The following is a 72,089-nucleotide window of genomic DNA, read 5'->3' as shown; positions in this document are numbered from 1 at the left end:
TGAATTACGAGTTAAATTTAGTGATTTATGGTCAATTAATTGGAGGGAGGTCAGTAAATTGGTAACCCAAAGCGCGAGTCTAACTATTTCCATCATAACTCTCAAAATACACTGAAGTTTTTAATCTCCGTTTCTTTCGTTTTAAACTACACTTCGATTCCTTCGAAATGAAACTAATTTAAATGAATTACGAGTTAAATTAAGAGAGTTATGTTTAATCAATCGGAGGTAGGTCAGTAAATTGCTAAACTAAAGCGCGAGTCTAACTATTTCCATCATAACTCTCAAAATACTTGGAGTTTTTCATCTCCGTTTCTTTCGTTTTAAACTACACTTCGATTCCTTCGAAATGAAACTAATTTTAATGAGTTAAGAGTTAAATTGAGAGAGTTATGGTCAATCAATCGGAGGTAGATCAGTAAATTGCTAAACCAAAGCGCGAGTCTAACTATTTCCATCATAACTCTCAAAATACTTGTAGTTTTTCATCTCCGTTTCTTTCGTTTTAAACTACACTTCGATTCCTTAGAAATGAAACTAATTACAATGAATTACGAGTTAAATTTAGTGAGTTATGGTCAATGAATCGGAGGGAGGTCAGTAAATTGCTAAATCAAAGCGCGAGTCTATCTATTTCCATCATAACTCTCAAAATACTTGGAGTTTTTCATCTCCGTTTCTTTCGTTTTAAACTACACTTCGATTCCTTCGAAATGAAACTAATTTAAATGAATTACGACTTAAATTTAGAGAGTTATGGTCAATCAATCGGAGGTAGGTCAGTAAATTGCGAAACCAAAGCGTGAGTCTAACTATTTCCATCATAACTCTCAAAATACTTGGAGTTTTTCATCTCCGTTTTTTCGTTTTAAACTACACTTCGATTACTTTGAAATGAAACTAATTTCAATGAGTTAAGAGTTAAATTGAGAGAGTTATGGTCAATTAATCGGAGGTAGGTCAGTAAATTGCTAAACAAAGCGCGATTCTAACAAATTCTATCATAACTCTCAAAATACTTGGAATTTTTCATCTCCGTTTCTTTCGTTTTAAACTACACTTCGATTCCTTCGAAATGAAACTAATTTCAATGAATTAAGAGTTAAATTTAGAGAGTTATGGTCAATCAATCGGAAGTAGGTCAGTAAATTGCTAAACCAAAGCGCAAGTCTAACTATTTCCATCATAACTCTCAAAATACTTGGAGTTTTTCATCTCCGTTTCTTTCGTTTTAAACTACACTTCGATTCCTTCGAAATGAAACTAATTTCAATGAGTTAAGAGTTAAATTGAGAGAGTTATGGTCAATCAATCGGAGGTAGGTCAGTAAATTGCTAAACCAAAGCGCGAGTCTAACTATTTCCATCATAACTCTCAAAATACTTGGAGTTTTTGATCTCCGTTTCTTTCGTTTTAAACTACACTTCGATTCCTTCGAAATGAAACTAATTTCAATGAGTTAAGAGTTAAATTGAGAGAGTTATGGTCAATCAATCGGAGGTAGATCAGTAAATTGCTAAACCAAAGCGCGAGTCTAACTATTTCCATCATAACTCTCAAAATACTTGTAGTTTTTCATCTCCGTTTCTTTCGTTTTAAACTACACTTCGATTCCTTAGAAATGAAACTAATTACAATGAATTACGAGTTAAATTGAGTGAGTTATGGTCAATGAATCGGAGGGAGGTCAGTAAATTGCTAAATCAAAGCGCGAGTCTAACTATTTCCATCATAACTCTCAAAATACTTGTAGTTTTTCATCTCCGTTTCTTTCGTTTTAAACTACACTTCGATTCCTTCGAAATGAAACTAATTTAAATGAATTACGACTTAAATTGAGAGAGTTATGGTCAATCAATCGGAGGTAGGTCAGTAAATTGCTAAACCAAAGCGTGAGTCTAACTATTTCCATCATAACTCTCAAAATACTTGGAGTTTTTCATCTCCGTTTCTTTCGTTTTAAACTACACTTCGATTCTTTCGAAATGAAACTAATTTTAATGACTTAAGAGTTAAATTGAGAGAGTTATGGTCAATTAATCGGATGTAGGACAGTAAATTGCTAAACCAAAGCGCGAGTCTAACTATTTCCATCATAACTCTCAAAATACTTGGAGTTTTTCATCTCCGTTTCTTTCGTTTTAAACTAAACTTCGATTCCTTCGAAATGAAACTAATTTCAATTAATTACGAGTTAAATTGAGTGATTTATGGTCAATTAATCGGAGGTAGGTCAGTAAATTGCTAAACCAAAGCGCGAGTCTAACTATTTCCATAATAACTCTCAAAATACTTGGAGTTTTTCATTTCCGTTTCTTTCGTTTTAAACTACACTTCGATTCCTTCGAAATGAAACTAATTTCAATGAATTAAGAGTTAAATTGAGAGAGTTATGATCAATCAATCGGAGGTAGGTCAGTAAATTGCTAAACCAAAGCGCGAGTCTAACTATTTCCATCATAACTCTCAAAATACTTGGAGTTTTTCATCTCCGTTTCTTTCGTTTTAAACTACACTTCGATTTCTTCGAAATGAAACTAATTTCAATGAATTACGAGTTAAATTGAGTGATTTATGGTCAATCAATCGGAGGGAGGTCAGTAAATTGTTAAACCAAAGCGCGAGTTTAACTATTTCCATCATAAATCTCAAAATACTTGGAGTTTTTCATCTCCGTTTCTTTCGTTTTAAACTACACTTCGATTCCTTCGAAATGAAACTAATTTCAATGAGTTAAGAGTTAAATTGAGAAAGTTATGGTCAATTAATCGGAGGTAGGTCAATAAATTGCTAAACCAAAGCGCGAGTCTAACTATTTCCATCATAACTCTCAAAATACTTGTAGTTTTTCATCTCCGTTTCTTTCGTTTTAAACTACACTTCGATTCCTTCGAAATGAAACTAATTTCAATGAATTAAGAGTTAAATTGAGAGAGTTATGGTCAATCAATCGGAGGTAAGTCAGTAAATTGCTAAACCAAAGCGCGTGTCTAACTATTTCCATCATAACTCTCAAAATACTTGGAGTTTTTCATCTCCGTTTCTTTCGTTTTAAACTACACTTTGATTCCTTCGAAATGAAACTAATTTCAATGAATTACGAGTTAAATTGAGTGAGTTATGGTCAATCAATCGGAGGGAGGTCAGTAAATTGCTAAACTAAAGCGCGAGTCTAACTATTTCCGTCATAACTCTCAAAATACTTGGAGTTTTTCATCTCCGTTTCTTTCGTTTTAAACTACACTTTGATTCCTTCGAAATGAAACTAATTTAAATGAATTACGAGTTAAATTGAGAGAGTTATGGTCAATCAATCGGAGGTAGGTCAGTAAATTGCTAAACCAAAGCGCGAGTCTAACTATTTCCATCATAACTCTCAAAATACTTGGAGTTTTTCATCTCCGTTTCTTTTGTTTTAAACTACACTTCGATTCCTTCGAAATGAAACTAATTTCAAAGAGTTAAGAGTTAAATTGAGAGAGTTATGGTCAATCAAGCGGAGGTAGGTCAGTAAATTGCTAAACCAAAGCGCGAGTCTAACTATTTCCATCATAACTCTCAAAATACTTGGAGTTTTTCATCTCCGTTTCTTTCGTTTTAAACTACACTTCGATTCCTTCGAAATGAAACTAATTTCAATGAATTACGAGTTAAATTGAGTGAGTTATGGTCAATCAATCGGAGGGAGGTCAGTAAATTGCTAAACCAAAGCGTGAGTCTAACTATTTCCATCATAACTCTCAAAATACTTGGAGTTTTTCATCTCCGTTTCTTTCGTTTTAAACTACACTTCGATTCCTTCGAAATCAAACTAATTTAAATGAATTACGAGTTAAATTGAGGGAGTTATGGTCAATCAATCGGAGGTAGGTCAGTAAATTGCTAAACCAACGCGCGAGTCTAACTATTTCCATCATAACTCTCAAAATACTTGGAGTTTTTCATCTCCGTTTCTTTCGTTTTAAACTACACTTCGATTCCTTCGAAATGAAACTAATTTCAATAACTTAAGAGTTAAATTGAGAGAGTTATGGTTAATCAATCGGAGGTAGGTCAGTAAATTGCTAAACCAAAGCGCGAGTCTAACTATTTCCATCATAACTCTCAAAATACTTGGAGTTTTTCATCTCCATTTCTTTCGTTTTAAACTACACTTCGATTCCTTCGAAATGAAACTAATTTCAATGAATTACGAGTAAAATTGAGTGAGTTATGTTCAATCAATCGGAGGTAGGTCAGTAAATTGCTAACCCAAAGCCCGAGTCTAACTATTTCCATCATAACTCTCAAAATACTTGGAGTTTTTCATCTCCGTTTCTTTCGTTTTAAACTACACTTCGATTCCTTCGAAATGAAACTAATTTCAATCAATTACAAGTAAAATTGAGTGAGTTATGGTCAATCAATCGGACGTAGGTCAGTAAATTGCTAAACCAAAGCGCGAGTCTAACTATTTCCATCATAACTCTCAAAATACTTGGAGTTTTTCATCTCCGTTTCTTTCATATTAAACTACACTTCGATTCCTTCGAAATGAAACTAATTTCAATGAATTAAGAGTTAAATTGAGAGAGTTATGGTCAATCAATCGTAGGTACGTCAGTAAATTGCTAAACCAAAGCGCGAGTCTAACTATTTCCATCATAACTCTCAAAATACTTGGAGTTTTTCAATTCCGTTTTCTTTCGTTTTAAACTACACTTCGATTCCTTCGAAATGAAACTAATTTCAATGAATTACGAGTTAAATTTAGTGATTTATGGTCAATTAATCGGAGGGAGGTCAGTAAATTGCTAAACCAAAGCGCGAGTCTAACTATTTCCATCATAACTCTCAAAATACTTGGAGTTTTTCATCTCCGTTTCTTTCGTTTTAAACTACACTTTGATTCCTTCGAAATGAAACTAATTTCAATGAATTACGAGTTAAATTGAGTGAGTTATGGTCAATCAATCGGAGGGAGGTCAGTAAATTGCTAAACTAAAGCGCGAGTCTAACTATTTCCATCATAACTCTCAAAATACTTGGAGTTTTTCATCTCCGTTTCTTTCGTTTTAAACTACACTTTGATTCCTTCGAAATGAAACTAATTTAAATGAATTACGAGTTAAATTGAGAGAGTTATGGTCAATCAATCGGAAGTAGGTCAGTAAATTGCTAAACCAAAGCGCGAGTCTAACTATTTCCATCATAACTCTCAAAATACTTGGAGTTTTTCATCTCCGTTTCTTTTGTTTTAAACTACACTTCGATTCCTTCGAAATGAAACTAATTTCAAAGAGTTAAGAGTTAAATTGAGAGAGTTATGGTCAATCAAGCGGAGGTAGGTCAGTAAATTGCTAAACCAAAGCGCGAGTCTAACTATTTCCATCATAACTCTCAAAATACTTGGAGTTTTTCATCTCCGTTTCTTTCGTTTTAAACTACACTTCGATTCCTTCGAAATGAAACTAATTTCAATGAATTACGAGTTAAATTGAGTGAGTTATGGTCAATCAATCGGAGGGAGGTCAGTAAATTGCTAAACCAAAGCGTGAGTCTAACTATTTCCATCATAACTCTCAAAATACTTGGAGTTTTTCATCTCCGTTTCTTTCGTTTTAAACTACACTTCGATTCCTTCGAAATCAAACTAATTTAAATGAATTACGAGTTAAATTGAGGGAGTTATGGTCAATCAATCGGAGGTAGGTCAGTAAATTGCTAAACCAACGCGCGAGTCTAACTATTTCCATCATAACTCTCAAAATACTTGGAGTTTTTCATCTCCGTTTCTTTCGTTTTAAACTACACTTCGATTCCTTCGAAATGAAACTAATTTCAATAACTTAAGAGTTAAATTGAGAGAGTTATGGTTAATCAATCGGAGGTAGGTCAGTAAATTGCTAAACCAAAGCGCGAGTCTAACTATTTCCATCATAACTCTCAAAATACTTGGAGTTTTTCATCTCCATTTCTTTCGTTTTAAACTACACTTCGATTCCTTCGAAATGAAACTAATTTCAATGAATTACGAGTAAAATTGAGTGAGTTATGTTCAATCAATCGGAGGTAGGTCAGTAAATTGCTAACCCAAAGCCCGAGTCTAACTATTTCCATCATAACTCTCAAAATACTTGGAGTTTTTCATCTCCGTTTCTTTCGTTTTAAACTACACTTCGATTCCTTCGAAATGAAACTAATTTCAATCAATTACAAGTAAAATTGAGTGAGTTATGGTCAATCAATCGGACGTAGGTCAGTAAATTGCTAAACCAAAGCGCGAGTCTAACTATTTCCATCATAACTCTCAAAATACTTGGAGTTTTTCATCTCCGTTTCTTTCATATTAAACTACACTTCGATTCCTTCGAAATGAAACTAATTTCAATGAATTAAGAGTTAAATTGAGAGAGTTATGGTCAATCAATCGTAGGTACGTCAGTAAATTGCTAAACCAAAGCGCGAGTCTAACTATTTCCATCATAACTCTCAAAATACTTGGAGTTTTTCAATTCCGTTTTCTTTCGTTTTAAACTACACTTCGATTCCTTCGAAATGAAACTAATTTCAATGAATTACGAGTTAAATTTAGTGATTTATGGTCAATTAATCGGAGGGAGGTCAGTAAATTGCTAAACCAAAGCGCGAGTCTAACTATTTACATCATAACTTTCAAAATACTTGGAGTTTTTCATCTCCGTTTCTTTCGTTTTAAACTACACTTCGATTCCTTCGAAATGAAACTAATTTAAATGAATTACGAGTTAAATTGAGAGAGTTATGTTCAATCAATCGGAGGTAGGTCAGTAAATTGCTAAACTAAAGCGCGAGTTTAACTATTTCCATCATAACTCTCAAAATACTTGGAGTTTTTCATCTCCGTTTCTTTCGTTTTAAACTACACTTCGATTCCTTCGAAATGAAACTAATTTCAATGAATTACGAGTTAAATTTAGTGATTTATGGTCAATTAATTGGAGGGAGGTCAGTAAATTGCTAACCCAAAGTGCGAGTCTAACTATTTCCATCATAACTCTCAAAATACTTGAAGTTTTTAATCTCCGTTTCTTTCGTTTTAAACTACACTTCGATTCCTTCGAAATGAAACTAATTTAAATGAATTACGAGTTAAATTGAGAGAGTTATGTTCAATCAATCGGAGGTAGGTCAGTAAATTGCTAAACTAAAGCGCGAGTCTAACTATTTCCATCATAACTCTCAAAATACTTGGAGTTTTTCATCTCCGTTTCTTTCGTTTTAAACTACACTTCGATTCCTTCGAAATGAAACTAATTTTAATGAGTTAAGAGTTAAATTGAGAGAGTTATGGTCAATCAATCGGAGGTAGATCAGTAAATTGCTAAACCAAAGCGCGAGTCTAACTATTTCCATCATAACTCTCAAAATACTTGTAGTTTTTCATCTCCGTTTCTTTCGTTTTAAACTACACTTCGATTCCTTAGAAATGAAACTAATTACAATGAATTACGAGTTAAATTTAGTGAGTTATGGTCAATGAATCGGAGGGAGGTCAGTAAATTGCTAAATCAAAGCGCGAGTTTATCTATTTCCATCATAACTCTCAAAATACTTGGAGTTTTTCATCTCCGTTTCTTTCGTTTTAAACTACACTTCGATTCCTTCGAAATGAAACTAATTTAAATGAATTACGACTTAAATTGAGAGAGTTATGGTCAATCAATCGGAGGTAGGTCAGTAAATTGCGAAACCAAAGCGTGAGTCTAACTATTTCCATCATAACTCTCAAAATACTTGGAGTTTTTCATCTCCGTTTCTTTCGTTTTAAACTACACTTCGATTACTTCGAAATGAAACTAATTTCAATGAGTTAAGAGTTAAATTGAGAGACTTATGGTCAATTAATCGGAGGTAGGTCAGTAAATTGCTAAACAAAGCGCGATTCTAACAAATTCTATCATAACTCTCAAAATACTTGGAATTTTTCATCTCCGTTTCTTTCGTTTTAAACTACACTTCGATTCCTTCGAAATGAAACTAATTTCAATGAATTAAGAGTTAAATTTAGAGAGTTATGGTCAATCAATCGGAGGTAGGTCAGTAAATTGCTAAACCAAAGCGCAAGTCTAACTATTTCCATCATAACTCTCAAAATACTTGGAGTTTTTCATCTCCGTTTCTTTCGTTTTAAACTACACTTCGATTCCTTCGAAATGAAACTAATTTCAATGAGTTAAGAGTTAAATTGAGAGAGTTATGGTCAATCAATCGGAGGTAGGTCAGTAAATTGCTAAACCAAAGCGCGAGTCTAACTATTTCCATCATAACTCTCAAAATACTTGGAGTTTTTGATCTCCGTTTCTTTCGTTTTAAACTACACTTCGATTCCTTCGAAATGAAACTAATTTCAATGAGTTAAGAGTTAAATTGAGAGAGTTATGGTCAATCAATCGGAGGTAGATCAGTAAATTGCTAAACCAAAGCGCGAGTCTAACTATTTCCATCATAACTCTCAAAATACTTGTAGTTTTTCATCTCCGTTTCTTTCGTTTTAAACTACACTTCGATTCCTTAGAAATGAAACTAATTACAATGAATTACGAGTTAAATTGAGTGAGTTATGGTCAATGAATCGGAGGGAGGTCAGTAAATTGCTAAATCAAAGCGCGAGTCTAACTATTTCCATCATAACTCTCAAAATACTTGTAGTTTTTCATCTCCGTTTCTTTCGTTTTAAACTACACTTCGATTCCTTCGAAATGAAACTAATTTAAATGAATTACGACTTAAATTGAGAGAGTTATGGTCAATCAATCGGAGGTAGGTCAGTAAATTGCTAAACCAAAGCGTGAGTCTAACTATTTCCATCATAACTCTCAAAATACTTGGAGTTTTTCATCTCCGTTTCTTTCGTTTTAAACTACACTTCGATTCTTTCGAAATGAAACTAATTTTAATGACTTAAGAGTTAAATTGAGAGAGTTATGGTCAATTAATCGGATGTAGGACAGTAAATTGCTAAACCAAAGCGCGAGTCTAACTATTTCCATCATAACTCTCAAAATACTTGGAGTTTTTCATCTCCGTTTCTTTCGTTTTAAACTAAACTTCGATTCCTTCGAAATGAAACTAATTTCAATTAATTACGAGTTAAATTGAGTGATTTATGGTCAATTAATCGGAGGTAGGTCAGTAAATTGCTAAACCAAAGCGCGAGTCTAACTATTTCCATAATAACTCTCAAAATACTTGGAGTTTTTCATTTCCGTTTCTTTCGTTTTAAACTACACTTCGATTCCTTCGAAATGAAACTAATTTCAATGAATTAAGAGTTAAATTGAGAGAGTTATGATCAATCAATCGGAGGTAGGTCAGTAAATTGCTAAACCAAAGCGCGAGTCTAACTATTTCCATCATAACTCTCAAAATACTTGGAGTTTTTCATCTCCGTTTCTTTCGTTTTAAACTACACTTCGATTTCTTCGAAATGAAACTAATTTCAATGAATTACGAGTTAAATTGAGTGATTTATGGTCAATCAATCGGAGGGAGGTCAGTAAATTGTTAAACCAAAGCGCGAGTTTAACTATTTCCATCATAACTCTCAAAATACTTGGAGTTTTTCATCTCCGTTTCTTTCGTTTTAAACTACACTTCGATTCCTTCGAAATGAAACTAATTTCAATGAGTTAAGAGTTAAATTGAGAAAGTTATGGTCAATTAATCGGAGGTAGGTCAATAAATTGCTAAACCAAAGCGCGAGTCTAACTATTTCCATCATAACTCTCAAAATACTTGTAGTTTTTCATCTCCGTTTCTTTCGTTTTAAACTACACTTCGATTCCTTCGAAATGAAACTAATTTCAATGAATTAAGAGTTAAATTGAGAGAGTTATGGTCAATCAATCGGAGGTAAGTCAGTAAATTGCTAAACCAAAGCGCGAGTCTAACTATTTCCATCATAACTCTCAAAATACTTGGAGTTTTTCATCTCCGTTTCTTTCGTTTTAAACTACACTTCGATTCCTTCGAAATGAAACTAATTTCAATGAATTACGAGTTAAATTGAGTGAGTTATGGTCAATCAATCGGAGGGAGGTCAGTAAATTGCTAAACTAAAGCGCGAGTCTAACTATTTCCATCATAACTCTCAAAATACTTGGAGTTTTTCATCTCCGTTTCTTTCGTTTTAAACTACACTTTGATTCCTTCGAAATGAAACTAATTTAAATGAATTACGAGTTAAATTGAGAGAGTTATGGTCAATCAATCGTAGGTAGGTCAGTAAATTGCTAAACCAAAGCGCGAGTCTAACTATTTCCATCATAACTCTCAAAATACTTGGAGTTTTTCATCTCCGTTTCTTTTGTTTTAAACTACACTTCGATTCCTTCGAAATGAAACTAATTTCAAAGAGTTAAGAGTTAAATTGAGAGAGTTATGGTCAATCAAGCGGAGGTAGGTCAGTAAATTGCTAAACCAAAGCGCGAGTCTAACTATTTCCATCATAACTCTCAAAATACTTGGAGTTTTTCATCTCCGTTTCTTTCGTTTTAAACTACACTTCGATTCCTTCGAAATGAAACTAATTTCAATGAATTACGAGTTAAATTGAGTGAGTTATGGTCAATCAATCGGAGGGAGGTCAGTAAATTGCTAAACCAAAGCGTGAGTCTAACTATTTCCATCATAACTCTCAAAATACTTGGAGTTTTTCATCTCCGTTTCTTTCGTTTTAAACTACACTTCGATTCCTTCGAAATCAAACTAATTTAAATGAATTACGAGTTAAATTGAGGGAGTTATGGTCAATCAATCGGAGGTAGGTCAGTAAATTGCTAAACCAACGCGCGAGTCTAACTATTTCCATCATAACTCTCAAAATACTTGGAGTTTTTCATCTCCGTTTCTTTCGTTTTAAACTACACTTCGATTCCTTCGAAATGAAACTAATTTCAATAACTTAAGAGTTAAATTGAGAGAGTTATGGTTAATCAATCGGAGGTAGGTCAGTAAATTGCTAAACCAAAGCGCGAGTCTAACTATTTCCATCATAACTCTCAAAATACTTGGAGTTTTTCATCTCCATTTCTTTCGTTTTAAACTACACTTCGATTCCTTCGAAATGAAACTAATTTCAATGAATTACGAGTAAAATTGAGTGAGTTATGTTCAATCAATCGGAGGTAGGTCAGTAAATTGCTAACCCAAAGCCCGAGTCTAACTATTTCCATCATAACTCTCAAAATACTTGGAGTTTTTCATCTCCGTTTCTTTCGTTTTAAACTACACTTCGATTCCTTCGAAATGAAACTAATTTCAATCAATTACAAGTAAAATTGAGTGAGTTACGGTCAATCAATCGGACGTAGGTCAGTAAATTGCTAAACCAAAGCGCGAGTCTAACTATTTCCATCATAACTCTCAAAATACTTGGAGTTTTTCATCTCCGTTTCTTTCATATTAAACTACACTTCGATTCCTTCGAAATGAAACTAATTTCAATGAATTAAGAGTTAAATTGAGAGAGTTATGGTCAATCAATCTTAGGTACGTCAGTAAATTGCTAAACCAAAGCGCGAGTCTAACTATTTCCATCATAACTCTCAAAATACTTGGAGTTTTTCAATTCCGTTTTCTTTCGTTTTAAACTACACTTCGATTCCTTCGAAATGAAACTAATTTCAATGAATTACGAGTTAAATTTAGTGATTTATGGTCAATTAATCGGAGGGAGGTCAGTAAATTGCTAAACCAAAGCGCGAGTCTAACTATTTACATCATAACTTTCAAAATACTAAGAGTTTTTCATCTCCGTTTCTTTCGTTTTAAACTACACTTCGATTCCTTCGAAATGAAACTAATTTAAATGAATTACGAGTTAAATTGAGAGAGTTATGTTCAATCAATCGGAGGTAGGTCAGTAAATTGCTAAACTAAAGCGCGAGTTTAACTATTTCCATCATAACTCTCAAAATACTTGGAGTTTTTCATCTCCGTTTCTTTCGTTTTAAACTACACTTCGATTCCTTCGAAATGAAACTAATTTCAATGAATTACGAGTTAAATTTAGTGATTTATGGTCAATTAATTGGAGGGAGGTCAGTAAATTGCTAACCCAAAGCGCGAGTCTAACTATTTCCATCATAACTCTCAAAATACTTGAAGTTTTTAATCTCCGTTTCTTTCGTTTTAAACTACACTTCGATTCCTTCGAAATGAAACTAATTTAAATGAATTACGAGTTAAATTGAGAGAGTTATGTTCAATCAATCGGAGGTAGGTCAGTAAATTGCTAAACTAAAGCGCGAGTCTAACTATTTCCATCATAACTCTCAAAATACTTGGAGTTTTTCATCTCCGTTTCTTTCGTTTTAAACTACACTTCGATTCCTTCGAAATGAAACTAATTTTAATGAGTTAAGAGTTAAATTGAGAGAGTTATGGTCAATCAATCGGAGGTAGATCAGTAAATTGCTAAACCAAAGCACGAGTCTAACTATTTCCATCATAACTCTCAAAATACTTGTAGTTTTTCATCTCCGTTTCTTTCGTTTTAAACTACACTTCGATTCCTTAGAAATGAAACTAATTACAATGAATTACGAGTTAAATTTAGTGAGTTATGGTCAATGAATCGGAGGGAGGTCAGTAAATTGCTAAATCAAAGCGCGAGTCTATCTATTTCCATCATAACTCTCAAAATACTTGGAGTTTTTCATCTCCGTTTCTTTCGTTTTAAACTACACTTCGATTCCTTCGAAATGAAACTAATTTAAATGAATTACGACTTAAATTGAGAGAGTTATGGTCAATCAATCGGAGGTAGGTCAGTAAATTGCGAAACCAAAGCGTGAGTCTAACTATTTCCATCATAACTCTCAAAATACTTGGAGTTTTTCATCTCCGTTTCTTTCGTTTTAAACTACACTTCGATTACTTCGAAATGAAACTAATTTCAATGAGTTAAGAGTTAAATTGAGAGAGTTATGGTCAATTAATCGGAGGTAGGTCAGTAAATTGCTAAACAAAGCGCGATTCTAACAAATTCTATCATAACTCTCAAAATACTTGGAATTTTTCATCTCCGTTTCTTTCGTTTTAAACTACACTTCGATTCCTTCGAAATGAAACTAATTTCAATGAATTAAGAGTTAAATTTAGAGAGTTATGGTCAATCAATCGGAGGTAGGTCAGTAAATTGCTAAACCAAAGCGCAAGTCTAACTATTTCCATCATAACTCTCAAAATACTTGGAGTTTTTCATCTCCGTTTCTTTCGTTTTAAACTACACTTCGATTCCTTCGAAATGAAACTAATTTCAATGAGTTAAGAGTTAAATTGAGAGAGTTATGGTCAATCAATCGGAGGTAGGTCAGTAAATTGCTAAACCAAAGCGCGAGTCTAACTATTTCCATCATAACTCTCAAAATACTTGGAGTTTTTGATCTCCGTTTCTTTCGTTTTAAACTACACTTCGATTCCTTCGAAATGAAACTAATTTCAATGAGTTAAGAGTTAAATTGAGAGAGTTATGGTCAATCAATCGGAGGTAGATCAGTAAATTGCTAAACCAAAGCGCGAGTCTAACTATTTCCATCATAACTCTCAAAATACTTGTAGTTTTTCATCTCCGTTTCTTTCGTTTTAAACTACACTTCGATTCCTTAGAAATGAAACTAATTACAATGAATTACGAGTTAAATTGAGTGAGTTATGGTCAATGAATCGGAGGGAGGTCAGTAAATTGCTAAATCAAAGCGCGAGTCTAACTATTTCCATCATAACTCTCAAAATACTTGTAGTTTTTCATCTCCGTTTCTTTCGTTTTAAACTACACTTCGATTCCTTCGAAATGAAACTAATTTAAATGAATTACGACTTAAATTGAGAGAGTTATGGTCAATCAATCGGAGGTAGGTCAGTAAATTGCTAAACCAAAGCGTGAGCCTAACTATTTCCATCATAACTCTCAAAATACTTGGAGTTTTTCATCTCCGTTTCTTTCGTTTTAAACTACACTTCGATTCTTTCGAAATGAAACTAATTTTAATGACTTAAGAGTTAAATTGAGAGAGTTATGGTCAATTAATCGGATGTAGGACAGTAAATTGCTAAACCAAAGCGCGAGTCTAACTATTTCCATCATAACTCTCAAAATACTTGGAGTTTTTCATCTCCGTTTCTTTCGTTTTAAACTAAACTTCGATTCCTTCAAAATGAAACTAATTTCAATTAATTACGAGTTAAATTGAGTGATTTATGGTCAATTAATCGGAGGTAGGTCAGTAAATTGCTAAACCAAAGCGCGAGTCTAACTATTTCCATAATAACTCTCAAAATACTTGGAGTTTTTCATTTCCGTTTCTTTCGTTTTAAACTACACTTCGATTCCTTCGAAATGAAACTAATTTCAATGAATTAAGAGTTAAATTGAGAGAGTTATGATCAATCAATCGGAGGTAGGTCAGTAAATTGCTAAACCAAAGCGCGAGTCTAACTATTTCCATCATAACTCTCAAAATACTTGGAGTTTTTCATCTCCGTTTCTTTCGTTTTAAACTACACTTCGATTTCTTCGAAATGAAACTAATTTCAATGAATTACGAGTTAAATTGAGTGATTTATGGTCAATCAATCGGAGGGAGGTCAGTAAATTGTTAAACCAAAGCGCGAGTTTAACTATTTCCATCATAACTCTCAAAATACTTGGAGTTTTTCATCTCCGTTTCTTTCGTTTTAAACTACACTTCGATTCCTTCGAAATGAAACTAATTTCAATGAGTTAAGAGTTAAATTGAGAAAGTTATGGTCAATTAATCGGAGGTAGGTCAATAAATTGCTAAACCAAAGCGCGAGTCTAACTATTTCCATCATAACTCTCAAAATACTTGTAGTTTTTCATCTCCGTTTCTTTCGTTTTAAACTACACTTCGATTCCTTCGAAATGAAACTAATTTCAATGAATTAAGAGTTAAATTGAGAGAGTTATGGTCAATCAATCGGAGGTAAGTCAGTAAATTGCTAAACCAAAGCGCGAGTCTAACTATTTCCATCATAACTCTCAAAATACTTGGAGTTTTTCATCTCCGTTTCTTTCGTTTTAAACTACACTTCGATTCCTTCGAAATGAAACTAATTTCAATGAATTACGAGTTAAATTGAGTGAGTTATGGTCAATCAATCGGAGGGAGGTCAGTAAATTGCTAAACTAAAGCGCGAGTCTAAGTATTTCCATCATAACTCTCAAAATACTTGGAGTTTTTCATCTCCGTTTCTTTCGTTTTAAACTACACTTTGATTCCTTCGAAATGAAACTAATTTAAATGAATTACGAGTTAAATTGAGAGAGTTATGGTCAATCAATCGGAGGTAGGTCAGTAAATTGCTAAACCAAAGCGCGAGTCTAACTATTTCCATCATAACTCTCAAAATACTTGGAGTTTTTCATCTCCGTTTCTTTTGTTTTAAACTACACTTCGATTCCTTCGAAATGAAACTAATTTCAAAGAATTAAGAGTTAAATTGAGAGAGTTATGGTCAATCAAGCGGAGGTAGGTCAGTAAATTGCTAAACCAAAGCGCGAGTCTAACTATTTCCATCATAACTCTCAAAATACTTGGAGTTTTTCATCTCCGTTTCTTTCGTTTTAAACTACACTTCGATTCCTTCGAAATGAAACTAAGTTCAATGAATTACGAGTTAAATTGAGTGAGTTATGGTCAATCAATCGGAGGGAGGTCAGTAAATTGCTAAACCAAAGCGTGAGTCTAACTATTTCCATCATAACTCTCAAAATACTTGGAGTTTTTCATCTCCGTTTCTTTCGTTTTAAACTACACTTCGATTCCTTCGAAATCAAACTAATTTAAATGAATTACGATTTAAATTGAGGGAGTTATGGTCAATCAATCGGAGGTAGGTCAGTAAATTGCTAAACCAACGCGCGAGTCTAACTATTTCCATCATAACTCTCAAAATACTTGGAGTTTTTCATCTCCGTTTCTTTCGTTTTAAACTACACTTCGATTCCTTCGAAATGAAACTAATTTCAATAACTTAAGAGTTAAATTGAGAGAGTTATGGTTAATCAATCGGAGGTAGGTCAGTAAATTGCTAAACCAAAGCGCGAGTCTAACTATTTCCATCATAACTCTCAAAATACTTGGAGTTTTTCATCTCCATTTCTTTCGTTTTAAACTACACTTCGATTCCTTCGAAATGAAACTAATTTCAATGAATTACGAGTTAAATTGAGTGAGTTATGTTCAATCAATCGGAGGTAGGTCAGTAAATTGCTAACCCAAAGCCCGAGTCTAACTATTTTCATCATAACTCTCAAAATACTTGGAGTTTTTCATCTCCGTTTCTTTCGTTTTAAACTACACTTCGATTCCTTCGAAATGAAACTAATTTCAATCAATTACAAGTAAAATTGAGTGAGTTATGGTCAATCAATCGGACGTAGGTCAGTAAATTGCTAAACCAAAGCGCGAGTCTAACTATTTCCATCATAACTCTCAAAATACTTGGAGTTTTTCATCTCCGTTTCTTTCATATTAAACTACACTTCGATTCCTTCGAAATGAAACTAATTTCAATGAATTAAGAGTTAAATTGAGAGAGTTATGGTCAATCAATCGTAGGTACGTCAGTAAATTGCTAAACCAAAGCGCGAGTCTAACTATTTCCATCATAACTCTCAAAATACTTGGAGTTTTTCAATTCCGTTTTCTTTCGTTTTAAACTACACTTCGATTCCTTCGAAATGAAACTAATTTCAATGAATTACGAGTTAAATTTAGTGATTTATGGTCAATTAATCGGAGGGAGGTCAGTAAATTGCTAAACCAACGCGCGAGTCTAACTATTTCCATCATAACTCTCAAAATACTTGGAGTTTTTCATCTCCGTTTCTTTCGTTTTAAACTACACTTCGATTCCTTCGAAATGAAACTAATTTCAATAACTTAAGAGTTAAATTGAGAGAGTTATGGTTAATCAATCGGAGGTAGGTCAGTAAATTGCTAAACCAAAGCGCGAGTCTAACTATTTCCATCATAACTCTCAAAATACTTGGAGTTTTTCATCTCCATTTCTTTCGTTTTAAACTACACTTCGATTCCTTCGAAATGAAACTAATTTCAATGAATTACGAGTTAAATTTAGTGATTTATGGTCAATTAATTGGAGGGAGGTCAGTAAATTGCTAACCCAAAGCGCGAGTCTAACTATTTCCATCATAACTCTCAAAATACTTGAAGTTTTTAATCTCCGTTTCTTTCGTTTTAAACTACACTTCGATTCCTTCGAAATGAAACTAATTTAAATGAATTACGAGTTAAATTGAGAGAGTTATGTTCAATCAATCGGAGGTAGGTCAGTAAATTGCTAAACTAAAGCGCGAGTCTAACTATTTCCATCATAACTCTCAAAATACTTGGAGTTTTTCATCTCCGTTTCTTTCGTTTTAGACTACACTTCGATTCCTTCGAAATGAAACTAATTTCAATGAGTTAAGAGTTAAATTGAGAGAGTTATGGTCAATCAATCGGAGGTAGATCAGTAAATTGCTAAACCAAAGCGCGAGTCTAACTATTTCCATCATAACTCTCAAAATACTTGTAGTTTTTCATCTCTGTTTCTTTCGTTTTAAGATACACTTCGATTCCTTAGAAATGAAACTAATTACAATGAATTACGAGTTAAATTGAGTGAGTAATGGTCAATCAATCGGAGGGAGGTCAGTAAATTGCTAAACCAAAGCGCGAGTCTAACTATTTCCATCATAACTCTCAAAATACTTGGAGTTTTTCATCTCGGTTTCTTTCGTTTTAAACTACACTTCGATTCCTTCGAAATGAAACTAATTTAAATGAATTACGACTTAAATTGAGAGAGTTATGGTCAATCAATCGGAGGTAAGTCAGTAAATTGCTAAACCAAAGCGCGAGTCTAACTATTTCCATCATAACTCTCAAATTACTTGGAGTTTTTCATCTCCGTTTCTTTCGTTTTAAACTACACTTTGATTCCTTCGAAATGAAACTAATTTCAAAGAGTTAAGAGTTAAATTGAGAGAGTTATGGTCAATCAAGCGGAGGTAGGTCTGTAAATTGCTAAACCAAAGCGCGATTCTAACTATTTCCATCATAACTCTCAAAATACTTGGAGTTTTTCATCTCCGTTTCTTTCGTTTTAAACTACACTTCGATTCCTTCGAAATGAAACTAATTTCAATGAATTACGAGTTAAATTGAGTGAGTTATGATCAATCAATCGGAGGGAGGTCAATAAATTGCTAAACCAAAGCGCGAGTCTAACTATTTCCATCATAACTCTCAAAATACTTGGAGTTTTTCATCTCCGTTTCTTTCGTTTTAAACTACACTTCGATTCCTTCGAAATGAAACTAATTTCAAAGAGTTAAGAGTTAAATTGAGAGAGTTATGGTCAATCAAGCGGAGGTAGGTCTGTAAATTGCTAAACCAAAGCGCGAGTCTAACTATTTCCATCATAACTCTCAAAATACTTGGAGTTTTTCATCTCCGTTTCTTTCGTTTTAAACTACACTTCGATTCCTTCGAAATGAAACTAATTTCAATGAATTACGAGTTAAATTGAAAGAGTTATGGTCAATCAATCGGAGGTAGGTCAGTAAATTGCTAAACCAAAGCGCAAGTCTAACTATTTCCATCATAACTCTCAAAATACTTGGAGTTTTTCATCTCCGTTTCTTTCGTTTTAAACTACACTTCGATTCCTTCGAAATGAAACTAATTTCAATGAGTTAAGAGTTAAATTGAGAGAGTTATAGTCAATCAATCGGAGGTAGGTCAGTAAATTGCTAAACCAAAGCGCGAGTCTAACTATTTCCATCATAACTCTCAAAATACTTGGAGTTTTTGATCTCCGTTTCTTTCGTTTTAAACTACACTTGGATTCCTTCGAAATGAAACTAATTTAAATGAATTACGAGTTAAATTGAGAGAGTTATGGTCAATCAATCGGAGGTAGGTCAGTAAATTGCTAAACCAAAGCGCGAGTCTAACTATTTCCATCATAACTCTCAAAATACTTGGAGTTTTTCATCTCCGTTTCTTTTGTTTTAAACTACACTTCGATTCCTTCGAAATGAAACTAATTTCAAAGAGTTAAGAGTTAAATTGAGAGAGTTATGGTCAATCAAGCGGAGGTAGGTCAGTAAATTGCTAAACCAAAGCGCGAGTCTAACTATTTCCATCATAACTCTCAAAATACTTGGAGTTTTTCATCTCCGTTTCTTTCGTTTTAAACTACACTTCGATTCCTTCGAAATGAAACTAATTTCAATGAATTACGAGTTAAATTGAGTGAGTTATGGTCAATCAATCGGAGGGAGGTCAGTAAATTGCTAAACCAAAGCGTGAGTCTAACTATTTCCATCATAACTCTCAAAATACTTGGAGTTTTTCATCTCCGTTTCTTTCGTTTTAAACTACACTTCGATTCCTTCGAAATCAAACTAATTTAATTGAATTACGAGTTAAATTGAGGGAGTTATGGTCAATCAATCGGAGGTAGGTCAGTAAATTGCTAAACCAACGCGCGAGTCTAACTATTTCCATCATAACTCTCAAAATACTTGGAGTTTTTCATCTCCGTTTCTTTCGTTTTAAACTACACTTCGATTCCTTCGAAATGAAACTAATTTCAATAACTTAAGAGTTAAATTGCGAGAGTTATGGTTAATCAATCGGAGGTAGGTCAGTAAATTGCTAAACCAAAGCGCGAGTCTAACTATTTCCATCATAACTCTCAAAATACTTGGAGTTTTTCATCTCCATTTCTTTCGTTTTAAACTACACTTCGATTCCTTCGAAATGAAACTAATTTCAATGAATTACGAGTAAAATTGAGTGAGTTATGTTCAATCAATCGGAGGTAGGTCAGTAAATTGCTAACCCAAAGCCCGAGTCTAACTATTTCCATCATAACTCTCAAAATACTTGGAGTTTTTCATCTCCGTTTCTTTCGTTTTAAACTACCCTTCGATTCCTTCGAAATGAAACTAATTTCAATCAATTACAAGTAAAATTGAGTGAGTTATGGTCAATCAATCGGACGTAGGTCAGTAAATTGCTAAACCAAAGCGCGAGTCTAACTATTTCCATCATAACTCTCAAAATACTTGGAGTTTTTCATCTCCGTTTCTTTCATATTAAACTACACTTCGATTCCTTCGAAATGAAACTAATTTCAATGAATTAAGAGTTAAATTGAGAGAGTTATGGTCAATCAATCGTAGGTACGTCAGTAAATTGCTAAACCAAAGCGCGAGTCTAACTATTTCCATCATAACTCTCAAAATACTTGGAGTTTTTCAATTCCGTTTTCTTTCGTTTTAAACTACACTTCGATTCCTTCGAAATGAAACTAATTTCAATGAATTACGAGTTAAATTTAGTGATTTATGGTCAATTAATCGGAGGGAGGTCAGTAAATTGCTAAACCAAAGCGCGAGTCTAACTATTTACATCATAACTTTCAAAACACTTGGAGTTTTTCATCTCCGTTTCTTTCGTTTTAAACTACACTTCGATTCCTTCGAAATGAAACTAATTTAAATGAATTACGAGTTAAATTGAGAGAGTTATGTTCAATCAATCGGAGGTAGGTCAGTAAATTGCTAAACTAAAGCGCGAGTTTAACTATTTCCATCATAACTCTCAAAATACTTGGAGTTTTTCATCTCCGTTTCTTTCGTTTTAAACTACACTTCGATTCCTTCGAAATGAAACTAATTTCAATGAATTACGAGTTAAATTTAGTGATTTATGGTCAATTAATTGGAGGGAGGTCAGTAAATTTCTAACCCAAAGCGCGAGTCTAACTATTTCCATCATAACTCTCAAAATACTTGAAGTTTTTAATCTCCGTTTCTTTCGTTTTAAACTACACTTCGATTCCTTCGAAATGAAACTAATTTAAATGAATTACGAGTTAAATTGAGAGAGTTATGTTCAATCAATCGGAGGTAGGTCAGTAAATTGCTAAACTAAAGCGCGAGTCTAACTATTTCCATCATAACTCTCAAAATACTTGGAGTTTTTCATCTCCGTTTCTTTCGTTTTAAACTACACTTCGATTCCTTCGAAATGAAACTAATTTTAATGAGTTAAGAGTTAAATTGAGAGAGTTATGGTCAATCAATCGGAGGTAGATCAGTAAATTGCTAAACCAAAGCGCGAGTCTAACTATTTCCATCATAACTCTCAAAATACTTGTAGTTTTTCATCTCCGTTTCTTTCGTTTTAAACTACACTTCGATTCCTTAGAAATGAAACTAATTACAATGAATTACGAGTTAAATTTAGTGAGTTATGGTCAATGAATCGGAGGGAGGTCAGTAAATTGCTAAATCAAAGCGCGAGTCTAACTATTTCCATCATAACTCTAAAAATACTTGGAGTTTTTCATCTCCGTTTCTTTCGTTTTAAACTACACTTCGATTCCTTCGAAATGAAACTAATTTAAATGAATTACGACTTAAATTGAGAGAGTTATGGTCAATCAATCGGAGGTAGGTCAGTAAATTGCGAAACCAAAGCGTGAGTCTAACTATTTCCATCATAACTCTCAAAATACTTGGAGTTTTTCATCTCCGTTTCTTTCGTTTTAAACTACACTTCGATTACTTCGAAATGAAACTAATTTCAATGAGTTAAGAGTTAAATTGAGAGAGTTATGGTCAATTAATCGGAGGTAGGTCAGTAAATTGCTAAACAAAGCGCGATTCTAACAAATTCTATCATAACTCTCAAAATACTTGGAATTTTTCATCTCCGTTTCTTTCGTTTTAAACTACACTTCGATTCCTTCGAAATGAAACTAATTTCAATGAATTAAGGGTTAAATTTAGAGAGTTATGGTCAATCAATCGGACGTAGGTCAGTAAATTGCTAAACCAAAGCGCAAGTCTAACTATTTCCATCATAACTCTCAAAATACTTGGAGTTTTTCATCTCCGTTTCTTTCGTTTTAAACTACACTTCGATTCCTTCGAAATGAAACTAATTTCAATGAGTTAAGAGTTAAATTGAGAGAGTTATGGTCAATCAATCGGAGGTAGGTCAGTAAATTGCTAAACCAAAGCGCGAGTCTAACTATTTCCATCATAACTCTCAAAATACTTGGAGTTTTTTATCTCCGTTTCTTTCGTTTTAAACTACACTTCGATTCCTTCGAAATGAAACTAATTTCAATGAGTTAAGAGTTAAATTGAAAGAGTTATGGTCAATCAATCGGAGGTCGATCAGTAAATTGCTAAACCAAAGAGCGAGTCTAACTATTTCCATCATAACTCTCAAAATACTTGTAGTTTTTCATCTCCGTTTCTTTCGTTTTAAACTACACTTCGATTCCTTAGAAATGAAACTAATTACAATGAATTACGAGTTAAATTGAGTGAGTTATGGTCAATGAATCGGAGGGAGGTCAGTAAATTGCTAAATCAAAGCGCGAGTCTAACTATTTCCATCATAACTCTCAAAATACTTGTAGTTTTTCATCTCCGTTTCTTTCGTTTTAAACTACACTTCGATTCCTTCGAAATGAAACTAATTTAAATGAATTACGACTTAAATTGAGAGAGTTATGGTCAATCAATCGGAGGTAGGTCAGTAAATTGCTAAACCAAAGCGTGAGTCTAACTATTTCCATCATAACTCTCAAAATACTTGGAGTTTTTCATCTCCGTTTCTTTCGTTTTAAACTACACTTCGATTCCTTCGAAATGAAACTAATTTTAATGACTTAAGAGTTAAATTGAGAGAGTTATGGTCAATTAATCGGATGTAGGACAGTAAATTGCTAAACCAAAGCGCAAGTCTAACTATTTCCATCATAACTCTCAAAATACTTGGAGTTTTTCATCTCCGTTTCTTTCGTTTTAAACTAAACTTCGATTCCTTCGAAATGAAACTAATTTCAATTAATTACGAGTTAAATTGAGTGATTTATGGTCAATTAATCGGAGGTAGGTCAGTAAATTGCTAAACCAAAGCGCGAGTCTAACTATTTCCATAATAACTCTCAAAATACTTGGAGTTTTTCATTTCCGTTTCTTTCGTTTTAAACTACACTTCGATTCCTTCGAAATGAAACTAATTTCAATGAATTAAGAGTTAAATTGAGAGAGTTATGATCAATCAATCGGAGGTAGGTCAGTAAATTGCTAAACCAAAGCGCGAGTCTAACTATTTCCATCATAACTCTCAAAATACTTGGAGTTTTTCATCTCCGTTTCTTTCGTTTTAAACTACACTTCGATTCCTTCGAAATGAAACTAATTTCAATAACTTAAGAGTTAAATTGAGAGAGTTATGGTTAATCAATCGGAGGTAGGTCAGTAAATTGCTAAACCAAAGCGCGAGTCTAACTATTTCCATCATAACTCTCAAAATACTTGGAGTTTTTCATCTCCATTTCTTTCGTTTTAAACTACACTTCGATTCCTTCGAAATGAAACTAATTTCAATGAATTACGAGTAAAATTGAGAGAGTTATGTTCAATCAATCGGAGGTAGGTCAGTAAATTGCTAACCCAAAGCCCGAGTCTAACTATTTCCATCATAACTCTCAAAATACTTGGAGTTTTTCATCTCCGTTTCTTTCGTTTTAAACTACCCTTCGATTCCTTCGAAATGAAACTAATTTCAATCAATTACAAGTAAAATTGAGTGAGTTATGGTCAATCAATCGGACGTAGGTCAGTAAATTGCTAAACCAAAGCGCGAGTCTAACTATTTCCATCATAACTCTCAAAATACTTGGAGTTTTTCATCTCCGTTTCTTTCATATTAAACTACACTTCGATTCCTTCGAAATGAAACTAATTTCAATGAATTAAGAGTTAAATTGAGAGAGTTATGGTCAATCAATCGTAGGTACGTCAGTAAATTGCTAAACCAAAGCGCGAGTCTAACTATTTCCATCATAACTCTCAAAATACTTGGAGTTTTTCAATTCCGTTTTCTTTCGTTTTAAACTACACTTCGATTCCTTCGAAATGAAACTAATTTCAATGAATTACGAGTTAAATTGAGAGAGTCTAACTATTTCCATCATAACTCTCAAATTGCTAAACCAAGTATTTTGATCTCCGTTTCTTTCGTTTTAAACTACACTTGGATTCCTTCGAAATGAAACTAATTTCAATGAGTTAAGAGTTAAATTGAGAGAGTTATGGTCAATCAATCGGAGGTAGCTCAGTAAATTGCTAAACCAAAGCGCGAGTCTAACTATTTCCATCATAACTCTCAAAATACTTGGAGTTTTTCATCTCCGTTTCTTTCGTTTTAAACTACACTTCGATTTCTTCGAAATGAAACTAATTTCAATGAATTACGAGTTAAATTGAGTGATTTATGGTCAATCAATCGGAGGGAGGTCAGTAAATTGTTAAACCAAAGCGCGAGTCTAACTATTTCCATCATAACTCTCAAAATACTTGGAGTTTTTCATCTCCGTTTCTTTCGTTTTAAACTACACTTCGATTCCTTCGAAATGAAACTAATTTCAATGAGTTAAGAGTTAAATTGAGAAAGTTATGGTCAATCAATCGGAGGTAGGTCAATAAATTGCTAAACCAAAGCGCGAGTCTAACTATTTCCATCATAACTCTCAAAATACTTGTAGTTTTTCATCTCCGTTTCTTTCGTTTTAAACTACACTTCGATTCCTTCGAAATGAAACTAATTTCAATGAATTAAGAGTTAAATTGAGAGAGTTATGGTCAATCAATCGGAGGTAAGTCAGTAAATTGCTAAACCAAAGCGCGAGTCTAACTATTTCCATCATAACTCTCAAAATACTAGGAGTTTTTCATCTCCGTTTCTTTCGTTTTAAACTACACTTTGATTCCTTCGAAATGAAACTAATTTCAATGAATTACGAGTTAAATTGAGTGAGTTATGGTCAATCAATCGGAGGGAGGTCAGTAAATTGCTAAACTAAAGCGCGAGTCTAACTATTTCCATCATAACTCTCAAAATACTTGGAGTTTTTCATCTCCGTTTCTTTCGTTTTAAACTACACTTCGATTCCTTCGAAATGAAACTAATTTAAATGAATTACGAGTTAAATTGAGAGAGTTATGGTCAATCAATCGGAGGTAGGTCAGTAAATTACTAAACCAAAGCGCGAGTCTAACTATTTCCATCATAACTCTCAAAATACTTGGAGTTTTTCATCTCCGTTTCTTTTGTTTTAAACTACACTTCGATTCCTTCGAAATGAAACTAATTTCAAAGAGTTAAGAGTTAAATTGAGAGAGTTATGGTCAATCAAGCGGAGGTAGGTCATTAAATTGCTAAACCAAAGCGCGAGTCTAACTATTTCCATCATAACTCTCAAAATACTTGGAGTTTTTCATCTCCGTTTCTTTCGTTTTAAACTACACTTCGATTCCTTCGAAATGAAACTAATTTCAATGACTTAAGAGTTAAATTGAGAGAGTTATGGTCAATCAATCGGATGTAGGTCAGTAAATTGCTAAACCAAAGCGCGAGTCTAACTATTTCCATCATAACTCTCAAAATAGTTGGAGTTTTTCATCTCCGTTTCTTTCGTTTTAAACTACACTTCGATTCCTTCGAAATGAAACTAATTTCAATGAATTACGAGTTAAATTGAGTGAGTTATGGTCAATGAATCGGAGGTAGGTCAGTAAATTGCTAAACCAAAGCCCGAGTCTAACTATTTCCATCATAACTCTCAAAATACTTGGAGTTTTTCATCTCCGTTTCTTTCGTTTTAAACTACACTTCGAGTCCTTCGAAATGAAACTAATTTCAATCAATTACAAGTAAAATTGAGTGAGTTATGGTCAATCAATCGGAGGTAGGTCAGTAAATTGCTAAACCAAAGCACGAGTCTAACTATTTCCATCATAACTCTCAAAATACTTGGAGTTTTTCATCTCCGTTTCTTTCGTTTTAAACTACACTTCGATTCCTTCGAAATGAAACTAATTTAAATGAATTACGAGTTAAATTTAGAGAGTTATGGTCAATCAATCGGAGGTAGGTCAGTAAATTGCTAAACTAAAGCGCGAGTCTAACTATTTCCATCATAACTCTCAAAATACTTGGAGTTTTTCATCTCCGTTTCTTTCGTTTTAAACTACACTTCGATTACTTCGAAATGAAACTAATTTCAATGAGTTAAGAGTTAAATTGAGAGAGTTATGGTCAATTAATCGGAGGTAGGTCAGTAAATTGCTAAACAAAGCGCGATTCTAACTATTTCTATCATAACTCTCAAAATACTTAGAATTTTTCATCTCCGTTTCTTTCGTTTTAAACTACACTTCGATTCCTTCGAAATGAAACTAATTTCAATGAATTAAGAGTTAAATTTAGAGAGTTATGGTCAATCAATCGGAGGTAGGTCAGTAAATTGCTAAACCAAAGCGCAAGTCTAACTATTTCCATCATAACTCTCAAAATACTTGGAGTTTTTCATCTCCGTTTCTTTCGTTTTAAACTACACTTCGATTCCTTCGAAATGAAACTAATTTCAATGAGTTAAGAGTTAAATTGAGAGAGTTATGGTCAATCAATCGGAGGTAGGTCAGTAAATTGCTAAACCAAAGCGCGAGTCTAACTATTTCCATCATAACTCTCAAAATACTTGGAGTTTTTGATCTCCGTTTCTTTCGTTTTAAACTACACTTGGATTCCTTCGAAATGAAACTAATTTCAATGAGTTAAGAGTTAAATTGAGAGAGTTATGGTCAATCAATCGGAGGTAGATCAGTAAATTGCTAAACCAAAGCGCGAGTCTAACTATTTCCATCATAACTCTCAAAATACTTGTAGTTTTTCATCTCCGTTTCTTTCGTTTTAAACTACACTTCGATTCCTTAGAAATGAAACTAATTACAATGAATTACGAGTTAAATTGAGTGAGTTATGGTCAATGAATCGGAGGGAGGTCAGTAAATTGCTAAATCAAAGCGCGAGTCTAACTATTTCCATCATAACTCTCAAAATACTTGGAGTTTTTCATCTCCGTTTCTTTCGTTTTAAACTACACTTCGATTCCTTCGAAATGAAACTAATTTAAATGAATTACGACTTAAATTGAGAGAGTTATGGTCAATCAATCGGAGGTAGGTCAGTATATTGCGAAACCAAAGCGTGAGTCTAACTATTTCCATCATAACTCTCAAAATACTTTGAGTTTTTCATCTCCGTTTCTTTCGTTTTAAACTACACTTCGATTACTTCGAAATGAAACTAATTTCAATGAGTTAAGAGTTAAATTGAGAGAGTTATGGTCAATTAATCGTAGGTAGGTCAGTAAATTGCTAAACAAAGCGCGATTCTAACTATTTCTATCATAACTCTCAAAATACTTGGAATTTTTCATCTCCGTTTCTTTCGTTTTAAACTACACTTCGATTCCTTCGAAATGAAACTAATTTCAATGAATTAAGAGTTAAATTTAGAGAGTTATGGTCAATCAATCGGAGGTAGGTCAGTAAATTGCTAAACCAAAGCGCAAGTCTAACTATTTCCATCATAACTCTCAAAATACTTGGAGTTTTTCATCTCCGTTTCTTTCGTTTTAAACTACACTTCGATTCCTTCGAAATGAAACTAATTTCAATGAGTTAAGAGTTAAATTGAGAGAGTTATGGTCAATCAATAGGAGGTAGGTCTGTAAATTGCTAAACCAAAGCGCGAGTCTAACTATTTCCATCATAACTCTCAAAATATTTGGAGTTTTTGATCTCCGTTTCTTTCGTTTTAAACTACACTTGGATTCCTTCGAAATCAAACTAATTTCAATGAGTTAAGAGTTAAATTGAGAGAGTTATGGTCAATCAATCGGAGGTAGATCAGTAAATTGCTAAACCAAAGCGCGAGTCTAACTATTTCCATCATAACTCTCAAAATACTTGTAGTTTTTCATCTCCGTTTCTTTCGTTTTAAACTACACTTCGATTCCTTATAAATGAAACTAATTACAATGAATTACGAGTTAAATTGAGTGAGTTATGGTCAATGAATCGGAGGGAGGTCAGTAAATTGCTAAATCAAAGCGCGAGTCTAACTATTTCCATCATAACTCTCAAAATACTTGGAGTTTTTCATCTACGTTTCTTTCGTTTTAAACTACACTTCGATTCCTTCGAAATGAAACTAATTTAAATGAATTACGACTTAAATTGAGAGAGTTATGGTCAATCAATCGGAGGTAGGTCAGTAAATTGCTAAACCAAAGCGTGAGTCTAACTATTTCCATCATAACTCTCAAAATACTTGGATTTTTTCATCTCCGTTTCTTTCGTTTTAAACTACACTTCGAGTCCTTCGAAATGAAACTAATTTCAATCAATTACAAGTAAAATTGAGTGAGTTATGGTCAATCAATCGGAGGTAGGTCAGTAAATTGCTAAACCAAAGCACGAGTCTAACTATTTCCATCATAACTCTCAAAATACTTGGAGTTTTTCATCTCCGTTTCTTTCGTTTTAAACTACACTTCGATTCCTTCGAAATGAAACTAATTTAAATGAATTACGAGTTAAATTTAGAGAGTTATGGTCAATCAATCGGAGGTAGGTCAGTAAATTGCTAAACTAAAGCGCGAGTCTAACTATTTCCATCATAACTCTCAAAATACTTGGAGTTTTTCATCTCCGTTTCTTTCGTTTTAAACTACACTTCGATTCCTTCGAAATGAAACTAATTTCAATGAGTTAAGAGTTAAATTGAGAAAGTTATGGTCAATCAATCGGAGGTAGGTCAATAAATTGCTAAACCAAAGCGCGAGTCTAACTATTTCCATCATAACTCTCAAAATACTTGTAGTTTTTCATCTCCGTTTCTTTCGTTTTAAACTACACTTCGATTCCTTCGAAATGAAACTAATTTCAATGAATTAAGAGTTAAATTGAGAGAGTTATGGTCAATCAATCGGAGGTAAGTCAGTAAATTGCTAAACCAAAGCGCGAGTCTAACTATTTCCATCATAACTCTCAAAATACTTGGAGTTTTTCATCTCCGTTTCTTTCGTTTTAAACTACACTTCGATTCCTTCGAAATGAAACTAATTTCAATGAATTACGAGTTAAATTGAGTGAGTTATGGTCAATCAATCGGAGGGAGGTCAGTAAATTGCTAAACTAAAGCGCGAGTCTAACTATTTCCATCATAACTCTCAAAATACTTGGAGTTTTTCATCTCCGTTTCTTTCGTTTTAAACTACACTTCGATTCCTTCGAAATGAAACTAATTTAAATGAATTACGAGTTAAATTGAGAGAGTTATGGTCAATCAATCGGAGGTAGGTCAGTAAATTGCTAAACCAAAGCGCGAGTCTAACTATTTCCATCATAACTCTCAAAATACTTGGAGTTTTTCATCTCCGTTTCTTTTGTTTTAAACTACACTTCGATTCCTTCGAAATGAAACTAATTTCAAAGAGTTAAGAGTTAAATTGAGAGAGTTATGGTCAATCAAGCGGAGGTAGGTCAGTAAATTGCTAAACCAAAGCGCGAGTCTAACTATTTCCATCATAACTCTCAAAATACTTGGAGTTTTTCATCTCCGTTTCTTTCGTTTTAAACTACACTTCGATTCCTTCGAAATGAAACTAATTTCAATGACTTAAGAGTTAAATTGAGAGAGTTATGGTCAATCAATCGGATGTAGGTCAGTAAATTGCTAAACCAAAGCGCGAGTCTAACTATTTCCATCATAACTCTCAAAATAGTTGGAGTTTTTCATCTCCGTTTCTTTCGTTTTAAACTACACTTCGATTCCTTCGAAATGAAACTAATTTCAATGAATTACGAGTTAAATTGAGTGAGTTATGGTCAATGAATCGGAGGTAGGTCAGTAAATTGCTAAACCAAAGCCCGAGTCTAACTATTTCCATCATAACTCTCAAAATACTTGGAGTTTTTCATCTCCGTTTCTTTCGTTTTAAACTACACTTCGAGTCCTTCGAAATGAAACTAATTTCAATCAATTACAAGTAAAATTGAGTGAGTTATGGTCAATCAATCGGAGGTAGGTCAGTAAATTGCTAAACCAAAGCACGAGTCTAACTATTTCCATCATAACTCTCAAAATACTTGGAGTTTTTCATCTCCGTTTCTTTCGTTTTAAACTACACTTCGATTCCTTCGAAATGAAACTAATTTAAATGAATTACGAGTTAAATTTAGAGAGTTATGGTCAATCAATCGGAGGTAGGTCAGTAAATTGCTAAACTAAAGCGCGAGTCTAACTATTTCCATCATAACTCTCAAAATACTTGGAGTTTTTCATCTCCGTTTCTTTCGTTTTAAACTACACTTCGATTACTTCGAAATGAAACTAATTTCAATGAGTTAAGAGTTAAATTGAGAGAGTTATGGTCAATTAATCGGAGGTAGGTCAGTAAATTGCTAAACAAAGCGCGATTCTAACTATTTCTATCATAACTCTCAAAATACTTGGAGTTTTTCATCTCCGTTTCTTTCGTTTTAAACTACACTTCGATTCCTTCGAAATGAAACTAATTTCAATGAATTAAGAGTTAAATTGAGAGAGTTATGGTCAATCAATCGGAGGTAAGTCAGTAAATTGCTAAACCAAAGCGCGAGTCTAACTATTTCCATCATAACTCTCAAAATACTTGGAGTTTTTCATCTCCGTTTCTTTCGTTTTAAACTACACTTCGATTCCTTCGAAATGAAACTAATTTCAATGAATTACGAGTTAAATTGAGTGAGTTATGGTCAATCAATCGGAGGGAGGTCAGTAAATTGCTAAACTAAAGCGCGAGTCTAACTATTTCCATCATAACTCTCAAAATACTTGGAGTTTTTCATCTCCGTTTCTTTCGTTTTAAACTACACTTCGATTCCTTCGAAATGAAACTAATTTAAATGAATTACGAGTTAAATTGAGAGAGTTATGGTCAATCAATCGGAGGTAGGTCAGTAAATTGCTAAACCAAAGCGCGAGTCTAACTATTTCCATCATAACTCTCAAAATACTTGGAGTTTTTCATCTCCGTTTCTTTTGTTTTAAACTACACTTCGATTCCTTCGAAATGAAACTAATTTCAAAGAGTTAAGAGTTAAATTGAGAGAGTTATGGTCAATCAAGCGGAGGTAGGTCAGTAAATTGCTAAACCAAAGCGCGAGTCTAACTATTTCCATCATAACTCTCAAAATACTTGGAGTTTTTCATCTCCGTTTCTTTCGTTTTAAACTACACTTCGATTCCTTCGAAATGAAACTAATTTCAATGACTTAAGAGTTAAATTGAGAGAGTTATGGTCAATCAATCGGATGTAGGTCAGTAAATTGCTAAACCAAAGCGCGAGTCTAACTATTTCCATCATAACTCTCAAAATAGTTGGAGTTTTTCATCTCCGTTTCTTTCGTTTTAAACTACACTTCGATTCCTTCGAAATGAAACTAATTTCAATGAATTACGAGTTAAATTGAGTGAGTTATGGTCAATGAATCGGAGGTAGGTCAGTAAATTGCTAAACCAAAGCCCGAGTCTAACTATTTCCATCATAACTCTCAAAATACTTGGAGTTTTTCATCTCCGTTTCTTTCGTTTTAAACTACACTTCGAGTCCTTCGAAATGAAACTAATTTCAATCAATTACAAGTAAAATTGAGTGAGTTATGGTCAATCAATCGGAGGTAGGTCAGTAAATTGCTAAACCAAAGCACGAGTCTAACTATTTCCATCATAACTCTCAAAATACTTGGAGTTTTTCATCTCCGTTTCTTTCGTTTTAAACTACACTTCGATTCCTTCGAAATGAAACTAATTTAAATGAATTACGAGTTAAATTTAGAGAGTTATGGTCAATCAATCGGAGGTAGGTCAGTAAATTGCTAAACTAAAGCGCGAGTCTAACTATTTCCATCATAACTCTCAAAATACTTGGAGTTTTTCATCTCCGTTTCTTTCGTTTTAAACTACACTTCGATTACTTCGAAATGAAACTAATTTCAATGAGTTAAGAGTTAAATTGAGAGAGTTATGGTCAATTAATCGGAGGTAGGTCAGTAAATTGCTAAACAAAGCGCGATTCTAACTATTTCCATCATAACTCTCAAAATACTTGGAGTTTTTCATCTCCGTTTCTTTCGTTTTAAACTACACTTCGATTACTTCGAAATGAAACTAATTTCAATGAGTTAAGAGTTAAATTGAGAGAGTTATGGTCAATCAATCGGAGGTAAGTCAGTAAATTGCTAAACCAAAGCGCGAGTCTAACTATTTCCATCATAACTCTCAAAATACTTGGAGTTTTTCATCTCCGTTTCTTTCGTTTTAAACTACACTTCGATTCCTTCGAAATGAAACTAATTTCAATGAATTACGAGTTAAATTGAGTGAGTTATGGTCAATCAATCGGAGGGAGGTCAGTAAATTGCTAAACTAAAGCGCGAGTCTAACTATTTCCATCATAACTCTCAAAATACTTGGAGTTTTTCATCTCCGTTTCTTTCGTTTTAAACTACACTTCGATTCCTTCGAAATGAAACTAATTTAAATGAATTACGAGTTAAATTGAGAGAGTTATGGTCAATCAATCGGAGGTAGGTCAGTAAATTGCTAAACCAAAGCGCGAGTCTAACTATTTCCATCATAACTCTCAAAATACTTGGAGTTTTTCATCTCCGTTTCTTTTGTTTTAAACTACACTTCGATTCCTTCGAAATGAAACTAATTTCAAAGAGTTAAGAGTTAAATTGAGAGAGTTATGGTCAATCAAGCGGAGGTAGGTCAGTAAATTGCTAAACCAAAGCGCGAGTCTAACTATTTCCATCATAACTCTCAAAATACTTGGAGTTTTTCATCTCCGTTTCTTTCGTTTTAAACTACACTTCGATTCCTTCGAAATGAAACTAATTTCAATGACTTAAGAGTTAAATTGAGAGAGTTATGGTCAATCAATCGGATGTAGGTCAGTAAATTGCTAAACCAAAGCGCGAGTCTAACTATTTCCATCATAACTCTCAAAATAGTTGGAGTTTTTCATCTCCGTTTCTTTCGTTTTAAACTACACTTCGATTCCTTCGAAATGAAACTAATTTCAATGAATTACGAGTTAAATTGAGTGAGTTATGGTCAATGAATCGGAGGTAGGTCAGTAAATTGCTAAACCAAAGCCCGAGTCTAACTATTTCCATCATAACTCTCAAAATACTTGGAGTTTTTCATCTCCGTTTCTTTCGTTTTAAACTACACTTCGAGTCCTTCGAAATGAAACTAATTTCAATCAATTACAAGTAAAATTGAGTGAGTTATGGTCAATCAATCGGAGGTAGGTCAGTAAATTGCTAAACCAAAGCACGAGTCTAACTATTTCCATCATAACTCTCAAAATACTTGGAGTTTTTCATCTCCGTTTCTTTCGTTTTAAACTACACTTCGATTCCTTCGAAATGAAACTAATTTAAATGAATTACGAGTTAAATTTAGAGAGTTATGGTCAATCAATCGGAGGTAGGTCAGTAAATTGCTAAACTAAAGCGCGAGTCTAACTATTTCCATCATAACTCTCAAAATACTTGGAGTTTTTCATCTCCGTTTCTTTCGTTTTAAACTACACTTCGATTACTTCGAAATGAAACTAATTTCAATGAGTTAAGAGTTAAATTGAGAGAGTTATGGTCAATTAATCGGAGGTAGGTCAGTAAATTGCTAAACAAAGCGCGATTCTAACTATTTCTATCATAACTCTCAAAATACTTGGAATTTTTCATCTCCGTTTCTTTCGTTTTAAACTACACTTCGATTCCTTCGAAATGAAACTAATTTCAATGAATTAAGAGTTAAATTTAGAGAGTTATGGTCAATCAATCGGAGGTAGGTCAGTAAATTGCTAAACCAAAGCGCAAGTCTAACTATTTCCATCATAACTCTCAAAATACTTGGAGTTTTTCATCTCCGTTTCTTTCGTTTTAAACTACACTTCGATTCCTTCGAAATGAAACTAATTTCAATGAGTTAAGAGTTAAATTGAGAGAGTTATGGTCAATCAATCGGAGGGAGGTCAGTAAATTGCTAAACCAAAGCGCGAGTCTAACTATTTCCATCATAACTCTCAAAATACTTGGAGTTTTTGATCTCCGTTTCTTTCGTTTTAAACTACACTTGGATTCCTTCGAAATGAAACTAATTTCAATGAGTTAAGAGTTAAATTGAGAGAGTTATGGTCAATCAATCGGAGGTAGATCAGTAAATTGCTAAACCAAAGCGCGAGTCTAACTATTTCCATCATAACTCTCAAAATACTTGTAGTTTTTCATCTCCGTTTCTTTCGTTTTAAACTACACTTCGATTCCTTAGAAATGAAACTAATTACAATGAATTACGAGTTAAATTGAGTGAGTTATGGTCAATGAATCGGAGGGAGGTCAGTAAATTGCTAAATCAAAGCGCGAGTCTAACTATTTCCATCATAACTCTCAAAATACTTGGAGTTTTTCATCTCCGTTTCTTTCGTTTTAAACTACACTTCGATTCCTTCGAAATGAAACTAATTTAAATGAATTACGACTTAAATTGAGAGAGTTATGGTCAATCAATCGGAGGTAGGTCAGTATATTGCGAAACCAAAGCGTGAGTCTAACTATTTCCATCATAACTCTCAAAATACTTTGAGTTTTTCATCTCCGTTTCTTTCGTTTTAAACTACACTTCGATTACTTCGAAATGAAACTAATTTCAATGAGTTAAGAGTTAAATTGAGAGAGTTATGGTCAATTAATCGTAGGTAGGTCAGTAAATTGCTAAACAAAGCGCGATTCTAACTATTTCTATCATAACTCTCAAAATACTTGGAATTTTTCATCTCTGTTTCTTTCGTTTTAAACTACACTTCGATTCCTTCGAAATGAAACTAATTTCAATGAATTAAGAGTTAAATTTAGAGAGTTATGGTCAATCAATCGGAGGTAGGTCAGTAAATTGCTAAACCAAAGCGCAAGTCTAACTATTTCCATCATAACTCTCAAAATACTTGGAGTTTTTCATCTCCGTTTCTTTCGTTTTAAACTACACTTCGATTCCTTCGAAATGAAACTAATTTCAATGAGTTAAGAGTTAAATTGAGAGAGTTATGGTCAATCAATCGGAGGTAGGTCAGTAAATTGCTAAACCAAAGCGCGAGTCTAACTATTTCCATCATAACTCTCAAAATACTTGGAGTTTTTGATCTCCGTTTCTTTCGTTTTAAACTACACTTGGATTCCTTCGAAATGAAACTAATTTCAATGAGTTAAGAGTTAAATTGAGAGAGTTATGGTCAATCAATCGGAGGTAGATCAGTAAATTGCTAAACCAAAGCGCGAGTCTAACTATTTCCATCATAACTCTCAAAATACTTGTAGTTTTTCATCTCCGTTTCTTTCGTTTTAAACTACACTTCGATTCCTTAGAAATGAAACTAATTACAATGAATTACGAGTTAAATTGAGTGAGTTATGGTCAATGAATCGGAGGGAGGTCAGTAAATTGCTAAATCAAAGCGCGAGTCTAACTATTTCCATCATAACTCTCAAAATACTTGGAGTTTTTCATCTCCGTTTCTTTTATTTTAAACTACACTTCGATTCCTTCGAAATGAAACTAATTTAAATGAATTACGACTTAAATTGAGAGAGTTATGGTCAATCAATCGGAGGTAGGTCAGTAAATTGCTAAACCAAAGCGTGAGTCTAACTATTTCCATCATAACTCTCAAAATACTTGGAGTTTTTCATCTCCGTTTCTTTCGTTTTAAACTAAACTTCGATTCCTTCGAAATGAAACTAATTTCAATGAGTTAAGAGTTAAATTGAGAGAGTTATGGTCAATTAATCGGAGGTAGGTCAGTAAATTGCTAAACAAAGCGCGATTCTAACTATTTATATCATAACTCTCAAAATACTTGGAATTTTTCATCTCCGTTTCTTTCGTTTTAAACTACACTTCGATTCCTTCGAAATGAAACTAATTTCAATGAATTAAGAGTTAAATTTAGAGAGTTATGGTCAATCAATCGGAGGTAGGTCAGTAAATTGCTAAACCAAAGTGCAAGTCTAACTATTTCCATCATAACTCTCAAAATACTTGGAGTTTTTCATCTCCGTTTCTTTCGTTTTAAACTACACTTCGATTCCTTCGAAATGAAACTAATTTCAATGAGTTAAGAGTTAAATTGAGAGAGTTATGGTCAATCAATCGGAGGTAGGTCAGTAAATTGCTAAACCAAAGCGCGAGTCTAACTATTTCCATCATAACTCTCAAAATACTTGGAGTTTTTTATCTCCGTTTCTTTCGTTTTAAACTACACTTGGATTCCTTCGAAATGAAACTAATTTCAATGAGTTAAGAGTTAAATTGAGAGAGTTATGGTCAATCAATCGGAGGTAGATCAGTAAATTGCTAAACCAAAGCGCGAGTCTAACTATTTCCATCATAACTCTCAAAATACTTGGAGTTTTTGATCTCCGTTTCTTTCGTTTTAAACTACACTTGGATTACTTCGAAATGAAACTAATTTCAATGAGTTAAGAGTTAAATTGAGAGAGTTATGGTCAATTAATCGTAGGTAGGTCAGTAAATTGCTAAACAAAGCGCGATTCTAACTATTTCTATCATAACTCTCAAAATACTTGGAATTTTTCATCTCCGTTTCTTTCGTTTTAAACTACACTTCGATTCCTTCGAAATGAAACTAATTTCAATGAATTAAGAGTTAAATTTAGAGAGTTATGGTCAATCAATCGGAGGTAGGTCAGTAAATTGCTAAACCAAAGCGCGAGTCTAACTATTTCCATCATAACTCTCAAAATACTTGGAGTTTTTGATCTCCGTTTCTTTCGTTTTAAACTACACTTGGATTCCTTCGAAATGAAACTAATTTCAATGAGTTAAGAGTTAAATTGAGAGAGTTATGGTCAATCAATCGGAGGTAGATCAGTAAATTGCTAAACCAAAGCGCGAGTCTAACTATTTCCATCATAACTCTCAAAATACTTGGAGTTTTTCATCTCCGTTTCTTTCGTTTTAAACTAAACTTCGATTCCTTCGAAATGAAACTAATTTCAATGAGTTAAGAGTTAAATTGAGAGAGTTATGGTCAATTAATCGGAGGTAGGTCAGTAAATTGCTAAACAAAGCGCGATTCTAACTATTTATATCATAACTCTCAAAATACTTGGAATTTTTCATCTCCGTTTCTTTCGTTTTAAACTACACTTCGATTCCTTCGAAATGAAACTAATTTCAATGAATTAAGAGTTAAATTTAGAGAGTTATGGTCAATCAATCGGAGGTAGGTCAGTAAATTGCTAAACCAAAGTGCAAGTCTAACTATTTCCATCATAACTCTCAAAATACTTGGAGTTTTTCATCTCCGTTTCTTTTGTTTTAAACTACACTTCGATTCCTTCGAAATGAAACTAATTTCAATGAGTTAAGAGTTAAATTGAGAGAGTTATGGTCAATCAATCGGAGGTAGGTCAGTAAATTGCTAAACCAAAGCGCGAGTCTAACTATTTCCATCATAACTCTCAAAATACTTGGAGTTTTTGATCTCCGTTTCTTTCGTTTTAAACTACACTTGGATTCCTTCGAAATGAAACTAATTTCAATGAGTTAAGAGTTAAATTGAGAGAGTTATGGTCAATCAATCGGAGGTAGATCAGTAAATTGCTAAACCAAAGCGCGAGTCTAACTATTTCCATCATAACTCTCAAAATACTTGGAGTTTTTGATCTCCGTTTCTTTCGTTTTAAACTACACTTGGATTACTTCGAAATGAAACTAATTTCAATGAGTTAAGAGTTAAATTGAGAGAGTTATGGTCAATTAATCGTAGGTAGGTCAGTAAATTGCTAAACAAAGCGCGATTCTAACTATTTCTATCATAACTCTCAAAATACTTGGAATTTTTCATCTCCGTTTCTTTCGTTTTAAACTACACTTCGATTCCTTCGAAAAGAAACTAATTTCAATGAATTAAGAGTTAAATTTAGAGAGTTATGGTCAATCAATCGGAGGTAGGTCAGTAAATTGCTAAACCAAAGCGCAAGTCTAACTATTTCCATCATAACTCTCAAAATACTTGGAGTTTTTCATCTCCGTTTCTTTCGTTTTAAACTACACTTCGATTCCTTCGAAATGAAACTAATTTCAATAAGTTAAGAGTTAAATTGAGAGAGTTATGGTCAATCAATCGGAGGTAGGTCAGTAAATTGCTAAACCAAAGCGCGAGTCTAACTATTTCCATCATAACTCTCAAAATACTTGGAGTTTTTGATCTCCGTTTCTTTCGTTTTAAACTACACTTGGATTCCTTCGAAATGAAACTAATTTCAATGAGTTAAGAGTTAAATTGAGAGAGTTATGGTCAATCAATCGGAGGTAGATCAGTAAATTGCTAAACCAAAGCGCGAGTCTAACTATTTCCATCATAACTCTCAAAATACTTGTAGTTTTTCATCTCCGTTTCTTTCGTTTTAAACTACACTTCGATTCCTTAGAAATGAAACTAATTACAATGAATTACGAGTTAAATTGAGTGAGTTATGGTCAATGAATCGGAGAGAGGTCAGTAAATTGCTAAATCAAAGCGCGAGTCTAACTATTTCCATCATAACTCTCAAAATACTTGGAGTTTTTCATCTCCGTTTCTTTCGTTTTAAACTACACTTCGATTCCTTCGAAATGAAACTAATTTAAATGAATTACGACTTAAATTGAGAGAGTTATGGTCAATCAATCGGAGGTAGGTCAGTAAATCGCTAAACCAAAGCGTGAGTCTAACTATTTCCATCATAACTCTCAAAATACTTGGAGTTTTTCATCTCCGTTTCTTTCGTTTTAAACTAAACTTCGATTCCTTCGAAATGAAACTAATTTCAATGAGTTAAGAGTTAAATTGAGAGAGTTATGGTCAATTAATCGGAGGTAGGTCAGTAAATTGCTAAACAAAGCGCGATTCTAACTATTTCTATCATAACTCTCAAAATACTTGGAATTTTTCATCTCCGTTTCTTTCGTTTTAAACTACACTTCGATTCCTTCGAAATGAAACTAATTTCAATGAATTAAGAGTTAAATTTAGAGAGTTATGGTCAATCAATCGGAGGTAGGTCAGTAAATTGCTAAACCAAAGTGCAAGTCTAACTATTTCCATCATAACTCTCAAAATACTTGGAGTTTTTCATCTCCGTTTCTTTCGTTTTAAACTACACTTCGATTCCTTCGAAATGAAACTAATTTCAATGAGTTAAGAGTTAAATTGAGAGAGTTATGGTCAATCAATCGGAGGTAGGTCAGTAAATTGCTAAACCAAAGCGCGAGTCTAACTATTTCCATCATAACTCTCAAAATACTTGGAGTTTTTGATCTCCGTTTCTTTCGTTTTTAACTACACTTGGATTCCTTCGAAATGAAACTAATTTCAATGAGTTAAGAGTTAAATTGAGAGAGTTATGGTCAATCAATCGGAGGTAGATCAGTAAATTGCTAAACCAAAGCGCGAGTCTAACTATTTCCATCATAACTCTCAAAATACTTGGAGTTTTTGATCTCCGTTTCTTTCGTTTTAAACTACACTTGGATTACTTCGAAATGAAACTAATTTCAATGAGTTAAGAGTTAAATTGAGAGAGTTATGGTCAATTAATCGTAGGTAGGTCAGTAAATTGCTAAACAAAGCGCGATTCTAACTATTTCTATCATAACTCTTAAAATACTTGGAATTTTTCATCTCCGTTTCTTTCGTTTTAAACTACACTTCGATTCCTTCGAAATGAAACTAATTTCAATGAATTAAGAGTTAAATTTAGAGAGTTATGGTCAATCAATCGGAGGTAGGTCAGTAAATTGCTAAACCAAAGCGCAAGTCTAACTATTTCCATCATAACTCTCAAAATACTTGGAGTTTTTCATCTCCGTTTCTTTCGTTTTAAACTACACTTCGATTCCTTCGAAATGAAACTAATTTCAATGAGTTAAGAGTTAAATTGAGAGAGTTATGGTCAATCAATCGGAGGTAGGTCAGTAAATTGCTAAACCAAAGCGCGAGTCTAACTATTTCCATCATAACTCTCAAAATACTTGGAGTTTTTGATCTCCGTTTCTTTCGTTTTAAACTACACTTGGATTCCTTCGAAATGAAACTAATTTCAATGAGTTAAGAGTTAAATTGAGAGAGTTATGGTCAATCAATCGGAGGTAGGTCAGTAAATTGCTAAACCAAAGCGCGAGTCTAACTATTTCCATCATAACTCTCAAAATACTTGGAGTTTTTGATCTCCGTTTCTTTCGTTTTAAACTACACTTGGATTCCTTCGAAATGAAACTAATTTCAATGAGTTAAGAGTTAAATTGAGAGAGTTATGGTCAATCAATCGGAGGTAGATCAGTAAATTGCTAAACCAAAGCGCGAGTCTAACTATTTCCATCATAACTCTCAAAATACTTGTAGTTTTTCATCTCCGTTTCTTTCGTTTTAAACTACACTTCGATTCCTTAGAAATGAAACTAATTACAATGAATTACGAGTTAAATTGAGTGAGTTATGGTCAATGAATCGGAGGGAGGTCAGTAAATTGCTAAATTAAAGCGCGAGTCTAACTATTTCCATCATAACTCTCAAAATACTTGGAGTTTTTCATCTCCGTTTCTTTCGTTTTAAACTACACTTCGATTCCTTCGAAATGAAACTAATTTAAATGAATTACGACTTAAATTGAGAGAGTTATGGTCAATCAATCGGAGGTAGGTCAGTATATTGCGAAACCAAAGCGTGAGTCTAACTATTTCCATCATAACTCTCAAAATACTTTGAGTTTTTCATCTCCGTTTCTTTCGTTTTAAACTACACTTCGATTACTTCGAAATGAAACTAATTTCAATGAGTTAAGAGTTAAATTGAGAGAGTTATGGTCAATTAATCGTAGGTAGGTCAGTAAATTGCTAAACAAAGCGCGATTCTAACTATTTCTATCATAACTCTCAAAATACTTGGAATTTTTCATCTCCGTTTCTTTCGTTTTAAACTACACTTCGATTCCTTCGAAATGAAACTAATTTCAATGAATTAAGAGTTAAATTTAGAGAGTTATGGTCAATCAATCGGAGGTAGGTCAGTAAATTGCTAAACCAAAGCGCAAGTCTAACTATTTCCATCATAACTCTCAAAATACTTGGAGTTTTTCATCTACGTTTCTTTCGTTTTAAACTACACTTCGATTCCTTCGAAATGAAACTAATTTAAATGAATTACGACTTAAATTGAGAGAGTTATGGTCAATCAATCGGAGGTAGGTCAGTAAATTGCTAAACCAAAGCGTGAGTCTAACTATTTCCATCATAACTCTCAAAATACTTGGATTTTTTCATCTCCGTTTCTTTCGTTTTAAACTACACTTCGAGTCCTTCGAAATGAAACTAATTTCAATCAATTACAAGTAAAATTGAGTGAGTTATGGTCAATCAATCGGAGGTAGGTCAGTAAATTGCTAAACCAAAGCACGAGTCTAACTATTTCCATCATAACTCTCAAAATACTTGGAGTTTTTCATCTCCGTTTCTTTCGTTTTAAACTACACTTCGATTCCTTCGAAATGAAACTAATTTAAATGAATTACGAGTTAAATTTAGAGAGTTATGGTCAATCAATCGGAGGTAGGTCAGTAAATTGCTAAACTAAAGCGCGAGTCTAACTATTTCCATCATAACTCTCAAAATACTTGGAGTTTTTCATCTCCGTTTCTTTCGTTTTAAACTACACTTCGATTCCTTCGAAATGAAACTAATTTCAATGAGTTAAGAGTTAAATTGAGAAAGTTATGGTCAATCAATCGGAGGTAGGTCAATAAATTGCTAAACCAAAGCGCGAGTCTAACTATTTCCATCATAACTCTCAAAATACTTGTAGTTTTTCATCTCCGTTTCTTTCGTTTTAAACTACACTTCGATTCCTTCGAAATGAAACTAATTTCAATGAATTAAGAGTTAAATTGAGAGAGTTATGGTCAATCAATCGGAGGTAAGTCAGTAAATTGCTAAACCAAAGCGCGAGTCTAACTATTTCCATCATAACTCTCAAAATACTTGGAGTTTTTCATCTCCGTTTCTTTCGTTTTAAACTACACTTCGATTCCTTCGAAATGAAACTAATTTCAATGAATTACGAGTTAAATTGAGTGAGTTATGGTCAATCAATCGGAGGGAGGTCAGTAAATTGCTAAACTAAAGCGCGAGTCTAACTATTTCCATCATAACTCTCAAAATACTTGGAGTTTTTCATCTCCGTTTCTTTCGTTTTAAACTACACTTCGATTCCTTCGAAATGAAACTAATTTAAATGAATTACGAGTTAAATTGAGAGAGTTATGGTCAATCAATCGGAGGTAGGTCAGTAAATTGCTAAACCAAAGCGCGAGTCTAACTATTTCCATCATAACTCTCAAAATACTTGGAGTTTTTCATCTCCGTTTCTTTTGTTTTAAACTACACTTCGATTCCTTCGAAATGAAACTAATTTCAAAGAGTTAAGAGTTAAATTGAGAGAGTTATGGTCAATCAAGCGGAGGTAGGTCAGTAAATTGCTAAACCAAAGCGCGAGTCTAACTATTTCCATCATAACTCTCAAAATACTTGGAGTTTTTCATCTCCGTTTCTTTCGTTTTAAACTACACTTCGATTCCTTCGAAATGAAACTAATTTCAATGACTTAAGAGTTAAATTGAGAGAGTTATGGTCAATCAATCGGATGTAGGTCAGTAAATTGCTAAACCAAAGCGCGAGTCTAACTATTTCCATCATAACTCTCAAAATAGTTGGAGTTTTTCATCTCCGTTTCTTTCGTTTTAAACTACACTTCGATTCCTTCGAAATGAAACTAATTTCAATGAATTACGAGTTAAATTGAGTGAGTTATGGTCAATGAATCGGAGGTAGGTCAGTAAATTGCTAAACCAAAGCCCGAGTCTAACTATTTCCATCATAACTCTCAAAATACTTGGAGTTTTTCATCTCCGTTTCTTTCGTTTTAAACTACACTTCGAGTCCTTCGAAATGAAACTAATTTCAATCAATTACAAGTAAAATTGAGTGAGTTATGGTCAATCAATCGGAGGTAGGTCAGTAAATTGCTAAACCAAAGCACGAGTCTAACTATTTCCATCATAACTCTCAAAATACTTGGAGTTTTTCATCTCCGTTTCTTTCATTTTAAACTACACTTCGATTCCTTCGAAATGAAACTAATTTAAATGAATTACGAGTTAAATTTAGAGAGTTATGGTCAATCAATCGGAGGTAGGTCAGTAAATTGCTAAACTAAAGCGCGAGTCTAACTATTTCCATCATAACTCTCAAAATACTTGGAGTTTTTCATCTCCGTTTCTTTCGTTTTAAACTACACTTCGATTACTTCGAAATGAAACTAATTTCAATGAGTTAAGAGTTAAATTGAGAGAGTTATGGTCAATTAATCGGAGGTAGGTCAGTAAATTGCTAAACAAAGCGCGATTCTAACTATTTCTATCATAACTCTCAAAATACTTGGAGTTTTTCATCTCCGTTTCTTTCGTTTTAAACTACACTTCGATTCCTTCGAAATGAAACTAATTTCAATGAATTAAGAGTTAAATTGAGAGAGTTATGGTCAATCAATCGGAGGTAAGTCAGTAAATTGCTAAACCAAAGCGCGAGTCTAACTATTTCCATCATAACTCTCAAAATACTTGGAGTTTTTCATCTCCGTTTCTTTCGTTTTAAACTACACTTCGATTCCTTCGAAATGAAACTAATTTCAATGAATTACGAGTTAAATTGAGTGAGTTATGGTCAATCAATCGGAGGGAGGTCAGTAAATTGCTAAACTAAAGCGCGAGTCTAACTATTTCCATCATAACTCTCAAAATACTTGGAGTTTTTCATCTCCGTTTCTTTCGTTTTAAACTACACTTCGATTCCTTCGAAATGAAACTAATTTAAATGAATTACGAGTTAAATTGAGAGAGTTATGGTCAATCAATCGGAGGTAGGTCAGTAAATTGCTAAACCAAAGCGCGAGTCTAACTATTTCCATCATAACTCTCAAAATACTTGGAGTTTTTCATCTCCGTTTCTTTTGTTTTAAACTACACTTCGATTCCTTCGAAATGAAACTAATTTCAAAGAGTTAAGAGTTAAATTGAGAGAGTTATGGTCAATCAAGCGGAGGTAGGTCAGTAAATTGCTAAACCAAAGCGCGAGTCTAACTATTTCCATCATAACTCTCAAAATACTTGGAGTTTTTCATCTCCGTTTCTTTCGTTTTAAACTACACTTCGATTCCTTCGAAATGAAACTAATTTCAATGACTTAAGAGTTAAATTGAGAGAGTTATGGTCAATCAATGGGATGTAGGTCAGTAAATTGCTAAACCAAAGCGCGAGTCTAACTATTTCCATCATAACTCTCAAAATAGTTGGAGTTTTTCATCTCCGTTTCTTTCGTTTTAAACTACACTTCGATTCCTTCGAAATGAAACTAATTTCAATGAATTACGAGTTAAATTGAGTGAGTTATGGTCAATGAATCGGAGGTAGGTCAGTAAATTGCTAAACCAAAGCCCGAGTCTAACTATTTCCATCATAACTCTCAAAATACTTGGAGTTTTTCATCTCCGTTTCTTTCGTTTTAAACTACACTTCGAGTCCTTCGAAATGAAACTAATTTCAATCAATTACAAGTAAAATTGAGTGAGTTATGGTCAATCAATCGGAGGTAGGTCAGTAAATTGCTAAACCAAAGCACGAGTCTAACTATTTCCATCATAACTCTCAAAATACTTGGAGTTTTTCATCTCCGTTTCTTTCGTTTTAAACTACACTTCGATTCCTTCGAAATGAAACTAATTTAAATGAATTACGAGTTAAATTTAGAGAGTTATGGTCAATCAATCGGAGGTAGGTCAGTAAATTGCTAAACTAAAGCGCGAGTCTAACTATTTCCATCATAACTCTCAAAATACTTGGAGTTTTTCATCTCCGTTTCTTTCGTTTTAAACTACACTTCGATTACTTCGAAATGAAACTAATTTCAATGAGTTAAGAGTTAAATTGAGAGAGTTATGGTCAATTAATCGGAGGTAGGTCAGTAAATTGCTAAACAAAGCGCGATTCTAACTATTTCCATCATAACTCTCAAAATACTTGGAGTTTTTCATCTCCGTTTCTTTCGTTTTAAACTACACTTCGATTACTTCGAAATGAAACTAATTTCAATGAGTTAAGAGTTAAATTGAGAGAGTTATGGTCAATCAATCGGAGGTAAGTCAGTAAATTGCTAAACCAAAGCGCGAGTCTAACTATTTCCATCATAACTCTCAAAATACTTGGAGTTTTTCATCTCCGTTTCTTTCGTTTTAAACTACACTTCGATTCCTTCGAAATGAAACTAATTTCAATGAATTACGAGTTAAATTGAGTGAGTTATGGTCAATCAATCGGAGGGAGGTCAGTAAATTGCTAAACTAAAGCGCGAGTCTAACTATTTCCATCATAACTCTCAAAATACTTGGAGTTTTTCATCTCCGTTTCTTTCGTTTTAAACTACACTTCGATTCCTTCGAAATGAAACTAATTTAAATGAATTACGAGTTAAATTGAGAGAGTTATGGTCAATCAATCGGAGGTAGGTCAGTAAATTGCTAAACCAAAGCGCGAGTCTAACTATTTCCATCATAACTCTCAAAATACTTGGAGTTTTTCATCTCCGTTTCTTTTGTTTTAAACTACACTTCGATTCCTTCGAAATGAAACTAATTTCAAAGAGTTAAGAGTTAAATTGAGAGAGTTATGGTCAATCAAGCGGAGGTAGGTCAGTAAATTGCTAAACCAAAGCGCGAGTCTAACTATTTCCATCATAACTCTCAAAATACTTGGAGTTTTTCATCTCCGTTTCTTTCGTTTTAAACTACACTTCGATTCCTTCGAAATGAAACTAATTTCAATGACTTAAGAGTTAAATTGAGAGAGTTATGGTCAATCAATCGGATGTAGGTCAGTAAATTGCTAAACCAAAGCGCGAGTCTAACTATTTCCATCATAACTCTCAAAATAGTTGGAGTTTTTCATCTCCGTTTCTTTCGTTTTAAACTACACTTCGATTCCTTCGAAATGAAACTAATTTCAATGAATTACGAGTTAAATTGAGTGAGTTATGGTCAATGAATCGGAGGTAGGTCAGTAAATTGCTAAACCAAAGCCCGAGTCTAACTATTTCCATCATAACTCTCAAAATACTTGGAGTTTTTCATCTCCGTTTCTTTCGTTTTAAACTACACTTCGAGTCCTTCGAAATGAAACTAATTTCAATCAATTACAAGTAAAATTGAGTGAGTTATGGTCAATCAATCGGAGGTAGGTCAGTAAATTGCTAAACCAAAGCACGAGTCTAACTATTTCCATCATAACTCTCAAAATACTTGGAGTTTTTCATCTCCGTTTCTTTCGTTTTAAACTACACTTCGATTCCTTCGAAATGAAACTAATTTAAATGAATTACGAGTTAAATTTAGAGAGTTATGGTCAATCAATCGGAGGTAGGTCAGTAAATTGCTAAACTAAAGCGCGAGTCTAACTATTTCCATCATAACTCTCAAAATACTTGGAGTTTTTCATCTCCGTTTCTTTCGTTTTAAACTACACTTCGATTACTTCGAAATGAAACTAATTTCAATGAGTTAAGAGTTAAATTGAGAGAGTTATGGTCAATTAATCGGAGGTAGGTCAGTAAATTGCTAAACAAAGCGCGATTCTAACTATTTCTATCATAACTCTCAAAATACTTGGAATTTTTCATCTCCGTTTCTTTCGTTTTAAACTACACTTCGATTCCTTCGAAATGAAACTAATTTCAATGAATTAAGAGTTAAATTTAGAGAGTTATGGTCAATCAATCGGAGGTAGGTCAGTAAATTGCTAAACCAAAGCGCATGTCTAACTATTTCCATCATAACTCTCAAAATACTTGGAGTTTTTCATCTCCGTTTCTTTCGTTTTAAACTACACTTCGATTCCTTCGAAATGAAACTAATTTCAATGAGTTAAGAGTTAAATTGAGAGAGTTATGGTCAATCAATCGGAGGGAGGTCAGTAAATTGCTAAACCAAAGCGCGAGTCTAACTATTTCCATCATAACTCTCAAAATACTTGGAGTTTTTGATCTCCGTTTCTTTCGTTTTAAACTACACTTGGATTCCTTCGAAATGAAACTAATTTCAATGAGTTAAGAGTTAAATTGAGAGAGTTATGGTCAATCAATCGGAGGTAGATCAGTAAATTGCTAAACCAAAGCGCGAGTCTAACTATTTCCATCATAACTCTCAAAATACTTGTAGTTTTTCATCTCCGTTTCTTTCGTTTTAAACTACACTTCGATTCCTTAGAAATGAAACTAATTACAATGAATTACGAGTTAAATTGAGTGAGTTATGGTCAATGAATCGGAGGGAGGTCAGTAAATTGCTAAATCAAAGCGCGAGTCTAACTATTTCCATCATAACTCTCAAAATACTTGGAGTTTTTCATCTCCGTTTCTTTCGTTTTAAACTACACTTCGATTCCTTCGAAATGAAACTAATTTAAATGAATTACGACTTAAATTGAGAGAGTTATGGTCAATCAATCGGAGGTAGGTCAGTATATTGCGAAACCAAAGCGTGAGTCTAACTATTTCCATCATAACTCTCAAAATACTTTGAGTTTTTCATCTCCGTTTCTTTCGTTTTAAACTACACTTCGATTACTTCGAAATGAAACTAATTTCAATGAGTTAAGAGTTAAATTGAGAGAGTTATGGTCAATTAATCGTAGGTAGGTCAGTAAATTGCTAAACAAAGCGCGATTCTAACTATTTCTATCATAACTCTCAAAATACTTGGAATTTTTCATCTCTGTTTCTTTCGTTTTAAACTACACTTCGATTCCTTCGAAATGAAACTAATTTCAATGAATTAAGAGTTAAATTTAGAGAGTTATGGTCAATCAATCGGAGGTAGGTCAGTAAATTGCTAAACCAAAGCGCAAGTCTAACTATTTCCATCATAACTCTCAAAATACTTGGAGTTTTTCATCTCCGTTTCTTTCGTTTTAAACTACACTTCGATTCCTTCGAAATGAAACTAATTTCAATGAGTTAAGAGTTAAATTGAGAGAGTTATGGTCAATCAATCGGAGGTAGGTCAGTAAATTGCTAAACCAAAGCGCGAGTCTAACTATTTCCATCATAACTCTCAAAATACTTGGAGTTTTTGATCTCCGTTTCTTTCGTTTTAAACTACACTTGGATTCCTTCGAAATGAAACTAATTTCAATGAGTTAAGAGTTAAATTGAGAGAGTTATGGTCAATCAATCGGAGGTAGATCAGTAAATTGCTAAACCAAAGCGCGAGTCTAACTATTTCCATCATAACTCTCAAAATACTTGTAGTTTTTCATCTCCGTTTCTTTCGTTTTAAACTACACTTCGATTCCTTAGAAATGAAACTAATTACAATGAATTACGAGTTAAATTGAGTGAGTTATGGTCAATGAATCGGAGGGAGGTCAGTAAATTGCTAAATCAAAGCGCGAGTCTAACTATTTCCATCATAACTCTCAAAATACTTGGAGTTTTTCATCTCCGTTTCTTTTATTTTAAACTACACTTCGATTCCTTCGAAATGAAACTAATTTAAATGAATTACGACTTAAATTGAGAGAGTTATGGTCAATCAATCGGAGGTAGGTCAGTAAATTGCTAAACCAAAGCGTGAGTCTAACTATTTCCATCATAACTCTCAAAATACTTGGAGTTTTTCATCTCCGTTTCTTTCGTTTTAAACTAAACTTCGATTCCTTCGAAATGAAACTAATTTCAATGAGTTAAGAGTTAAATTGAGAGAGTTATGGTCAATTAATCGGAGGTAGGTCAGTAAATTGCTAAACAAAGCGCGATTCTAACTATTTATATCATAACTCTCAAAATACTTGGAATTTTTCATCTCCGTTTCTTTCGTTTTAAACTACACTTCGATTCCTTCGAAATGAAACTAATTTCAATGAATTAAGAGTTAAATTTAGAGAGTTATGGTCAATCAATCGGAGGTAGGTCAGTAAATTGCTAAACCAAAGTGCAAGTCTAACTATTTCCATCATAACTCTCAAAATACTTGGAGTTTTTCATCTCCGTTTCTTTCGTTTTAAACTACACTTCGATTCCTTCGAAATGAAACTAATTTCAATGAGTTAAGAGTTAAATTGAGAGAGTTATGGTCAATCAATCGGAGGTAGGTCAGTAAATTGCTAAACCAAAGCGCGAGTCTAACTATTTCCATCATAACTCTCAAAATACTTGGAGTTTTTTATCTCCGTTTCTTTCGTTTTAAACTACACTTGGATTCCTTCGAAATGAAACTAATTTCAATGAGTTAAGAGTTAAATTGAGAGAGTTATGGTCAATCAATCGGAGGTAGATCAGTAAATTGCTAAACCAAAGCGCGAGTCTAACTATTTCCATCATAACTCTCAAAATACTTGGAGTTTTTGATCTCCGTTTCTTTCGTTTTAAACTACACTTGGATTACTTCGAAATGAAACTAATTTCAATGAGTTAAGAGTTAAATTGAGAGAGTTATGGTCAATTAATCGTAGGTAGGTCAGTAAATTGCTAAACAAAGCGCGATTCTAACTATTTCTATCATAACTCTCAAAATACTTGGAATTTTTCATCTCCGTTTCTTTCGTTTTAAACTACACTTCGATTCCTTCGAAATGAAACTAATTTCAATGAATTAAGAGTTAAATTTAGAGAGTTATGGTCAATCAATCGGAGGTAGGTCAGTAAATTGCTAAACCAAAGCGCGAGTCTAACTATTTCCATCATAACTCTCAAAATACTTGGAGTTTTTGATCTCCGTTTCTTTCGTTTTAAACTACACTTGGATTCCTTCGAAATGAAACTAATTTCAATGAGTTAAGAGTTAAATTGAGAGAGTTATGGTCAATCAATCGGAGGTAGATCAGTAAATTGCTAAACCAAAGCGCGAGTCTAACTATTTCCATCATAACTCTCAAAATACTTGGAGTTTTTCATCTCCGTTTCTTTCGTTTTAAACTAAACTTCGATTCCTTCGAAATGAAACTAATTTCAATGAGTTAAGAGTTAAATTGAGAGAGTTATGGTCAATTAATCGGAGGTAGGTCAGTAAATTGCTAAACAAAGCGCGATTCTAACTATTTATATCATAACTCTCAAAATACTTGGAATTTTTCATCTCCGTTTCTTTCGTTTTAAACTACACTTCGATTCCTTCGAAATGAAACTAATTTCAATGAATTAAGAGTTAAATTTAGAGAGTTATGGTCAATCAATCGGAGGTAGGTCAGTAAATTGCTAAACCAAAGTGCAAGTCTAACTATTTCCATCATAACTCTCAAAATACTTGGAGTTTTTCATCTCCGTTTCTTTTGTTTTAAACTACACTTCGATTCCTTCGAAATGAAACTAATTTCAATGAGTTAAGAGTTAAATTGAGAGAGTTATGGTCAATCAATCGGAGGTAGGTCAGTAAATTGCTAAACCAAAGCGCGAGTCTAACTATTTCCATCATAACTCTCAAAATACTTGGAGTTTTTGATCTCCGTTTCTTTCGTTTTAAACTACACTTGGATTCCTTCGAAATGAAACTAATTTCAATGAGTTAAGAGTTAAATTGAGAGAGTTATGGTCAATCAATCGGAGGTAGATCAGTAAATTGCTAAACCAAAGCGCGAGTCTAACTATTTCCATCATAACTCTCAAAATACTTGGAGTTTTTGATCTCCGTTTCTTTCGTTTTAAACTACACTTGGATTACTTCGAAATGAAACTAATTTCAATGAGTTAAGAGTTAAATTGAGAGAGTTATGGTCAATTAATCGTAGGTAGGTCAGTAAATTGCTAAACAAAGCGCGATTCTAACTATTTCTATCATAACTCTCAAAATACTTGGAATTTTTCATCTCCGTTTCTTTCGTTTTAAACTACACTTCGATTCCTTCGAAAAGAAACTAATTTCAATGAATTAAGAGTTAAATTTAGAGAGTTATGGTCAATCAATCGGAGGTAGGTCAGTAAATTGCTAAACCAAAGCGCAAGTCTAACTATTTCCATCATAACTCTCAAAATACTTGGAGTTTTTCATCTCCGTTTCTTTCGTTTTAAACTACACTTCGATTCCTTCGAAATGAAACTAATTTCAATAAGTTAAGAGTTAAATTGAGAGAGTTATGGTCAATCAATCGGAGGTAGGTCAGTAAATTGCTAAACCAAAGCGCGAGTCTAACTATTTCCATCATAACTCTCAAAATACTTGGAGTTTTTGATCTCCGTTTCTTTCGTTTTAAACTACACTTGGATTCCTTCGAAATGAAACTAATTTCAATGAGTTAAGAGTTAAATTGAGAGAGTTATGGTCAATCAATCGGAGGTAGATCAGTAAATTGCTAAACCAAAGCGCGAGTCTAACTATTTCCATCATAACTCTCAAAATACTTGTAGTTTTTCATCTCCGTTTCTTTCGTTTTAAACTACACTTCGATTCCTTAGAAATGAAACTAATTACAATGAATTACGAGTTAAATTGAGTGAGTTATGGTCAATGAATCGGAGAGAGGTCAGTAAATTGCTAAATCAAAGCGCGAGTCTAACTATTTCCATCATAACTCTCAAAATACTTGGAGTTTTTCATCTCCGTTTCTTTCGTTTTAAACTACACTTCGATTCCTTCGAAATGAAACTAATTTAAATGAATTACGACTTAAATTGAGAGAGTTATGGTCAATCAATCGGAGGTAGGTCAGTAAATCGCTAAACCAAAGCGTGAGTCTAACTATTTCCATCATAACTCTCAAAATACTTGGAGTTTTTCATCTCCGTTTCTTTCGTTTTAAACTAAACTTCGATTCCTTCGAAATGAAACTAATTTCAATGAGTTAAGAGTTAAATTGAGAGAGTTATGGTCAATTAATCGGAGGTAGGTCAGTAAATTGCTAAACAAAGCGCGATTCTAACTATTTCTATCATAACTCTCAAAATACTTGGAATTTTTCATCTCCGTTTCTTTCGTTTTAAACTACACTTCGATTCCTTCGAAATGAAACTAATTTCAATGAATTAAGAGTTAAATTTAGAGAGTTATGGTCAATCAATCGGAGGTAGGTCAGTAAATTGCTAAACCAAAGTGCAAGTCTAACTATTTCCATCATAACTCTCAAAATACTTGGAGTTTTTCATCTCCGTTTCTTTCGTTTTAAACTACACTTCGATTCCTTCGAAATGAAACTAATTTCAATGAGTTAAGAGTTAAATTGAGAGAGTTATGGTCAATCAATCGGAGGTAGGTCAGTAAATTGCTAAACCAAAGCGCGAGTCTAACTATTTCCATCATAACTCTCAAAATACTTGGAGTTTTTGATCTCCGTTTCTTTCGTTTTTAACTACACTTGGATTCCTTCGAAATGAAACTAATTTCAATGAGTTAAGAGTTAAATTGAGAGAGTTATGGTCAATCAATCGGAGGTAGATCAGTAAATTGCTAAACCAAAGCGCGAGTCTAACTATTTCCATCATAACTCTCAAAATACTTGGAGTTTTTGATCTCCGTTTCTTTCGTTTTAAACTACACTTGGATTACTTCGAAATGAAACTAATTTCAATGAGTTAAGAGTTAAATTGAGAGAGTTATGGTCAATTAATCGTAGGTAGGTCAGTAAATTGCTAAACAAAGCGCGATTCTAACTATTTCTATCATAACTCTTAAAATACTTGGAATTTTTCATCTCCGTTTCTTTCGTTTTAAACTACACTTCGATTCCTTCGAAATGAAACTAATTTCAATGAATTAAGAGTTAAATTTAGAGAGTTATGGTCAATCAATCGGAGGTAGGTCAGTAAATTGCTAAACCAAAGCGCAAGTCTAACTATTTCCATCATAACTCTCAAAATACTTGGAGTTTTTCATCTCCGTTTCTTTCGTTTTAAACTACACTTCGATTCCTTCGAAATGAAACTAATTTCAATGAGTTAAGAGTTAAATTGAGAGAGTTATGGTCAATCAATCGGAGGTAGGTCAGTAAATTGCTAAACCAAAGCGCGAGTCTAACTATTTCCATCATAACTCTCAAAATACTTGGAGTTTTTGATCTCCGTTTCTTTCGTTTTAAACTACACTTGGATTCCTTCGAAATGAAACTAATTTCAATGAGTTAAGAGTTAAATTGAGAGAGTTATGGTCAATCAATCGGAGGTAGGTCAGTAAATTGCTAAACCAAAGCGCGAGTCTAACTATTTCCATCATAACTCTCAAAATACTTGGAGTTTTTGATCTCCGTTTCTTTCGTTTTAAACTACACTTGGATTCCTTCGAAATGAAACTAATTTCAATGAGTTAAGAGTTAAATTGAGAGAGTTATGGTCAATCAATCGGAGGTAGATCAGTAAATTGCTAAACCAAAGCGCGAGTCTAACTATTTCCATCATAACTCTCAAAATACTTGTAGTTTTTCATCTCCGTTTCTTTCGTTTTAAACTACACTTCGATTCCTTAGAAATGAAACTAATTACAATGAATTACGAGTTAAATTGAGTGAGTTATGGTCAATGAATCGGAGGGAGGTCAGTAAATTGCTAAATTAAAGCGCGAGTCTAACTATTTCCATCATAACTCTCAAAATACTTGGAGTTTTTCATCTCCGTTTCTTTCGTTTTAAACTACACTTCGATTCCTTCGAAATGAAACTAATTTAAATGAATTACGACTTAAATTGAGAGAGTTATGGTCAATCAATCGGAGGTAGGTCAGTATATTGCGAAACCAAAGCGTGAGTCTAACTATTTCCATCATAACTCTCAAAATACTTTGAGTTTTTCATCTCCGTTTCTTTCGTTTTAAACTACACTTCGATTACTTCGAAATGAAACTAATTTCAATGAGTTAAGAGTTAAATTGAGAGAGTTATGGTCAATTAATCGTAGGTAGGTCAGTAAATTGCTAAACAAAGCGCGATTCTAACTATTTCTATCATAACTCTCAAAATACTTGGAATTTTTCATCTCCGTTTCTTTCGTTTTAAACTACACTTCGATTCCTTCGAAATGAAACTAATTTCAATGAATTAAGAGTTAAATTTAGAGAGTTATGGTCAATCAATCGGAGGTAGGTCAGTAAATTGCTAAACCAAAGCGCAAGTCTAACTATTTCCATCATAACTCTCAAAATACTTGGAGTTTTTCATCTCCGTTTCTTTCGTTTTAAACTACACTTCGATTCCTTCGAAATGAAACTAATTTCAATGAGTTAAGAGTTAAATTGAGAGAGTTATGGTCAATCAATCGGAGGTAGGTCAGTAAATTGCTAAACCAAAGCGCGAGTCTAACTATTTCCATCATAACTCTCAAAATACTTGGAGTTTTTGATCTCCGTTTCTTTCGTTTTAAACTACACTTGGATTCCTTCGAAATGAAACTAATTTCAATGAGTTAAGAGTTAAATTGAGAGAGTTATGGTCAATCAATCGGAGGTAGATCAGTAAATTGCTAAACCAAAGCGCGAGTCTAACTATTTCCATCATAACTCTCAAAATACTTGTAGTTTTTCATCTCCGTTTCTTTCGTTTTAAACTACACTTCGATTCCTTAGAAATGAAACTAATTACAATGAATTACGAGTTAAATTGAGTGAGTTATGGTCAATGAATCGGAGGGAGGTCAGTAAATTGCTAAATCAAAGCGCGAGTCTAACTATTTCCATCATAACTCTCAAAATACTTGGAGTTTTTCATCTCCGTTTCTTTTGTTTTAAACTACACTTCGATTCCTTCGAAATGAAACTAATTTAAATGAATTACGACTTAAATTGAGAGAGTTATGGTCAATCAATCGGAGGTAGGTCAGTAAATTGCTAAACCAAAGCGTGAGTCTAACTATTTCCATCATAACTCTCAAAATACTTGGAGTTTTTCATCTCCGTTTCTTTCGTTTTAAACTAAACTTCGATTCCTTCGAAATGAAACTAATTTCAATGAGTTAAGAGTTAAATTGAGAGAGTTATGGTCAATTAATCGGAGGTAGGTCAGTAAATTGCTAAACAAAGCGCGATTCTAACTATTTATATCATAACTCTCAAAATACTTGGAATTTTTCATCTCCGTTTCTTTCGTTTTAAACTACACTTCGATTCCTTCGAAATGAAACTAATTTCAATGAATTAAGAGTTAAATTTAGAGAGTTATGGTCAATCAATCGGAGGTAGGTCAGTAAATTGCTAAACCAAAGTGCAAGTCTAACTATTTCCATCATAACTCTCAAAATACTTGGAGTTTTACATCTCCGTTTCTTTCGTTTTAAACTACACTTCGATTCCTTTGAAATGAAACTAATTTCAATGAGTTAAGAGTTAAATTGAGAGAGTTATGGTCAATCAATCGGAGGTAGGTCAGTAAATTGCTAAACCAAAGCGCGAGTCTAACTATTTCCATCATAACTCTCAAAATACTTGGAGTTTTTGATCTCCGTTTCTTTCGTTTTAAACTACACTTGGATTCCTTCGAAATGAAACTAATTTCAATGAGTTAAGAGTTAAATTGAGAGAGTTATGGTCAATCAATCGGAGGTAGATCAGTAAATTGCTAAACCAAAGCGCGAGTCTAACTATTTCCATCATAACTCTCAAAATACTTGGAGTTTTTGATCTCCGTTTCTTTCGTTTTAAACTACACTTGGATTACTTCGAAATGAAACTAATTTCAATGAGTTAAGAGTTAAATTGAGAGAGTTATGGTCAATTAATCGTAGGTAGGTCAGTAAATTGCTAAACAAAGCGCGATTCTAACTATTTCTATCATAACTCTCAAAATACTTGGAATTTTTCATCTCCGTTTCTTTCGTTTTAAACTACACTTCGATTCCTTCGAAATGAAACTAATTTCAATGAATTAAGAGTTAAATTTAGAGAGTTATGGTCAATCAATCGGAGGTAGGTCAGTAAATTGCTAAACCAAAGCGCAAGTCTAACTATTTCCATCATAACTCTCAAAATACTTGGAGTTTTTCATCTCCGTTTCTTTCGTTTTAAACTACACTTCGATTCCTTCGAAATGAAACTAATTTCAATAAGTTAAGAGTTAAATTGAGAGAGTTATGGTCAATCAATCGGAGGTAGGTCAGTAAATTGCTAAACCAAAGCGCGAGTCTAACTATTTCCATCATAACTCTCAAAATACTTGGAGTTTTTGATCTCCGTTTCTTTCGTTTTAAACTACACTTGGATTCCTTCGAAATGAAACTAATTTCAATGAGTTAAGAGTTAAATTGAGAGAGTTATGGTCAATCAATCGGAGGTAGATCAGTAAATTGCTAAACCAAAGCGCGAGTCTAACTATTTCCATCATAACTCTCAAAATACTTGTAGTTTTTCATCTCCGTTTCTTTCGTTTTAAACTACACTTCGATTCCTTAGAAATGAAACTAATTACAATGAATTACGAGTTAAATTGAGTGAGTTATGGTCAATGAATCGGAGAGAGGTCAGTAAATTGCTAAATCAAAGCGCGAGTCTAACTATTTCCATCATAACTCTCAAAATACTTGGAGTTTTTCATCTCCGTTTCTTTCGTTTTAAACTACACTTCGATTCCTTCGAAATGAAACTAATTTAAATGAATTAAGAGTTAAATTTAGAGAGTTATGGTCAATCAATCGGAGGTAGGTCAGTAAATTGCTAAACTAAAGCGCGAGTCTAACTATTTCCATCATAACTCTCAAAATACTTGGAGTATTTCATCTCCGTTTCTTTCGTTTTAAACTACACTTCGATTCCTTCGAAATGAAACTAATTTAAATGAATTACGAGTTAAATTGAGAGAGTTATTGTCAATCAATCGGAGGTAGGTCAGTAAATTGCTAAACCAAAGCGCGAGTCTAACTATTTCCATCATAACTCTCAAAATACTTGGAGTTTTTCATCTCCGTTTCTTTCGTTTTAAACTACACTTCGATTCCTTCGAAATGAAACTAATTTCAATGACTTAAGAGTTAAATTGAGAGAGTTATGGTCAATCAATCGGATGTAGGTCAGTAAATTGCTAAACCAAAGCGCGAGTCTAACTATTTCCATCATAACTCTCAAAATAGTTGGAGTTTTTCATCTCCGTTTCTTTCATTTTAAACTACACTTCGATTCCTTCGAAATGAAACTAATTTCAATGAATTACGAGTTAAATTGAGTGAGTTATGGTCAATCAATCGGAGGTAGATCAGTAAATTGCTAAACCAAAGCGCGAGTCTAACTATTTCCATCATAACTCTCAAAATACTTGGAGTTTTTCATCTCCGTTTCTTTCGTTTTAAACTACACTTCGAGTCCTTCGAAATGAAACTAATTTCAATCAATTACAAGTAAAATTGAGTGAGTTATGGTCAATCAATCGGAGGTAGGTCAGTAAATTGCTAAACCAAAGCGCGAGTCTAACTATTTCCATCATAACTCTCAAAATACTTGGAGTTTTTGATCTCCGTTTCTTTCGTTTTAAACTACACTTGGATTACTTCGAAATGAAACTAATTTCAATGAGTTAAGAGTTAAATTGAGAGAGTTATGGTCAATTAATCGTAGGTAGGTCAGTAAATTGCTAAACAAAGCGCGATTCTAACTATTTCTATCATAACTCTCAAAATACTTGGAATTTTTCATCTCCGTTTCTTTCGTTTTAAACTACACTTCGATTCCTTCGAAATGAAACTAATTTCAATGAATTAAGAGTTAAATTTAGAGAGTTATGGTCAATCAATCGGAGGTAGGTCAGTAAATTGCTAAACCAAAGCGCAAGTCTAACTATTTCCATCATAACTCTCAAAATACTTGGAGTTTTTCATCTCCGTTTCTTTCGTTTTAAACTACACTTCGATTCCTTCGAAATGAAACTAATTTCAATGAGTTAAGAGTTAAATTGAGAGAGTTATGGTCAATCAATCGGAGGTAGGTCAGTAAATTGCTAAACCAAAGCGCGAGTCTAACTATTTCCATCATAACTCTCAAAATACTTGGAGTTTTTGATCTCCGTTTCTTTCGTTTTAAACTACACTTGGATTCCTTCGAAATGAAACTAATTTCAATGAGTTAAGAGTTAAATTGAGAGAGTTATGGTCAATCAATCGGAGGTAGATCAGTAAATTGCTAAACCAAAGCGCGAGTCTAACTATTTCCATCATAACTCTCAAAATACTTGGAGTTTTTGATCTCCGTTTCTTTCGTTTTAAACTACACTTGGATTCCTTCGAAATGAAACTAATTTCAATGAGTTAAGAGTTAAATTGAGAGAGTTATGGTCAATCAATCGGAGGTAGATCAGTAAATTGCTAAACCAAAGCGCGAGTCTAACTATTTCCATCATAACTCTCAAAATACTTGTAGTTTTTCATCTCCGTTTCTTTCGTTTTAAACTACACTTCGATTCCTTAGAAATGAAACTAATTACAATGAATTACGAGTTAAATTGAGTGAGTTATGGTCAATGAATCGGAGGGAGGTCAGTAAATTGCTAAATGAAAGCGCGAGTCTAACTATTTCCATCATAACTCTCAAAATACTTGGAGTTTTTCATCTCCGTTTCTTTCGTTTTAAACTACACTTCGATTCCTTCGAAATGAAACTAATTTAAATGAATTACGACTTAAATTGAGAGAGTTATGGTCAATCAATCGGAGGTAGGTCAGTAAATTGCTAAACCAAAGTGCAAGTCTAACTATTTCCATCATAACTCTCAAAATACTTGGAGTTTTTCATCTCCGTTTCTTTCGTTTTAAACTACACTTCGATTCCTTCGAAATGAAACTAATTTCAATGAGTTAAGAGTTAAATTGAGAGAGTTATGGTCAATCAATCGGAGGTAGGTCAGTAAATTGCTAAACCAAAGCGCGAGTCTAACTATTTCCATCATAACTCTCAAAATACTTGGAGTTTTTGATCTCCGTTTCTTTCGTTTTAAACTACACTTGGATTCCTTCGAAATGAAACTAATTTCAATGAGTTAAGAGTTAAATTGAGAGAGTTATGGTCAATCAATCGGAGGTAGATCAGTAAATTGCTAAACCAAAGCGCGAGTCTAACTATTTCCATCATAACTCTCAAAATACTTGTAGTTTTTCATCTCCGTTTCTTTCGTTTTAAACTACACTTCGATTCCTTAGAAATGAAACTAATTACAATGAATTACGAGTTAAATTGAGTGAGTTATGGTCAATGAATCGGAGGGAGGTCAGTAAATTGCTAAATCAAAGCGCGAGTCTAACTATTTCCATCATAACTCTCAAAATACTTGGAGTTTTTTATCTCCGTTTCTTTCGTTTTAAACTACACTTCGATTCCTTCGAAATGAAACTAATTTAAATGAATTACGACTTAAATTGAGAGAGTTATGGTCAATCAATCGGAGGTAGGTCAGTATATTGCGAAACCAAAGCGTGAGTCTAACTATTTCCATCATAACTCTCAAAATACTTTGAGTTTTTCATCTCCGTTTCTTTCGTTTTAAACTACACTTCGATTACTTCGAAATGAAACTAATTTCAATGAGTTAAGAGTTAAATTGAGAGAGTTATGGTCAATTAATCGTAGGTAGGTCAGTAAATTGCTAAACAAAGCGCGATTCTAACTATTTCTATCATAACTCTCAAAATACTTGGAATTTTTCATCTCCGTTTCTTTCGTTTTAAACTACACTTCGATTCCTTCGAAATGAAACTAATTTCAATGAATTAAGAGTTAAATTTAGAGAGTTATGGTCAATCAATCGGAGGTAGGTCAGTAAATTGCTAAACCAAAGCGCAAGTCTAACTATTTCCATCATAACTCTCAAAATACTTGGAGTTTTTCATCTCCGTTTCTTTCGTTTTAAACTACACTTCGATTCCTTCGAAATGAAACTAATTTCAATGAGTTAAGAGTTAAATTGAGAGAGTTATGGTCAATCAATCGGAGGTAGGTCAGTAAATTGCTAAACCAAAGCGCGAGTCTAACTATTTCCATCATAACTCTCAAAATACTTGGAGTTTTTGATCTCCGTTTCTTTCGTTTTAAACTACACTTGGATTCCTTCGAAATGAAACTAATTTCAATGAGTTAAGAGTTAAATTGAGAGAGTTATGGTCAATCAATCGGAGGTAGATCAGTAAATTGCTAAACCAAAGCGCGAGTCTAACTATTTCCATCATAACTCTCAAAATACTTGTAGTTTTTCATCTCCGTTTCTTTCGTTTTAAACTACACTTCGATTCCTTAGAAATGAAACTAATTACAATGAATTACGAGTTAAATTGAGTGAGTTATGGTAAATGAATCGGAGGGAGGTCAGTAAATTGCTAAATCAAAGCGCGAGTCTAACTATTTCCATCATAACTCTCAAAATACTTGGAGTTTTTCATCTCCGTTTCTTTTGTTTTAAACTACACTTCGATTCCTTCGAAATGAAACTAATTTAAATGAATTACGACTTAAATTGAGAGAGTTATGGTCAATCAATCGGAGGTAGGTCAGTAAATTGCTAAACCAAAGCGTGAGTCTAACTATTTCCATCATAACTCTCAAAATACTTGGAGTTTTTCATCTCCGTTTCTTTCGTTTTAAACTAAACTTCGATTCCTTCGAAATGAAACTACTTTCAATGAGTTAAGAGTTAAATTGAGAGAGTTATGGTCAATTAATCGGAGGTAGGTCAGTAAATTGCTAAACAAAGCGCGATTCTAACTATTTATATCATAACTCTCAAAATACTTGGAATTTTTCATCTCCGTTTCTTTCGTTTTAAACTACACTTCGATTCCTTCGAAATGAAACTAATTTCAATGAATTAAGAGTTAAATTTAGAGAGTTATGGTCAATCAATCGGAGGTAGGTCAGTAAATTGCTAAACCAAAGCGCAAGTCTAACTATTTCCATCATAACTCTCAAAATACTTGGAGTTTTTCATCTCCGTTTCTTTCGTTTTAAACTACACTTCGATTCCTTCGAAATGAAACTAATTTCAATGAGTTAAGAGTTAAATTGAGAGAGTTATGGTCAATCAATCGGTGGTAGGTCAGTAAATTGCTAAACCAAAGCGCGAGTCTAACTATTTCCATCATAACTCTCAAAATACTTGGAGTTTTTGATCTCCGTTTCTTTCGTTTTAAACTACACTTGGATTCCTTCGAAATGAAACTAATTTCAATGAGTTAAGAGTTAAATTGAGAGAGTTATGGTCAATCAATCGGAGGTAGATCAGTAAATTGCTAAACCAAAGCGCGAGTCTAACTATTTCCATCATAACTCTCAAAATACTTGTAGTTTTTCATCTCCGTTTCTTTCGTTTTAAACTACACTTCGATTCCTTAGAAATGAAACTAATTACAATGAATTACGAGTTAAATTGAGTGAGTTATGGTCAATGAATCGGAGGGAGGTCAGTAAATTGCTAAATCAAAGCGCGAGTCTAACTATTTCCATCATAACTCTCAAAATACTTGGAGTTTTTCATCTCCGTTTCTTTCGTTTTAAACTACACTTCGATTCCTTCGAAATGAAACTAATTTAAATGAATTACGACTTAAATTGAGAGAGTTATGGTCAATCAATCGGAGGTAGGTCAGTATATTGCGAAACCAAAGCGTGAGTCTAACTATTTCCATCATAACTCTCAAAATACTTTGAGTTTTTCATCTCCGTTTCTTTCGTTTTAAACTACACTTCGATTACTTCGAAATGAAACTAATTTCAATGAGTTAAGAGTTAAATTGAGAGAGTTATGGTCAATTAATCGTAGGTAGGTCAGTAAATTGCTAAACAAAGCGCGATTCTAACTATTTCTATCATAACTCTCAAAATACTTGGAATTTTTCATCTCCGTTTCTTTCGTTTTAAACTACACTTCGATTCCTTCGAAATGAAACTAATTTCAATGAGTTAAGAGTTAAATTGAGAGAGTTATGGTCAATCAATCGGAGGTAGGTCAGTAAATTGCTAAACCAAAGCGTGAGTCTAACTATTTCCATCATAACTCTCAAAATACTTGGAGTTTTTCATCTCCGTTTCTTTCGTTTTAAACTAAACTTCGATTCCTTCGAAATGAAACTAATTTCAATGAGTTAAGAGTTAAATTGAGAGAGTTATGGTCAATTAATCGGAGGTAGGTCAGTAAATTGCTAAACAAAGCGCGATTCTAACTATTTATATCATAACTCTCAAAATACTTGGAATTTTTCATCTCCGTTTCTTTCGTTTTAAACTACACTTCGATTCCTTCGAAATGAAACTAATTTCAATGAATTAAGAGTTAAATTTAGAGAGTTATGGTCAATCAATCGGAGGTAGGTCAGTAAATTGCTAAACGAAAGCGCAAGTCTAACTATTTCCATCATAACTCTCAAAATACTTGGAGTTTTTCATCTCCGTTTCTTTCGTTTTAAACTACACTTCGATTCCTTCGAAATGAAACTAATTTCAATGAGTTAAGAGTTAAATTGAGAGAGTTATGGTCAATCAATCGGAGGTAGGTCAGTAAATTGCTAAACCAAAGCGCGAGTCTAACTATTTCCATCATAACTCTCAAAATACTTGGAGTTTTTGATCTCCGTTTCTTTCGTTTTAAACTACACTTGGATTCCTTCGAAATGAAACTAATTTCAATGAGTTAAGAGTTAAATTGAGAGAGTTATGGTCAATCAATCGGAGGTAGATCAGTAAATTGCTAAACCAAAGCGCGAGTCTAACTATTTCCATCATAACTCTCAAAATACTTGTAGTTTTTCATCTCCGTTTCTTTCGTTTTAAACTACACTTCGATTCCTTAGAAATGAAACTAATTACAATGAATTACGAGTTAAATTGAGTGAGTTATGGTCAATGAATCGGAGGGAGGTCAGTAAATTGCTAAATCAAAGCGCGAGTCTAACTATTTCCATCATAACTCTCAAAATACTTGGAGTTTTTCATCTCCGTTTCTTTTGTTTTAAACTACACTTCGATTCCTTCGAAATGAAACTAATTTAAATGAATTACGACTTAAATTGAGAGAGTTATGGTCAATCAATCGGAGGTAGGTCAGTAAATTGCTAAACCAAAGCGTGAGTCTAACTATTTCCATCATAACTCTCAAAATACTTGGAGTTTTTCATCTCCGTTTCTTTCGTTTTAAACTAAACTTCGATTCCTTCGAAATGAAACTAATTTCAATGAGTTAAGAGTTAAATTGAGAGAGTTATGGTCAATTAATCGGAGGTAGGTCAGTAAATTGCTAAACAAAGCGCGATTCTAACTATTTATATCATAACTCTCAAAATACTTGGAATTTTTCATCTCCGTTTCTTTCGTTTTAAACTACACTTCGATTCCTTCGAAATGAAACTAATTTCAATGAATTAAGAGTTAAATTTAGAGAGTTATGGTCAATCAATCGGAGGTAGGTCAGTAAATTGCTAAACCAAAGTGCAAGTCTAACTATTTCCATCATAACTCTCAAAATACTTGGAGTTTTTCATCTCCGTTTCTTTCGTTTTAAACTACACTTCGATTCCTTCGAAATGAAACTAATTTCAATGAGTTAAGAGTTAAATTGAGAGAGTTATGGTCAATCAATCGGAGGTAGGTCAGTAAATTGCTAAACCAAAGCGCGAGTCTAACTATTTCCATCATAACTCTCAAAATACTTGGAGTTTTTGATCTCCGTTTCTTTCGTTTTAAACTACACTTGGATTCCTTCGAAATGAAACTAATTTCAATGAGTTAAGAGTTAAATTGAGAGAGTTATGGTCAATCAATCGGAGGTAGATCAGTAAATTGCTAAACCAAAGCGCGAGTCTAACTATTTCCATCATAACTCTCAAAATACTTGGAGTTTTTGATCTCCGTTTCTTTCGTTTTAAACTACACTTGGATTACTTCGAAATGAAACTAATTTCAATGAGTTAAGAGTTAAATTGAGAGAGTTATGGTCAATTAATCGTAGGTAGGTCAGTAAATTGCTAAACAAAGCGCGATTCTAACTATTTCTATCATAACTCTCAAAATACTTGGAATTTTTCATCTCCGTTTCTTTCGTTTTAAACTACACTTCGATTCCTTCGAAATGAAACTAATTTCAATGAATTAAGAGTTAAATTTAGAGAGTTATGGTCAATCAATCGGAGGTAGGTCAGTAAATTGCTAAACCAAAGCGCAAGTCTAACTATTTCCATCATAACTCTCAAAATACTTGGAGTTTTTCATCTCCGTTTCTTTCGTTTTAAACTACACTTCGATTCCTTCGAAATGAAACTAATTTCAATGAGTTAAGAGTTAAATTGAGAGAGTTATGGTCAATCAATCGGAGGTAGGTCAGTAAATTGCTAAACCAAAGCGCGAGTTTAACTATTTCCATCATAACTCTCAAAATACTTGGAGTTTTTGATCTCCGTTTCTTTCGTTTTAAACTACACTTGGATTCCTTCGAAATGAAACTAATTTCAATGAGTTAAGAGTTAAATTGAGAGAGTTATGGTCAATCAATCGGAGGTAGATCAGTAAATTGCTAAACCAAAGCGCGAGTCTAACTATTTCCATCATAACTCTCAAAATACTTGTAGTTTTTCATCTCCGTTTCTTTCGTTTTAAACTACACTTCGATTCCTTAGAAATGAAACTAATTACAATGAATTACGAGTTAAATTGAGTGAGTTATGGTCAATGAATCGGAGAGAGGTCAGTAAATTGCTAAATCAAAGCGCGAGTCTAACTATTTCCATCATAACTCTCAAAATACTTGGAGTTTTTCATCTCCGTTTCTTTCGTTTTAAACTACACTTCGATTCCTTCGAAATGAAACTAATTTAAATGAATTACGACTTAAATTGAGAGAGTTATGGTCAATCAATCGGAGGTAGGTCAGTAAATCGCTAAACCAAAGCGTGAGTCTAACTATTTCCATCATAACTCTCAAAATACTTGGAGTTTTTCATCTCCGTTTCTTTCGTTTTAAACTAAACTTCGATTCCTTCGAAATGAAACTAATTTCAATGAGTTAAGAGTTAAATTGAGAGAGTTATGGTCAATTAATCGGAGGTAGGTCAGTAAATTGCTAAACAAAGCGCGATTCTAACTATTTCTATCATAACTCTCAAAATACTTGGAATTTTTCATCTCCGTTTCTTTCGTTTTAAACTACACTTCGATTCCTTCGAAATGAAACTAATTTCAATGAATTAAGAGTTAAATTTAGAGAGTTATGGTCAATCAATCGGAGGTAGGTCAGTAAATTGCTAAACCAAAGTGCAAGTCTAACTATTTCCATCATAACTCTCAAAATACTTGGAGTTTTTCATCTCCGTTTCTTTCGTTTTAAACTACACTTCGATTCCTTCGAAATGAAACTAATTTCAATGAGTTAAGAGTTAAATTGAGAGAGTTATGGTCAATCAATCGGAGGTAGGTCAGTAAATTGCTAAACCAAAGCGCGAGTCTAACTATTTCCATCATAACTCTCAAAATACTTGGAGTTTTTGATCTCCGTTTCTTTCGTTTTAAACTACACTTGGATTCCTTCGAAATGAAACTAATTTCAATGAGTTAAGAGTTAAATTGAGAGAGTTATGGTCAATCAATCGGAGGTAGATCAGTAAATTGCTAAACCAAAGCGCGAGTCTAACTATTTCCATCATAACTCTCAAAATACTTGTAGTTTTTCATCTCCGTTTCTTTCGTTTTAAACTACACTTCGATTCCTTAGAAATGAAACTAATTACAATGAATTACGAGTTAAATTGAGTGAGTTATGGTCAATGAATCGGAGAGAGGTCAGTAAATTGCTAAATCAAAGCGCGAGTCTAACTATTTCCATCATAACTCTCAAAATACTTGGAGTTTTTCATCTCCGTTTCTTTCGTTTTAAACTACACTTCGATTCCTTCGAAATGAAACTAATTTAAATGAATTACGACTTAAATTGAGAGAGTTATGGTCAATCAATCGGAGGTAGGTCAGTAAATCGCTAAACCAAAGCGTGAGTCTAACTATTTCCATCATAACTCTCAAAATACTTGGAGTTTTTCATCTCCGTTTCTTTCGTTTTAAACTAAACTTCGATTCCTTCGAAATGAAACTAATTTCAATGAGTTAAGAGTTAAATTGAGAGAGTTATGGTCAATTAATCGGAGGTAGGTCAGTAAATTGCTAAACAAAGCGCGATTCTAACTATTTCTATCATAACTCTCAAAATACTTGGAATTTTTCATCTCCGTTTCTTTCGTTTTAAACTACACTTCGATTCCTTCGAAATGAAACTAATTTCAATGAATTAAGAGTTAAATTTAGAGAGTTATGGTCAATCAATCGGAGGTAGGTCAGTAAATTGCTAAACCAAAGTGCAAGTCTAACTATTTCCATCATAACTCTCAAAATACTTGGAGTTTTTCATCTCCGTTTCTTTCGTTTTAAACTACACTTCGATTCCTTCGAAATGAAACTAATTTCAATGAGTTAAGAGTTAAATTGAGAGAGTTATGGTCAATCAATCGGAGGTAGATCAGTAAATTGCTAAACCAAAGCGCGAGTCTAACTATTTCCATCATAACTCTCAAAATACTTGTAGTTTTTCATCTCCGTTTCTTTCGTTTTAAACTACACTTCGATTCCTTAGAAATGAAACTAATTACAATGAATTACGAGTTAAATTGAGTGAGTTATGGTCAATGAATCGGAGAGAGGTCAGTAAATTGCTAAATCAAAGCGCGAGTCTAACTATTTCCATCATAACTCTCAAAATACTTGGAGTTTTTCATCTCCGTTTCTTTCGTTTTAAACTACACTTCGATTCCTTCGAAATGAAACTAATTTAAATGAATTACGACTTAAATTGAGAGAGTTATGGTCAATCAATCGGAGGTAGGTCAGTAAATCGCTAAACCAAAGCGTGAGTCTAACTATTTCCATCATAACTCTCAAAATACTTGGAGTTTTTCATCTCCGTTTCTTTCGTTTTAAACTAAACTTCGATTCCTTCGAAATGAAACTAATTTCAATGAGTTAAGAGTTAAATTGAGAGAGTTATGGTCAATTAATCGGAGGTAGGTCAGTAAATTGCTAAACAAAGCGCGATTCTAACTATTTCTATCATAACTCTCAAAATACTTGGAATTTTTCATCTCCGTTTCTTTCGTTTTAAACTACACTTCGATTCCTTCGAAATGAAACTAATTTCAATGAATTAAGAGTTAAATTTAGAGAGTTATGGTCAATCAATCGGAGGTAGGTCAGTAAATTGCTAAACCAAAGTGCAAGTCTAACTATTTCCATCATAACTCTCAAAATACTTGGAGTTTTTCATCTCCGTTTCTTTCGTTTTAAACTACACTTCGATTCCTTCGAAATGAAACTAATTTCAATGAGTTAAGAGTTAAATTGAGAGAGTTATGGTCAATCAATCGGAGGTAGGTCAGTAAATTGCTAAACCAAAGCGCGAGTCTAACTATTTCCATCATAACTCTCAAAATACTTGGAGTTTTTGATCTCCGTTTCTTTCGTTTTTGTTAGCCCAAGGGTTCAACAAGTACTCCTATTGAATTGTTTTGATGATTAACAAACTAAATTTGTTTTAAAGGTTTTATACACTAATGATTTCCATTGGCAAAGTTATAATGTTCACAGTGTACCATCCTCAAGAGTGCATGACAAGGTTGAACTCGAGGTTGAACTCAAGCACAAGAATGGCAAATCAACTCAAGCATCAATGGAGTTGAGTGAAGACATGTCAAAGCCTCTACAAGGTGCCAACAAGATTGAAGACCAAGTAAATTTAGAATGTAAACGGTCCTCAATGTTTAGTCTAGGTCTATGGCACAAAGGAGAGTTAAAATCAACCTAGATAGAATTTAATGGGTTTGTGAATGTTCATAGTGGTGTCTCAACATTGTTGGACCCTCATGACACTCCATTTATCTTGAAAAATCAAAGTTCCAAAAGCCCAAACAAAATCAGCAAAACATAAGGAAAATCTGCTGGCCGTAGGCTTCTCGGAACTCCGAGAATATTCTCGGAGCTCCGAGCTCGGAACTCCGAGAAAATTCTCGGAACTCCGAGAATTGTTCCAGGTTCAAAAAATTAGCCGCTCGGAGCTCCGAGCCCGGAGTCCGAGACGACCGTTGGGGTGCGAATATTTTGTCTTTTTTTGTCCCCTCTATTTATATGAACTTAGGGACTCTTGGGTTTTCTACCTAAGGACATTACAAAGATTTCAAGAGCACAAAAAGTCATTTGTTCTCCTTCTCTTGAAGATCTTCACTCTCCATCTCTCTCTTGTGCCATTTACCTTAGATTATTCTTGAGAGACCTTAGGACCTTCACTTGTTCAATCTTGTTCTTGTGAGAGTGAGTGAGCTTTACCTTAAATTAGCCTATCTAGAGGCAAGCAAGCTTTTTCATTTCATCTTCTTTGTATTTGGCACAAAGGGCGCCGTAGAAGACCCTTGGAGCGTAGAGCTCGATTTGTACAAGGCGGAAGGAACGCCGTATTTAAGTTCCTTGGAGAAGATAGTGGAATCCTCAAGGAGAGTAACTTGAGAAGAGTGGAGTAGGTCTTGAGATAAGACCGAACCACTATAAAAATCTTGGTGTCAAAGCTTCTTTGCCTCTTCACCTCTTCTTGTGTGGTAAGTTTTCACTATTGCTTTGAATACTATTTTTGATTTCCTATTCAATCTAAAACTAGTGCAATCTAAGTTTTCAAAATACTTAAAATTTGAAAAGAAACCCAATTCACCCCCTCTTGGGTTGCTAAGTGGAATTTCACTTGGTATCAGAGCTTAGGCTCTTACATAGGAATTCTCTTTGAAAACCTACAAGGGAAAGATTCAAATGGCAACCTTTTCTCATAGCAATGAGGGGCAATCCACCACTAGACCTCCCTTCTTCAATGGCTCAAACTATCCATATTGGAAAGCTAGAATGAGAGTGTTTTTAAAATCTTTGGATTTTGATGTTTGGAGAAGTATCCAAAATGGATATAATGAACCTAGTGTTGATATGGAACTATGGGATGAAAATGAAAGAAGAGAATCCACTATCAATGCAAAAGCAATGAATGCCTTGATTTGTGCCTTATCTCCCGAGGAGTTCAATCGAGTTTCTACTCTTGAAACCGCTAAGGAGATTTGGGATATGCTAGAGGTAGCTCATGAAGGGACAAATCAAGTGAAAGAGTCCAAGATGAATCTTCTCTTTAGAGAGTATGAGCTATTCATGATGGACCCAAATGAAACCATTGCCGAAATGCATACTAGGTTCACAAACATAACAAATGGGTTGAGATCCTTAGGTAAACAATTGTCTAGCAAGGACTTAGTTACCAAAATACTTAGGTCTTTACCTAAAGATTGGGATCCCAAGGTCACCGCCATTGAAGAAGCAAAAGACGTATCAAAAATGGGCTTAGAAGACTTAATAGGTTCCTTAACAACTTATGAAATGATTTTAAAAAGAAGAGAAACCTTAAACAAACAAAAGGAAGATACAAAAAGGAAAGGAATAGCTTTCAAAGCAAGAGTTGAGAGTGAAGAGGAAGAGAGTGAAGAAGACACACAAGACGATCTTGCTCTCTTCACCAAGAGATTCAAGAAATTTCTCAAATTCAAGAAAGGAGGCAACTCTAGCCAAGGAAGAAATAGACCCTCAAACAAAGAGGAGATGAGATGCTATAAGTGCAACAAGGTTGGTCATATACGGCCAAATTGCCCACTCATCAACAACAATGACAAGGATAGGAAGAATAGAAGACATGGCAAAAAGGCTTTGTGTGCGGCGGCTTGGGATGAAGGGAGTGCTTCATCCGGAAATGAATCCAACGGAAAGGATGAAGATGACCTTTGCTTCATGGGACTCGCCGATGTAACACAAGACATCTCCTTATCCGAGGTAAATGATGTTGATGATTTATCTCATGAATTCTCTAATGATGAACTAATTTTTGCTTGTGAAAAACTTCATGAAAATTTGGATTTACAACTCGCCAAAAACAAAACAATGAAAAAGTCCTTACAAAATGTCACTAGGGATTTTGGGTTCATGAAAAAGGAATTCGATTTGCAAACCAATACAAGTGAAAAATTGTTTTTGGAAAACAAAGCTTTGAATGAAGAAGTAGACAAATTAATCTTTGAAAACAAAAGCTTAAAAGAAGAAAATGAGAAACTTATTTTGAAATGCAAAGAACTTGATTTGACATTTAAAAAATTCTCATGTGGCAAAAATAAACTAGATGAAATTCTTGAAAATAAGCTTGTCTCTCTAGAAAAAAATGGTCTTGGTTACCAACCCTTTTCTAAAGGAAAAGCCTCATTCAAAAATAAAGCTATAGGAAATTTCTCCTACATCCATGCTAACACTAGTGCCTTTATTCCCACTTGTCACTATTGTGGTAGAATAGGACACTTAAGGTTTGCATGCAATGTTAAGAAATCAAAAGCAACAAAATTTATGTGGGTTAAAAAAAATGAGCTTTATGATGTTGCTAACCTTGAAGGACCCAAGAAAAAGTGGGTACCTAAAACTTCAACATGAGCTTTGATTCTTGTAGGTGTGCTTGAAAGGAAAACCCTCAAAGGACAAATGGTTTTTGGATAGCGGTTGCTCAAGGCACATGACGGGAGATGTAAGCAAGTTCGCCTTTGTCACCATGAGTCATCAAGGAAATGTCACCTTTGGGGATGATACAAGAAGCAAAATCCTCGGTGAAGGTACCATTAAAATTAAGGACATTAAGGTTGAACATGTTTTGCTCGTTGACGGTCTTTCATTTAATTTAATAAGCATTAGTCAACTATGTGATCTTGGTCACAAAGTTCTTTTTGAAAAAGATAGATGTAAAATTTTGAATTCCAAGAATAATGATGTTGAATTTGTTGCATATAGAGATGGCAATATGTATTCATTAGCATTAGAAGACCTTGAAAATCAAAACATCCAATGTCTCTCCGCCATGGATGATAACCCTTGGTTATGGCATAGGAGACTTGGTCATGCTCATATGGATTTAATTTCAAGATTATCTTCTAAGAATCTTGTGAGAGAGTTACCTAAACTCAAATACATTAGAGATAAAGTTTGTAGTGCTTGCATTCATGGAAAACATGCTAAAAACTCTTTTAAACCCATAAGTGTATTATCTACCTCTTGTCCACTCCAACTCCTTCATATGGACCTATTTGGTCCCATGAAGACTAGTAGTAGAGGAGGAAGTAGATATGTATATGTGATTGTTGATGACTACTCTCGATTCACTTGGGTGTTATTCTTAACTAGTAAAGATGAAACCTTCAAGAAATTTGTCAACTTGTGCAAGCGAATTCAAAATGAACAAGGGGTTTTCATAAATGAAATTAGAAGTGATCATGGAACCGAGTTTGAGAACTTTGAGTTTGATACCTTTTGCAATGAAAATGGAATCAAGCACAATTTCTCGGCTCCAAGAACTCCCCAACAAAATGGGGTAGTTGAAAGGAAAAATAGATCTATTATTGAAATGGCTAGAACTATGTTAAATGAGCACAATGTTCCAAGAAACTTTTGGGCGGAAGCCGTTCACTCGGCTTGCTATATTTTAAATAGAGTGCTCATTAGACCTCACCTTAACAAAACACCTTATGAACTATGGAGTGGAACACCCCCCAAAGTTAGCTATTTCAAAGTCTTTGGTTGTAAATGTTTTATATTAAACATGAAAGACACCTTGCATAAGTTTGATTCAAAATCCGATGAAGGTATCTTCTTAGGCTATTCAACCCATAGTAAAGCCTATAGAGTCTATAACAAAAGAACTCAAATTGTGGAAGAATCCGTGCATGTCAAATTTGACGAGTCATTTGAACCTCCTAATGTCATTAATGAAGATGATGATGGTGTCAATCTTCTAGAGCCTCTTAGTCAAGTAGAGTCCATTGTCCAACCCTTAGAAAATCTTAATTTAGAAGGTCAACCTATAGAAGAACTTGAAGTAGAAAGTCTTCCTAAACATAGTAGAATCATGTCTAGTCACCCCTCTA

The sequence above is a fragment of the Tasmannia lanceolata genome, unplaced genomic scaffold (assembly GCF_043159265.1).
Source record: "Tasmannia lanceolata isolate RefF3 unplaced genomic scaffold, GAP_Taslan_0.1 ptg000044l, whole genome shotgun sequence".
Taxonomy (NCBI): domain Eukaryota; kingdom Viridiplantae; phylum Streptophyta; class Magnoliopsida; order Canellales; family Winteraceae; genus Tasmannia; species Tasmannia lanceolata.
The sequence above is the reverse complement of the archived record's forward strand: the minus strand, read 5'-3'. Positions refer to the sequence as shown.